This window comes from Dryobates pubescens, chromosome 9 (assembly GCF_014839835.1).
Source record: "Dryobates pubescens isolate bDryPub1 chromosome 9, bDryPub1.pri, whole genome shotgun sequence".
Taxonomy (NCBI): domain Eukaryota; kingdom Metazoa; phylum Chordata; class Aves; order Piciformes; family Picidae; genus Dryobates; species Dryobates pubescens.
The window spans coordinates 36,911,856-36,983,944 of record NC_071620.1 but is presented as its reverse complement, the minus strand read 5'-3'; the positions used below and the strand labels follow the sequence as shown (position 1 = coordinate 36,983,944).

The window sequence follows — 72,089 nt, the reverse complement described above, 5'->3', positions numbered from 1 at the left end:
GAGTTCCATTCTCCTCCAGTATCAGGGTGTTTTTAACTGCACTAGTTTGAGTTCATGTTGTGTTTAGAAATACACTAGGATCTTTCACTTATTAGAAATGCAATAGCTGTTAAATTGTATTAGTTATTGACCTTAGCAGCAATAAACTGCAGCAAGAGTAGTCTACAGTAAACACTGCTAAATCATAATCAGCTGGCACAATGCAGGTCTCTCTGACCATTTGCACCATGCTCTGTAAAATGCATTTGATCACAGTATATAAAAATGTGAGAGCACTGTATATGATGTCAAAATGCACTGAGTTTAAAGGCATATCCAACCAATTTATCATTTAACTTACGGCTTCGCAAAAGCTATTAAAAAACACTGTGAGCCTGGAGGCCACACATATGCTACAGCCCTGGAAATGTAAAGAAGTTCATTTGAATCCCTTAATAATGACCTTGACCTATCAAACAAGGTGCACTTATTGTCAACAATTCATCTCACTCTTGACCCATGGCAAAACACCTAACCCTTGAATGCTTGTGGTGGGGGAGGAAAGGCTTGAGGTTTTCTTCTCCTCTTTCCCCTGGTGAAATGGGCCATTTTTTTCTCCCTGTTTAGCAAAATCTGGAACAGAGATCATTAGAATGCTTTTGGCAGCTAATTTGAACATCAGTGACTCAACTTTGAGGAGGAAGCCTTTTTCTGCCCTAAAGAATCTCAGAGAGTTTTCAGACTACAGTAATTGAAAAATCCCTAAACACTCACTCACAGAGGAGATACACATTACTGCAGGAGCAGTCTACAAATTGTAAAGTATTCAATTTACATTCTCAGTACCTCAGGGCAGTTGTGAAGAATTTATATCTTCAGAAACCTTTGAACTAACAAAAGATAACATTTCACAGTAAAGTCTACTCGCATAAAAGTTTTTTAACTCCATTCTTATTCTGAAGGAAGTGTCTTTTGCACTTTTGGAAGCAAGGCTCCACACAGCTATCTGAGATGTTAAAAAGGAGATGGAAATGGAAACAGAGGTGTTAAGAAAATGTAATGGACCTACCGCATCTCATTTAGAGCATGAGTTCATTATTCACCGGTCCACATGTGATGTAGTCTTGCTCCGAACTTGATGTCTTTTTAAATGATACTTCTGTTTGATCAATGTGCAAAGATTCTTGGTTATATTAAGGTCCTTTATGCAAAGGGCTTGCTAATGTGTAGGTAACGGGCAGGGCTTCACCCTGGGTGAGGGCAAGAGGACCTTTTTCATTCTGTGTGTGTGTCAGCTGGGGCAATGGGTAGTGTCACATCTGATGCGGTCAACTGGCTACATTGCCCCTCTGTTTACACTGGATCTTCATCTGCTGGGAAACATTGCATTTTAAAATGTATTTTGATCAGACTCAGACCTGACACTGTGTACAGTCCTCCTCTTTAAGAAGGGAAACATTTATCATTTTATTTAAAGCAGAGTCACTTTGCAGACTAAATCACTTGGATCTCTATCGACAAACCACCCTGTTTAGAGGCTCCTTTGTGAGCCATGCAAAAAGCTGTGTATTTTTTCAGGATCAAAGGACTTCAAGGGTTTCCTTCAATAGTAGGTAACCTTAATGATGTGCCTAAGTCACAGATAAGTCAAAGTTAAGATCCAGCTGGCACTTGACTAGAAGCAGAAGACTGAGACTGTTAAGTCATCAGGGTTCCAGCTCAACGTTTCTGTAAAGAAAGCTGGTTATAGAAACAGGCATCACATTTTCTACCTAGGAAATGATCCTTCTCTTTTCCTGCTCCCTTGCTTGATCAAAGAACACTCAACATAATTACCAACCTAATGATATCCTTTTGCTTTAACTCCTTTTTTTTTTTTTTTTTTTTTTAAATGTCAGTGGAAGAAAGAGGAGGAAGGAATAATAGAAAAGAAAAAGAAATCTGCTTCAAGCCAAGCCTAAATCTGTGATTACCATATTCATGTCCAACACTAAGTGTTGTGTGGAAACATTAATGAAAGTTTTAAAATGCAATCATTGGTTAAAGTTTTTTTTTTTCCCCCACCCTTCTCTACAAAGAAATTGATAAATGTTTCTATTAACTATTAACCCAGGAATCAACAGTCTTATAAAACCGTTTTATTCAGCCCAGAAAATTAGGCAATCCATCATGACTGATTTGCTCACATTTTCCCCTGCAAATAAGTGAGATGAAAACTTTAAAACCAATAAGATAATGCACTTAACAAATTCAGCTGAGAGAGATGGATAAACTAAGATGCCACTGGCATCAGTTAAGGAAAAATCTGTCGTGTTTCCAATTATTTGAGCAGATTTTGTATCCCAATTTGCTGCCAGACTGGCTGCATCCCCCACTCCCCTCTTTCAAACCAAATCATCTGATCTTAAATCAGAACAAGCTCATCATATCACACTATGAAAGGCCAACAGGGGATAAATGACACCAGATGTTATATGAGTTTTCTTTTAGGCTTTCATTTCAGACTTACTGCATTCCCCATGCTGCTTTTTACTTGTCAAAAACTCAAATGTGCTTTGATAGATAACAACCCTATTTTCTTCACTGCCTGAGCTTAGAGAATACCATTAAGTATTGATATTGATGGTGCTTAACTAGGGAATGCGACCTGGGACTGTGGAAAGCAGGATCTTGGGATCCAGAGGTATCTTCCAGTCCCACAGATGCACTTTCTGCTAGTCCCTGGGTTTTTTTGGTTGTTGCTGCTGGGGGTGGCGTTGGGACACACGCTGTGTGATTTTACAGCACAAAATGCGAGCGCACAGACAGACACGGAGAGCAAGGAGGGGCAGGCACGCTCAGAAACATAACTCTTAGGCCCATCTGCTGCTGCTGTCTGAGCTGCTGAGGGAGCCGATGTCATACCGAAAGACTAACAATGAACTTGTGAAGCTGAACTGAGGCTCGCCGGTGCAAAATCCAAAGAACATCATTATAATTTGCTTTGCTTATAGTCTTCTGGAGTCACTGTGTGCCCAGACTGGTAGGGATAGGCTGGAAAATGGCAGAAACAAAGAACAGCATGGACTGCTCTACAGCAGTCAGGGGGAGCCAGGCAAGCAGGGTAAATAACATGCCTGGCATGGTACCCCACCAGCCTATCTCTGGAGGAAGAAGCTGCTCTGTAAGGGAGAAACCTGATGATTTTCTCAAAATGTGGGCAGCTTTCAAAAGCCAGCTTACTCCCCATGTACTAACTCTGTTCCCAGTCTTAAGATGTCTGGCTGGTGCTGCAAAGAATGTGATAGAAAGAAAATGTGAACCATCTTGGTACAGGGCAAAGAAATAAATTGATAAATAGGTTAGTTTTGATCATGAAGAGAAAAGCCACTTCTTTCCAGCATGTCATAAGTTATTGGTTTTAGGAATATTTATAAAACTACATTAGACTTTCATAACTGCCACAAATATTTTCTTAATGAAATACCTAGGTAGTGAATACACTTTAACTCTTAAACCCACAGTGGCTGATGATATCACATCATGCTGGTGTTTCACATCACAGTGATGCAGTTCTTTTCCAGCTCGCAGTGTGTGTGTTTTTATGGAGGCACTACCATGTCCTCAAATACTTTAGTCTACTGCCTGGGAGTAGCTTGCTTGTCTCCTGGGTGGCTGTAAGGAGGCTGTGGTTTAACCTCATTGACTTTTCTTCCAATACAGCCTGCAGATGCAGGGAGGAAGCATACTCACACAGACTCTGACTGCAGCTGCTCGCAAGTGGCTTGCTCCAAGGTGTGCTGAAGTCAAAAGGGTTAGGCCTCAGGAGCAGAGGAGAAGATAAGGGTATGATCAGTGTGAGTGACAGTAGCAGAGGCTCTCCTTTACAGGTCAGAAATGCTCAGTCACAGAATCTGAAGCAGAATTCAGCTCCATTTAAACAACACAATTCTGCTTCCTCAACCCGTTCTGCTGCTGCTTGTGCATTTCTGCCTGCCATCGTGATTCCACTTTCACCAACAGATCACCTTTGCAACTCATGCAAAATAAGCTTGGTGGACAACATGTACCAATAAGCCAGCAGTTGTCAGAACCCATGACTTACAGCATTAAACAGCATCAGTTTCTTTTGGCTGACACACTGCAATATCTATGCAGCATAGCAGCAGTTGATGCTGGGAATGAGCTGGCCTCCTAGCAAACCTTTACAGGAAACCTTCATCAACCCACTTGTGCAATGATGTGATAATGCAGAATCACAGAATCATAGAATTGTTAGGGTGGGAAGGGACCTCAAGGATCATCTAGTTCCAACCCCCCTGCCATGGGCAGGGACACCTCACACTAGAGCAGCTTGCTCAGAGCCACATCCAGCCTGCCCTTCCAGGGATAAGGCTTCTACCACCTCCCTGGGCAACCTGTTCCAGTGTCTCACCACCCTCATGGGGAAGAACTTCTTCCTAACACCCAACCTGAATCTACCCATTTCTATTTTTGTTCCATTCCCCTTAGTCCTGTCATTACCTGACACCCTAAGAAGTCTCTCACCAGCTTTCTTGTAGGTCCCCTTGTGATCGTTTGAGGCTGTGCCTTTAAGACAAAACAGTGCTGGGACACTCTGGCTGAATGTTTTCGGTACTAGAACAAAAACATTCTCATATTCTAAACGAATTTCATTGGTGGATAGACAAAATGCAACTTTAAATTGTAAAGCAGTTGGAATTTCTTTTTCTCAGTTCAGTTTGGTTTGGGAGTTGGGGGAGTTTGGGTTTCAGCCTGTTCTCCCTGCCTGCTTCTCTGCAAACTGCTGGAGTTGGCCTTCAGATAAGCAAACACTAATCCTGTATGGGCTTTTGAAGCTTACTAACAACTCTTTTCCTTAATAACTTGCCTTTCTTTCTCTCTAACTCCTTTTTGGGAAAAAAGGAAGGTAGGGGGGGGAGAGAGGGGGTTACAGGGAGGGGATCCCTCCTCGGGGAGGGATTTTTGTTGTGTTATTTCTCTCTGCTGTATATTTCTGTGTATATATTGTAAATACCTGTATATATTGAGTTATATATAACCTGCTTTCCATATATGCTTGTAAATATATAGCTTTGCTCCTCTGACTGGGTTTAGCTGTGGTTTTCTTCTCTCTCTCTCTGTGGAGGAGAGAGAGTTAGGCCCTCTCTCAACCTACCATACCCCTTAAGATACTGGAAGGTCGCAATTAGAGCCTTCTTTTCTCTAAACTGAGTAGCCTCAACTTTTTCAGTCTATCTTCATAGGAAAGGTGCTCCAGCCCTCTGATCATCCTCTGATCATTCTCAGGACAGATTCCAGCATGTCCAGATCCTTCCTGTAATAGTGGCTCCAGAACTGGATGCAGTACTCCAGGTGGGGTCTCACCAAAGCAGAGTAGAGAATCACCTTCCTCAACCTGCTGGCTGTGCTTCTCTTGTTGCAACCCAGGATTTGATTGGCTTTCTGGCTGCAAGTGCACACTGGTGGCTCATGTTGAACTTCTCATCCACCAGCACCCCAAGTGCTTTTCTTCAGGGCTGCTCTCAAGCCAGTTGCTGCCCAGCCTATATTGGTGCTTGGGATTGCCCCAACCCAGAACACCCGAGGTACACGGAGGGGGGCTGGCAGCTGGTGCATTTATATATTTAGGCACATCAGTCTAGAGATCAGTGCCCATGGGCATAAGAGAAAAAGGCTGTTACTCTTTAGTTGTCCAGCATCACCAGGAAGGGTCATCAGTACAGTTCCCATGGCCCTCTGGTAGCCAAGCTAAATGTGGTTCCAAATGGGTCATAGTAGGAGAAAGACATCAGGAATGCCCCTTCTTCTCCCCCTCCATGTCAGAAGAGAACCCAATGGGCTTGGAAATGTGTGGTCCTGCATACAGGCACTCATCATTTCCAGACAATTTGAGCTGGTACTCTTGGCACCTTTGGAGGTCCTTCCCACAAGGGTTCTCTCTGTATGTGAATTTCTCTGGTGGCAACTTCTACCCAAGATGAGGACTCAACGTGAAATTGTGAAAACATCAGTGGAAAGTGTTTCTAGGATTTCTGTTGTTGGACAGCCTCCCTAGAAAGACTTCTTGAACCAGGAAAGGAAAATGGCTCCTGTGACTGTGAAATCAAAGCAGTTTGTGCCACAGTAGCAAACGCTGACAACAAACCACTCTTAATCAAACTCCAGGCTGAATATTGCAACCAGAATGTAGGTGTCTAATGCTTTGGCATGACCAATCAATTGAAGAAAATCAACACTCTGCTGACATATAAGTTACCAAACAGCAGCAACATTAATCAAATCAATGACTTCTTTCACCGAATGATCTTCAATGCAGCTAAATCCCACCCATCACTTGCTTAGGCCACCGACACAGTAAAATCACCATGTTCCATTGCTGGCTTGCTTGTGGAAGCAAGCTCCTAATTTAATTATTGTGTACCCTCTGCTCTTATTGCTGAGCTATTTCCTTTTACATTTGCTCTGATCTAAGACACGCCATTTCCTCGACTGAAGATAAAAGAAACAATATTGAAACATCCCCCAGCAGTAACCCTCTTAAAATAAAAGTCTGGGAATTAACAGCAGCCATGTAGATGCCTTTGGAGATCACAGGAGCAACTCTGAATTTTCCAGCACACAACTGTATGAATATTTGCCTGCCCATATCTTTCCAGTTGAGAATGCGGCAGCCAAGTAACGGGATTTGAATGCATATTGGCTTGCTGCCTCTGCTGTTTTGATTTGCAGACTGGCCAAGCAGAACACAATTAGTCGTTATTGACACCTTTACAGGAAGCACTCATAAGGGAAATGAGAAATTGAAAATGTCCTTTAAAAGATGGAAGCAAAATACTGTATCAAAGCTTGCTGGCATGTAAGAGAAGCCCAGAAAAGTGCTCAGTCAGAATATTTGTATTTCTATATCATTTAGGAAAATCCTATTATGGCTTTAGCCACAGAGACATCCCTGGTGTGCAAGATAGAGGCAGTTCATAAAATACATAGCATTTTCAGCTTGAAAATAGGGCAACCTATTGCTTTCTGTAGACGGCTATGTTACACCCCAGTTCCCATCAATAGAACATAATCTCATTGCAGCAGGCAATACTCAATATCAATGAAACACTGGTATTGTAGGTATTTGCAGACTGCCAGTACCTAAAGGACAGAAAGACTTTGTGTTTTTACAAGGGCCAATATCTCTGCAACACATTTATGAAACAAGGCAGCACACCAAGGAGGCAAAGGAGTTATAAGCATGTGTCCGCAGAGCTGTCTGCAGGCGTTTGTTCCCTCTTCCTCCCCTCTCTCTCATCTCTGGCACTTTGTGCCGTCCCCACCTCACACCCACGAAGTTTCACTAGCAATGTTGGTTATGCAATTAGTCCCCTGCCAATTAATGCCAAATTAGATGCCTGCTGTCAGTGTTCCCTAGCCCTGACAGAGTGCATGGTAATAGTCTGTAACCAGGATAATGCTCTAAGGAGTCTGCATTGTTCTCTGGAAAGGGGGGAAAAAACAAAAAGGAGGAAAAGAAAGAAAAAGAGAAAGACAAAGTATGTTGTACATTCACTTCTGCCATCAGCAACCAGTGCAAAAATAAGTTTTTTTTTGTGCAGTTATCCCAATGATTAAAATATAATAGGCTAATGAGATTACAAAGCTGATTGTGAACAAGACCAATTGTGTTAATTGGAGACTCCTGAATGGCAATTTGAGCTGCTGCCGCTGCTGAGTTTTGAAATATAATCAGTTTTACTAATTTTATCTGATTTCTTAATGAAGCTTGCCTTGAGCAATTGTTCTATGTGTTCTTTAGCAAACAGCGTGTGTCATAACTGCTGACATTAATCTTGATTACTTTAGTTAAAATAAATAGTTATACTTGGGCGGCTCTCAGAAAATACATTCGAGCAAATGTAATGTTAGGAGGAGATGAGGGTTTTACTTCTTACATTTGTTGCTCTTTTTTTCTAGATTGTATTTACCAAGTCCCAACTGTGAAACCTGTTTCTTGTGTGACCTGATCCTCTTTCGGACTCCCCTGTCGTTTGCCCACCCTTCAGAAGACGTTTTTGACTTCCACGGAAAGAGGGGTAAAGGCAGTTATCTTTATTACAGAAAAATCTTTATTAGAAAGGTAAAAAGATTAAAAAATCCACAAAAAAAAAAATCTATCTTAAAAAAAAAACAAACAACCCAAAAAACCCAACCAACCAAACCAACCCCAACCGCACTACAAAGAGCTTTTTCATGCATGAATCTCAAAGTTGGCACACGCATTCTCGCCACCTCATGCTCCAGCTGCCAGCGCTAACACTCTAGCCTTATAGAAATACTCTCTCTCATATAGCTTATTTATTTTTATGGAGGATTAATATACTTAGGATGGCTCTTTGGAGCTTTTACAGTGCATTTGATGGGATGCCGTACCATATTGCTGCTTACGAAGGGACAAATAAACATTAACAAATATAAACAGTAGAAAGGAGGAAATGGGAATATAAGTGCAGCCTGAATTAATGGTAAACATAGCTAGAGATTGTTCGTATTTCAGAACTCATATTATGGTCTTGCCATTACGGGGATAATCCTTTCATAATTAAGATAATGGCTAACTAGTCTGATAGGTATTATACATCTTTTTGAGCCAGTATGCTTATATGACAACATAATTTGCATGTACTTATTACTGGACTATAAAATCTGTGGATTTTCCTATGTAGTTGCATTGATTAGGGACTTGGATGATAAATAGAAACCAATTTGGGAAGATGATATAGGATATATTAAACATTTATTTCACCCTGTGTAGCCAGCACTGGTTAGGCACATTAAAAGCATTTAGTCTGGACTGGATCTATGTCCAATTAGGAACTAAATATGTGTAATAAACAGTCAGGTTTTTAATCCATATGCATGTAGCAGTTTCTTTAGTCATTGGGTTTTAGAAAGAATTACGAAGTTTTTTTCTCTAAGACAAGCTGCTTTGGAACAGGGGAGAATCGGGGAGGCATCATAACCAGCAAGAGTGACTTTATGTGGCACTGCCAAAGACTGCACCAAGTACCAGACAGCAGCATTTTTTACTCACAGATATAATGGGTGAAAGCCTGGATTTCCTACTCAAAACTCTTCTCCCTTGGTGCTTAATCGTACTACTGCTTGATACACTGCAGTTAGACAAGATGTCAGCTTTTTATGGGTAACTCTGACTTCTAGGGGGGAGCTGACATCTGATGTATGCAGTTTTCACTCTGTGTCCCTAAAGCATTGCCTTTTATTTGAAACAATCTCTTGTCCTGCTTAAAAATCAAGCTAGACTTTTCGAGGAGAGGGGAAAAAAAACACCAAACCACCAAAAACACAACTGCAAACCAACCTACCAAAAAAGAGCAACTCAAAAAAAACCAACCCCAAACCCAAAGAAAGTATATTCACAACAACCTTTCCTTGAAAAAATTCATGACCATAATTCAGACATTCACCTGGAAGGGGAGTGTCCCCATCAGCCTGGGTCCCTAAAACACCAAACCACCCCTTGCCGGAGATGTTTAAAATCTCCACTGAGTAGGCTCATGGTTTCTTTAGAAGGCCTACTTCACTCAACAAGTTAACCATCCCAGTGAAATTCAGTTTGTGTATTCTCACTTCTGCTTAATAAATATGAAAATTTATACTTAATGAGAACCTACTTTTACCCCTCTCTGCCTTCCTTAATGAGAGCTAATTGACTAGAACAATCTTCATTTTGGCAGGACACATCACGAGGGCTTGTCTATACTTAGAAATGTACTGAGATAACTAATCTAAAGTGGTTGAGAAATATCCCTACAGCTTTCTGCCCAAATAGCTGTTCCAGAGCAATTATTTCAAAAGAGCTATTTTTGTAAATTTTCAAGTGTATACAAGTCTCAAATCTAATATCTGGCTGGCATTACACACCCTACTGGTTTTTATGGATCAACCTATTTGGTCTGGGAAGTCACACTGTAGTAGCAAAAAGAATATAGCAACATTGGCTCTCATTTGCCTTTATGCTAATGCAAAAAACCCCAACACATTAGTGCCACTGATAATTTGACTACAGATGAACTGGATAGCAAATCCATAGTACCAGCTGTAGATTCCTAGCACCAAATACTTCTTAAGGTACCATACAGGCTACTTGGCAATAATTTTTCCCCCTTTTCACTTCCCATTAGGGCTGAATAATTTATTTCTCGAGTGCTTTCATTGCGATTTGCAGACAGCCAGGCTGCTGCTGTAACTTCCAAAGGTACATTAGTGTATGATGAGGCCTACTTTAGGTCCTTGCTGTGCTTGGTGCAAGAATGGGTACCAAGCTTCAAAACCCACACATCTGTCTTCGAGGTCTGGCAGTGCACCAAAACAGCAGCCTCTGCTTAAACAGCCTGGATCCAGCAGACAGATTGATCCTTTCTTGTTATGTGTGAGAACCATTTCCCTCAGCATGACCACTGCTGTAATCTTGTATTTAAAACATAGACAGAATGACAGATTTTTACAGTATAATCTGGCAGGCACAGCAGCCTTTTAGAAGAATGAATTGTTAACCTAGAAGCTGTGTTTAAGCAAAAAGGACAGACAATGAGAAAGAGGGAGAAAGGGAGAGGGAGAGAGATTGATTTTGTTCATGATTTAACACTAAACTGTGATCCACCTGCCTCAAAAATGCATTGCTGGAGCAGAAATAAACCTCACTACAAGCAGGGCAGGGAAAAGCGGCAAAAGAAAAGAGCTTGAGGAGGATGGGGAGAGAGGGGAAGGAAAAAATGAATTTTAACATTTTCTCTCCTGCAGCTTTTTGGAAATGTAAGACAATTTTATGGTAGGAATGTTCTTGTGCTGTGCTGCTGTAAAGAGTTGGAAGAGAAGGAAGGCAATACCTGTCATTAGACCAACTGATGTACATGGGGGACAAATCAGAGAAGAGAAGATATTGGTGTGCTGTTTTTTTCTTGTCTTCAAGACAAAGAGTTAAAAAGAAACTTCCTTTCTATTACAACACAAGGTCGGTTTTGTGTAGAGGATAACTAGATTGCAGCTAACGTTGATGTATTAATCAATTTGCAAAGGAAGAGCTTCTGGGACAGTTTCTCATTTATGCTCCTGTCCCTTTTGTATCAGGCTGGGCAGATTAAATGTAATTTACACCTCTGTTTAAGTTTATTTTACATTGCTATGTTATTAGTGCAAATAAGAATCAGACCCTCTGCTCTTAAACTACTCCCAAAGGTGGCTTAAATGATAAAGACCAAATGTGAAACTGATACTACTCATTCACTATCTCCTCTGTCTTAACAGAACATTTTGCTCAAGCTTGTATGTACATAAATTTGTGTGCAAATGTACTGACATCACAGGTAAAGAAACCTGTGTTAGCATTGCTATAACCATTTATGTTTTCTCATCTTGTGTACACATATAGATTTCCCTCTCTTTGATTACAACAAGAAGGATGTTAGATTGATTTATTATTATCTTCATTTTTTTGCTTGCAGGCTGTGTTTTCATATTTGAGCCCTTGGGAAAACGGCATGCAAAAAAGTAAGCCTTGAAACTTGCTGTTAGTGTTGATATGGTCTTCAGAATATATTTTCTGATGTATGACTTAAATCCCTTGTGTAACTTGAACTTGTGCTGCCCAGTTGTTCACTGCAGGTGGGGTTCCCAAATGTACATGCAAGCCATGTGTCGAGCAGGTTTTCACAGGTATTTGCTGGGAATCATTTTATACACCTGAGTCACCAGAAATGGTTTAACTAGATCAAGGTAGAGCAAGAGTGAACTCATCCAGTTGGGTGGCTGGTGTCTTAATACCACTTGGTGATGTGGTGATAGATCATGTAAATAGAATAAGAATAAGAATAAGAATAAGAATAGAATAGAATAGAATAGAATAGAATAGAATAGAATAGAATAGAATAGGAGTAGAACAGACCATGTTGGAAACCAGGTTGGTTGACATACTCAGCATCTCATTTAGAATAGAATAGAATGGAACAGAGTAGAATAGAATGGAATAGAGTAGAATAGAATTAACCAGGTTGGAAAAGCCCTTTGAGATCATCAAGTCCAACCTATCATCTGACACTATCTAATCAACTAAACCAAGGCACAAAGCACCCCATCCAGTCATCAGAAAGAAATGAGATCTGTCTGCAGGGAGTTCATGTCACCAGAAAAGCTTGGGCATGGCTAAGTACATGTAGATATGTGAAGCTTAAATTGAGGACATCTATAGATGACATCCTGCTGACCTGCCCATGATGGAGGACCATCATCATCTGGGTTTCTCATTTGCTAGAGGGAGTGAGCAATAGCTCTGCCCCTACCCCCCCCGCCCCCAAATTCTTCATTAAAACTAAAGCATTTGTAAACAAGAAGCAAACTCATACCAGATGGGAGCTTACTTTTCACAGTGCAAAGACTAAATTGTTATTTAATCCTTCCAAATTGATTTACTATGTCAGGCATCTCTTATGTTGCTATGGGTAGGAACTAAGGCATTTTGGGGGTTCCCCACCTCATCCCAGAATGCAGTGACACATATCCCAGAGCTTATGACTTGTCTAACACCCAGAAAAGCTGAAGCCACTGATGAGTCAATCATATCCCAGGCATCAGAAGCATTTAACGGAAGATGGGTGCCTTTTCCACCTTCTCCTTCACATCATCTCTACATATGATGTAGAAAAAAAAAAGGTGACAAAATGAGCCCTTCCTTTAATTCTTCACAGACTTTTCGTTATGCTGTCACACCTGCACTTCTGAGATGCTTTGTTAACTTTCTTCTTTTTAGCCTTTAGTTTCTCAAGTGGATCTGCTGCAAACAGGCGGTTCTTATTTTTCCAGGCAATATTTACTTAAATTATGCCACAGAATCCACAATCAGATTTCTCTTTCAGAAGAAAACATTGCCTCAGACTGCACATACATGTGAAGGTACCTTTGCTATATTTAGATGACTTGCATTTTTTTCTGTAGCTAGGACTTACATCTTTCTGTAATTTTTTTTTTTATCCTCCTGTTCATTTTATTAGTGTGTTTTAACATATTTGTCATGCATGGCTGTGGCTTTCTCTGGTAAGCCTTGAGCACACAAGGGAAGCTTTTCATACAACAACTAAAAATTATTGAATTTCACAAAACAAAAGAAAAAAAAAAGGAAACACCCAAAAGCTTAAGGTGGAGTTAGAAGGTAAAATTTGCCAATAAATGCAGTCTAGCACTTAAACAGGCACAGACTTTTAACTATATATATATATATATCCCCGATGAAATCTAGGACAGGGAACTGTATTTAGAACAGGTTTTAAACACTCTTCTGACCAACTGGGGTTGGAACAAGTTTTGTGCTTGATCATAACACGATTAACAACCACAGGGAAGGAAAAAATAAGTAGGCTAAAGAGTTGTCCTGGGTTGCCTGTGGAGTGATTATATCCCTGATGCTGCCTCTCGGTGGGAAAAGCCCCAGTCAAAGCACAATAATACAGCAGAAGCACGGTGTGAAACAGCTCACTGGGCACCCAGAACCTGTGGGACAACCACTTTTGAATGCAAGAGCAACATCAGATCTGTTTTACCTTCCTCTGCGGACAACACCTGAAGTGCTGGAAAATTACCCGAGAGGAGGTTGCAGTGAGATAGGGGTTGGTCTGTTCTTCCAAATAACAAGCAATAGGGCAAGAGGAAGTGGCCACAAGCTGTGCCAGAGAATGTTTAGGCTGGATATTAGGAAAGATTTTTTTCCCTGAAAGGGTTGTCAATTCCTGGAACAGGCTGCCCAGGGACCAGTACAAGTTAGGAGGTGATCTGCTAGAGAGCAGCCCCATGGAGAAGGACCTGGGAGTCCTGGTGAATAACAAGGTATCCATGGGCCAGCAATGTGCCCTGGTGGCCAAGAGGGCCAATGGTATCCTGGTGTGCATTAGGGAGGTTCTCCTCCCCCTCTACTCTGCCCTAGTGAGACCTCCCCTGGAATATGGTGTCTAGTTTTGGGCTCCCCAGTTCAAGAGGGACAAGGATCTACTTAAGAGAGTCTCCAACAGAGGGCTGCAAGGATGATTAAGAGATAGAGCACTGCCTTATGAGGAGAGACTAAGAGACCTGGGGGCTTTTTAGTCCAGAGAAGAGAAGACTGAGAGGGGATTTAACAAATGTTTACAGATATCTGAGGGGTGGGTGTCAAGAGGGAGGGGACAGTATCTGCTCAGTTGCACCCTGTGATAGGACAAGGGGCAATGGATATAAAGTACAACACAGGAGGTTCCACCTCAATGTGAGGAGGAATGTCACTGTGAGGGTCACAGATCATTGGAACAGGTTCCCCAGAGAGGTTGTGGGGTCTCCTTCTCTAGAGACTTTCAAGATCCGTCTGGATGTGTTCCTGTGTGACCTGTACTAGGTTCTATGGTCCTGCTCTTGCAGGGGGGTTGGACTTGATGATCTCTAGAGGTCCCTTCCAACCACTAATATCCTGTGATCCTATGATGTGATGCTGAGGGACATGGTTTAACAGTGCAATTGCTAGTGCTGGGTTAATTGTTGGATTCAGTGATCTCAAAGGTCTTTTCTAACAAAATGATTCTGTTATTCTATCTGTCAAAACCAGCATTATTTTCACATTGTGGAGAACCAGAGTGGTTAACTTAATTCCAAACCCAACTTTTGCCATACCGCTAATACACATACCTGGAAGAAAACCTTTTAGCTCTCAGATTCCAAACCAAACATAATAACTGACATGTTTTCCTGAGAGGGAAGAGTTGAATCCATGTAGTTCCTACATTTCTTTGGCTTTAAAGAAAAATTGCAGTAACAGGCACTAATGCAAATTTTGTTGTCTTTTGCTAAATGTAGTACTTCTCTATTTCCAGACTATAACTTTCAGATCTGTAGATTTCAAGGACCCGTGTTTGTATTAGTGTGCTTTATCTTTTCTCTGTCTTTTTAGCTCTGCAATGCCACTTGGTTTTAAGCAGCGCTAGCTCTAACCTAAGCTCTTAAAAACAAGTCAAAACTCCAATCTTGTGGAAACACTACTAAAGAAATATAAAGAAAAGCCTTATTTTTTTCCTTTTTTTTTAAATTTTTGACTGCAGAAATTTTGGTTTTAGGATTTACAAAGATTCTCTTCCTTGTTTCAAAATACTCAGTTCTTTTCAATGGGTACAGTAACCATCGTTAGAAACAAACTGGAAGACAGAGAAAACCACAGAGCTTTGGTTTGCTTTCAATTGTTATGCTTATAGTAGATATAAAAGATTGATCTCTAGCATTCTGAAGGCCTCAGTGGACATGATGAAGAGAAACAGTTTAACTATGCCATTACACTATTTCTTGTATTTAATATGGTTGGTTTAAACAAAAATATCTATTTAAGTAAATATATTTTTCCCTTCTGCACATCCATCAAGTTTAAAACAGATTTATTTACTCGAGCAGAACTATTCTGTGATTCTATTTGAAAGTGTTTTTCCTGAAGTGTTAAAGATGGTGTGAGTTCTATAGAAGTGGTTTTTAAGCACAAAGGAAAAATAGTATTCATATGATGAAAAAGAGGTACAGCACTCACCATATCTTAACATTATGTAAAAGTATAAAATGAAGAAGTGATTAAACTAAACTGCTGGCTAACTGAATGCACAAATATATAGAGTATCCTTCTAATCAGCAACAAATAAATGAAGTAAGCAGCCTGCTTTGTAGGATGTATTTAGCCGAACATTTTACTGCTTTATCAACTAACTGAAAAAGGGGAAAAAATACAAAAGGGTTCAAACAAAAAAAAAACCACAAGAAAAAGAGCAAATGCAAAGAAGAGTAACAAATAAACCAAGTTATCCTCCTTGATGATTAAAACAACCAATTTAATCCCTTGGGAATCAAATCAGTTGAAAGGTTTGGGTTTGTTTACACTTTTCCCACCTATACACAAGCCCTATGAGGAGAGGCTGAGGGAGCTGGGATTGTTTAGCCTGGAGAAGAGGAGGCTCAGGGGAGACCTTGTTGCTCTCTGCAGCTACCTGAAGGGAGGTTGTAACCAGGAGGGAGTCCACCTCCCAGGCAATCAGCACCAGAACAAGAGGACACAGTCTCAAGCTGCACCAGGGGAAGTTTAGGCTGGAGGTGAGGAGCAAGTTCTTCACAGAGAGAGTTGTTATGCATTGGAATGGGCTGCCCATAGGAATGGGCTGCCCAGGGAGGTAGCGGAGTCACCGTCCCTGGAGATGTTCAAAAAGGGATTGGATGTGGCACTTGAAGCCTTAGTTTAGTAGTCATGAGGTGGAATAGACCTTAAAGACCATCAAGTTCAACTTTTAATTCAGCAGTGCCAAATTCACCACTAAACCATGACCCTCAGCACCACATCTACATGACATTTAAATCCCTCTAGGGATGATGACTCCACCACTTCCCTGGGCAGCCTGGTCCAGGGCTCAGCAACCCTTTAGGGAGAGACATTTTTCCTAATGTCAAAGTTAAACCTCCTCAGGCACAACTTGAGGCTATTTCCTCTTGTCCTATCACTTGCTACTTGGGAGAAGAGACTGACCTCTGCTTTGCTCCATCTACTTTCAAGCAATTGTAGAGAGAGGGAAGCTCTTCCCCAAGTCTCCTTTTCTCCCAGTTCCCTCAGCCACTCCTTAACCCTTCACCAGTGTCTCTACCTTCCTTGGACACACTCCAGCATGTCAATGACCTTGTAGTAAAGGGCCCAAAACGGAACCCATTCCTTTTCACTAGAAACTCTCTGGTTCCAATTTTTAACTCATTGTCTGTCATGCTGGGGTTGAAACCTGAGTGAGCGAAACAGTTCACAGAAGCCCCCAGCCAAGGGGCAAGCTTGAGAACTGGTCACACAATAGAAAAAAATCTGGGTTCATTTCTGGTTAAAATAAGTTACTTTTTGAGAAGTTTGATCTATAAAACTGCAGAGCATGATACAGTGACAATAAATACATAAAAGCTTTCGTATTTATCAACTGCACATATTACAAGATAGAAACAAGCCAGAGTGGTTTTCTAAATTAGAAACAAGATTTTTTTATGAGCAGCTGCTGGTTTAGCTGCAGATGCCCACACAAAACCCACCAGTGAACTGCATTAGTATTCGAGATAGATAAACAAGATCATGTGAAGCACATGGCTCCTTAAATTTACCTTCTCTATATGCCCCAAGATGGACATTAAAAACCAAAGCAAAGCAAGAAGTGACACTTTGTAAAGTCTTGTCCCCAGCTGTTCGATAAAAAGCAAATTCAAGATCCCTTTCTCAGAAATTGCTTGTGAGCTTCCGTTTAGTGTTCTGAAACGGGAACTGTAAGTGGCAAGACACTGCTGCTATTTCTAGCTTAGAAAACAAAAACTTAGGCACTGAAAGTTTACATTGCTTCTTCAGAACTCACAAAAGGTTTGGGAATAGCACTCCTGCTTCTAGCTTCAAAATTTTCCATCCATGTTCCAGAAATGGGAGATTTTGCTGTAATGTCTGAATTGCTTTCCTCAGAGTGGGAGGCAAACCTTCTCCCACCTTATTTTTGTGATGTTGGAGATTTGATCTTTCTTGTGCCTCTCAATAGGGCATTTAAAACCCAAAATGTGCAGAGGAAATGCTCTGCCACGTGGCAAGCACAAAGAGCAACAGTTCTAAGGATTCATGGCAATTTTAAAATCTACCACTGACATATAACCTGGTGTTCTTCTGTTACACTGCCCACTGGAATTTCATTGTTTCCTACAAAACTACAAAGGAATACTTAATATTCCCCTTTTGCTTTAATCCCAGTAATAAGTCATGACTGACATTTGGAGACTTGCAAGGTGAGACACCCCCATGCAGTTTCTTTTTGTTGCTCCTTGAATTAGGTTCAGTGCAAAAAGAAAACATTTTTTTCCCCTGCACCACTCCCCTACATTTTCAAATGAATGTCACCCAAACAGCATCATCATTCAAGCACTACGGTGAAATTCCTCGCATGCCAATAGTGCGGTGCGGGAACCTCTCAAACTGTCCCCCGCAGGTTTGAATTCAACCCCTGAAGGTTCACTTGAGTTTAATTTCACTAATCACACAGGGACAGTTATTTTTTGCTCTTGCTCAGCTTCTCTTTCATATGCGAGCACACACACGCACCACACACACACACACACGCACTGCATCCCTCCTGTTCTGTTGCACTTAAGTCCAGATTAGCTCTGACCATTCCCGCACGCAAGCGAAGAGCAACACAACACCACGGTGCCTTAAGACCATAAGGTGGGTCCTTTGCTCCAAGCCAATTTATTCACATTTGCAATGGGAAGATTGATTTTTAATTATTTGGGGTCTTTTGGGTTGTTTGGGGTTTTTTTTGGTTTGTTTGTTTTTACTTTCTTTCCCCTGAATTTCTGAGTTTATTTAACTGATTTCAGAAACCGCCACAGAGGTTGGGGGTAGAGATCGTCTTCAAGGTTGCTATCATCTGGAATTTTATGTCCTTCATTTTCTTTCGCTCTGTATGCCTGTCACATCAGCTTAACTGTGAGTAGCGTACTAGCCAGTACCTCTGGCATACTGTATATTAATAGAATATTGATATAGCCCAAATACTGTTGTGGGATTCATCATTTGGTAAATCCTCCGCCGTCTGCAGTTTTACAGAGCCGTTTAATTAGCAATTTTACAGCCTCCTATTCTCTCATTAAATTAATTAATAATTAAGTTCAAATATAGGCATCTTTAATGTCATAATTATATTTCAGTTTTATGGTCACCAGAGTTTAGCTCATTAGGCAAGGTAGTCATAAACCATGGCTCTATTTAGGAGCTGAGGCACTGACGCACGGGTTCTCTGCTTTTGCTTAGTGTTTTTATCCTTCTCACTTTTTCCTCTGCCTCCCAACCCCCACCCCCAGCTCCCACCACCACCATCTCACTGCTCTCTGCTAGCATAGGCATTTTTTTTCCTTTCTCATTCATCTGTTAGGTTTTAAAACAGATCCTTCCCACACACTCTCACAGCACCCCCTCCACCTTGTTACTCTTCCTGGAGCAGCTCAGTGGCACTGGCCTGGCCTGGACCTTGCTTCTTTGTGAATTTCAGGGACTGGTAGATGTGGTCCTGAGGAACATGGTTTAGTGCTGACCTGGCAGTGTTGGGTTAGTGGCTGGACTCTATGATCTTAAATGTCTCTTCCAAGTAAAACAATTGTATGATTCTATGAACACCACCTTCAGTGATGGGCACCCAGCAGTGGCCAAATTTTCTGTAGCACCTTCTTGGAGACATTGTACTCCTGGTTTGACTGTGCGATTTACCAAGGCATGGGACTTAGTAATGGCATTTCATACAGTATGATATGTTGTGGGCTGTTTTATATGTAGTGGATTTATTTCAGTCATTATCACTGATTAAACCAGCTTAGCTGAAAAGGCAAAGCAAAACTTGGCTTTGAAATTGTTCTTATTTAATTTTGTTTGTGCTCACATAACCCAGGACAGCACTAATTATCTCTTTAGTGTAGCTCATATTTCTAATGTAATTCATATGTAAATTGTAATTTAATTCATATGGGAATGTTTGTGTTCCTTGCATATTCTCAGTAAAGAGCACAAACAGTGAATTAAAACTGTTTGGAAATGAAAACTTTATGTTGCCTTTTTTTGAACTGTCTTTGATTTGTTTTGGCTTGTTGTTTCTCTAATGAATCACAACTCAATTGGATGGCTGCAGCCAATGTATGCAGTCTTCTTTCTCTGCATTCAGGCAGCTTGCTCACTGGCCTGCTTTTCCTTTTGAATTTGGAAAGCTGGGAGTGGGGCTAAGTTTTCTGTATGCTCCTTACCTTTGGAAAAAATCATTGTATGATGAGTATTATTAATAATGACTAATTATAGAGCATACTTGTATGACTACAGAGCCTATGAGCATGGCATAGCGCTTTTTTTGCCACTGAGAATAGCAAGGCTGTAGGAGTGTTAGTTCTGCTTCAGTGGATCCGATAAGGTTAGGCTGCAGTTTTAAGCCCAATCCAATTTTTTTAATCTAATAGTGTTTACAATTTGGTTGCCTTTTAAAGCTGTAAAACTGCTTCATGAAGTATTACTGTCATCTCTAAAAGCTGCTCCTGCCCACAGGAAAGGGGTCTTTTGACAGAGAAAGTCAAAACTTCTTATTTGTATGATTAAAGAACAGCAAGAGTTGTCCCCAGACTGCTGAATTATCAGGACAGGTGGTTTTCTTGCTGTATGTTGGAATCATGCTGCAGGACACTAACACCTGAACTAAAAGTAACAGCAAAGGCAGCAAGCTGGGTGTCACCAGGAGGGTGAGCTTGAGAGTGCTATCCGCTACTGCAACAGAGAGGATGGATCTAAGGGCCTGAAGGAAAGATGAAGAGTGAAAAGCTCCAATGAAAGAATAATTAATCCTGCAGAGCTCTCAAGTTACTGAATGATGATGTCAGCTCTGGTTTTCTTTGCTGAAACTGCCCTTCACATTTGTCAGGCAAAATCACACTCACAACTTTAGGGAGATAATAAATAATTTCTTATCCTGACAGAAAAGATCTTTACTTGGCTAATGCCAAAAGAAGCCATTGTAAGCACTGAAACCAGGCCCAAAGTCTCTGTTTTGCCACTTTGAACCCTGATCTGACAGTGGCCACAGAACAAGGGGTGATGGTTTTAAAGTAAAAGATAATAGGTGCAGACTAGATGTAAGGAAGAAATGTTTTACAGTGAGAGTGGTGAAACACTGGCACAGGTTGCACAGAGGGGTGGTAGATGCCCCATCCCTGCAAACATTCCAGGTCAGGTGGACAGGGTTCTGAGCAACCTGGTCTAATAGAAGATATCCCTGCTCACAGCAAGGGGGTTGAACTCTATGGCTTTTAAAGGTCCCTTCCAACACAAGCCATTCTATGATTCCGAGTGTGGTGGTCCTCCAGGTTTGGTGCCACCCTGCTGTATGGGCAAGTGCAGGGAACTCCTGACATGACTGTCCTGGAAGCCAATTCCCATGGACAATAGCTGCTCAGGCTGGTATGAGAAGCTCTCTGGAGAAAAGTTCTTAACTCCCTACCATTCTCTGTTTTGTTTCTGAGTACTGATGTAGTCAGAAGAGAGATAGAGCTTTGAGGACTAATATTTGTGTACTAGTTCCTGCTTCTGTGATGCCAGGCTTGAGGACAGGTGGCCCTGCTCCCCAGCAGGAAAGAATACACACACCAAGAAAAGAGAGAGAGGGGTCACAGAAGTAGATCACTGTGCCAGCTTCAAAACATCACTCTGCTGACCTCCCCATGAAGAAAAGTACTATTTTAGAATCATAGAATCATTTTGGTTGAAAGGGACCTTTAAGGTTATCAAGTCCAACTTTTAACTCAACACTGCCAAGTCACCACTAAACTACAGTCCTCAGCACCACATCTACATGTCTTTAAAACCCCTCCAGGGATGAGGACTCCACTACTTTCCTGGGAAGCCTATTCCAGGGCTTGACAGCCCTTTCAGTAAAAATATTTTTCCTAATATTCTATCTAAACCTCCCCTGGCACAACTTGAGGCCATTTCATCTTGTCCTGTTACTTGTTACTTGGGAGAACAGACTGATCCCCAACTCACTACACCCTCCTTTCAGGAGTTTGTAGCAAATGAGAATGTCTTCCGTGAGCTTTCTTTTCTCCAGGCTAAACACTCCCAATTCCCTTAGTCTCACCTCAGAACACTTGTGCTCTAGACCCCTCACCAGCTTTGTTGCCCTTCTTTGGACATCCTCCATCATCTCAATGCTCTTCTTGCAGTGAGCAGTGAACAAGCACACCCATTTTGAAACATCTCTCTGCCAACCTCCCTGTCATGAAAACCACTATTTCAAAGCAATTTTGTCTCCGACAGGCTTTGGGGACCCCATGCAAATAAGCTCAGCTCAGCAACTCTCAGCGTCAGGGAGCTGAACAGAGGGTTGACAATGTGGGCAATAAAGGACTGCATTGGCAGGGATTGGTTGTGGTCACACAACCCCCACCACAGTCAGAGACCCCCAACCCCCCCAAGTGGCCACTGCCACATCTGGGGCACGCGTGTGGAACATGCATGCACACACACTCCCCGTGAACAACACTAGAGCTGTCCAAAACTATTTTCAATAATTGATTTGCTGTTTAATTGAACATCATGACTGACTAACATAGCTCATTACTTTACTCATTAGTTAATTATCGAAGAAAGTAGGACAAGTCAATAAAATGGAAGGCTGTAAATTCCAATACTAATTAGTACCATTTCCTCAGAGACATATTTAAGGGCAGATTGGCTACCCGAATGTCCCTGGACCTTGGAGATGAAGGGAAAGGGTAGACTTACCATAAATCTAGATTACCAGCAAGGCTCATCAGCAGTAAGTAGTGGAGTACACAGGTGCTGAGCGACCGTCAGGCACCCAGTTTGAACTGGAGTACTGGGACGCAAGCAGCACAGAAATGCCTATTTTTAAATGGAAAAATAAAGGCAAAGAAAAAAAAAAAAAGGAGGGGGTGGTATGGGAGGGAGCACTCACACACCAGAGAGGATCCATATTTAAAGTAAATGATACAACTGAACTACTTCTGCAGAGGACATTTGCTTTCCTAAGCTCTCTCTTTCCCAGTCTCTCACATGCAGTACTCTATCCTCTCGGTTGGTTGTTGTGGGGTTTTTTTTGGCAGTCCAAATCCTAGTCAAAACATCAATGCCTCCCTTCTGGACTGGGCAGATTTTTGATGTGTGGGTTCTAACTTATCTCTCTTAGTTTGCATTTAAAAAATAAAGACAAACTCTTCCAGTAACAGAAATGGTATTCTCATGCTGTTGCTATTATTTGTTGCATTATCTTTCATTTAAACTAAGTCTAAAATACCATCAAAGGCAGAATGTAATGGGTCCAGTAGAGCTTTAAGTGAGCCAAAGAGTAGTTGAAAACAAATAAAGGCAGTCTTAAAGAATACTGGGAGAAAAGGAAGAGCAAAGGGAATGTATATGTGTGTACACATGTTTATAGTCATGGTATATATTTTATAAATACATGAGGTTGTATGTACATGAATATATACTTAAATAACAAGTATGCAGACACATCTGTACATCCACATACAAACACACCTACAGAAATATGCCTTTACAGGGCAAATTCATTGAGGTCTGCAGATTAACCCCCCACCCAGGTCTTACTAACTGCCCTTTAAAGATCAGTACAAGAGGACTCCGGCTATGAAAAGGTTCTGTTGATACAAGGGTACACTATTTAACAGTTTGCCTCAATTAATTATGAACAATTTCTCATCATAAAGAGATCAAGACAGACATATTTTCCTAATTCCTTTTATTAGGAGGCACATCTTCTCACTCTTCCTCTCAACAAATATCCCCTCTTGAAAAAAAAAATTAACTTCCAGTGAGCTGAATGAAAAGAGGGATCAAAAGCATTACCTGAGCTCAACTTAAGTGAAGAAATCACCCTAAGAATAGCTCTCAGTCTGAAGCTTTAAATATTTAGCTATTCTAAAAATATATTAATGGATTAGTGTAAAAAAAAAACCCCAAAATTACAAATGTCTATTACTTGACCTACTGTATTTTGTGCCTGCAGTCCTAATTCCTGAGCCACAAGCTATGATTTATTTTCAAGACTTGACAAAGTGTTCTAAAGATTGCATAGATGTTTTGTTGTTTGTGGTGGGTTGGTTTTTTTCCATCAGCAGTTTTGAGAATCTGGCCTCTGGTGCTAACAAAGCAGGAGTGAAATTTAGGGCAGAAAGGAGAAGTTGGTTGCTTTGCTTTCCAGAAATAATGCAGAGGAATCCTCTAATGATTTTGCTAACATCAAAAGAATCCTAATATTTTATTATCCATGGCTGGGAGAGGGTATTTGTTTGGGATGCTCTCACACATAAAATAGCCACCATGTAAAACTGACGTGGGACCGAAGAGGGTGGAAAAGATTTCCCCAGTTAGATGTTCACTCAGCACAGGCTAAGGCACAAGGTACTGTACTGGTGTGAGGCTGAACAGATCCTCTATTGCCCCTGAAAGGGGCAAAAGCATGACACTCACAAGTAGATTGCAAAAGTGATGGAAAGTTTAAATGGAAAAGCAATTAATGTTTTACAGAAACTACAAAGCATATTGGCAAAGAATCCCAAAGCATACAGTATCCCTTACAGCACACCCAAAGGCCTCCAGTACTTCCCTTCTCCCCACCTGAGGGTGTACCCAAACCCACAGGGCTCTTAATTCCCTTCCCCTCCCTCCTCTCCCAACTGCTAACATAGTCTCAGGCTGGCCAGGTCTGAGACTGCTCCCCTCCTCTCCTCCTGGCATTAGGCCTAGCCAGGCCTAAGAGGGCCTTGAGATACTCCCCCACCATTACCCAATAGGGAGCACGTCCCACGGGAGTAAAGAGGGAAGAAAGAGGAAGAGAATGACTGCAGATGGATCTATAGGGCTCAGGATATTATGGGTAAAATAGGCTGTTTCCTGTGTCCATCTCACTGGGTTGAACACTCGGGACACCAGAGGTGTGACTAATGTGGCAGTAGCAGAAGGCACCCAGCCTGAACTGCATACATGAGCACCACATATTGGCGAGCAGTTGGAAGTTATGAATGAGAGCATTCAGAGAAGCAGAAGCTGGTGGTCCCCATCTTGTTTTCAGACAGGGCCAAGCACTTGTGGACACTGAGGTTTATGTAATGCTCACCCTGAATCCCTATATGTGCTTGAACACCTTGTCTAACAGGGTCTAGGGAAGACCTCCCAAATGGAACTGCCAACAAGGGCTCAATGTACATGTTTGGTATGAAAATGGTGAGAAGGCTGGGAAAAGACCCAACCTCAAGCTTTAAAATCATGCTTGACAACCACAAACGTCTCTAAAATGTACACTGAGGTTTGACACACGCACTGCTTACATTTTACACTGCTGTTTGTTGTATGTAATATACACACATAATTTAAGGCATTTCTCATTTGCATTTTTAACTTCTTGTCTGTACTATCAAACACTCCAAAATTGGAGACAGAAGTTGATTACTCAGTGCCATACCGAGAGCACTCTGTGCCAGCCATTGTAAAACACACAGACTGGAAGTGCTCTGGTGAATTTGCAGTGGTCTTCTCCTTGAGAAGGGGCCCCCAGGCCCCTGCAGCCTTTCATCAGCTGGAATGGGAGTGAAGCTGTCAGCTCCTGGTTGTATTCTGTCAGTTTCAGTACCACTTAGAGCATCCCTGACAAACGCACAGCGCACATTTATCAGTCAATCTGTAAGCAAGCTTTTCATTTCGGAAGAAACTTTCTAAGACTTCACTTTCTACAAGGGAAAACTTATAAATTATTAGAGAGAAAAATGAGGACCAACATGCAGCTTTTTTTGTTTTTTTAGCAAGATGATAGATTGGCTCAGTCCAAGGTGGTTGCTCTGAGCAACCTGATCTAGCTGAAGATGACCTCGCTCACTGCAGCAGGGTTGGACTGGACGGCCTTTCAAGGTCTCTTCCAACTTACACCATTCTATGAAATCCTAGGCAGTGCAAGCCACACTTCTCCTGTGTCACACAAACTGTGCTACCCCTATGATAGAACTGCAGCAGCCTGCTGTTATTAGTGTTGTTGTCATATACATTATCCATACTGAAATATTTGTTCAGCTCAGGTGTCTTCATAAGTTGCCCATTAAGAATTCAAATAGCAAAGATCTTTTCTAGCCGCAAAACCCTCCCTAAATACCTTTCCCCCACTCACCTACCTCTAGTGTTGCTTCAACAACATCCAGGTGTAAGCAAGACTGCCTGGCCTGAATGACTCCAAAGCTGCTTGTGTGTTCTTAAAATAATAAATGCATTTCAAAATGATGCAACTTGCCACCCACACCCAAGAATTCTTTCTTACACGTAAATTAATTGGGTCCTTTTTCCTTCCCAGTGCATGGTGATTTTTTCTTCTTTTTTTGCTTTTTTTTTTATGGGCAGTTTATGGGCTAAGCCTATTATCTGATAATTAAAGGTCCTTTGTCCTCCCTTTGGGAGTTTAAAAATTCTAACATTATTTCTTCACAGAACTCACTCCTACCACAGCCCTGCTGTAAACGCAGCTGAGTCTTACCTAACGGTTACAAAAATAAAGCCGTGGCATGTCTGAGCAGACTGGATGGGTACAAGGGAAGGGAGGGACAGATGCAGCTTCTTCACAAGTCAAAGCAGTCTGTAACATTTCATTTCCCCACAGTCCTCAGGGTAATGTCATTGCAAGAGGGAAATCTTTGTAACATTACAACACTGAGCTCCAATAACCACACTCATCCCTGGGGACTCTGCAGCTTGCTGTCCCACAACACAGAAAATTCCCTGAATAGGCTCCTTCTCTAACCCCATTAAAAACACAGTTTTCCCAAGGAGAGAACAGAAACTTCCTTGAGGTCACTTGAAAAGTTATAGTCCTCAGAAGACAGTGTTTGGAGGCCTTTTATGCCATTACTCTGAAATGGAACTGAAAACACGCCTGGTCTCCTAAACATAGCAGATGAAGATTATGGCAACCTCATCCAAACAGAAATTAGGGAACTAATTTTAAATTAATTAGAAATTAAATTAAGCATTGGAGTAATTAATATTTATGTGGCACCAATATGTAACTATTTATTACTACTGGTATTACTGTTGTTGGTGTCACTTTTGCTATTATAATTATATTTTATACTACCGTAGCACTCAGAGGCCTCCACCAAGGATGAGACTCCTGCTGCACCAGCCAAACAGAGCAAATCATGGTTCCTTCTCAAAACAATGAAGAAGGAATCACTGTGCTTATAGAAACAGTTCTTGTCCTACAAATATGGGGAGCTGCCTAGTGAAATCAGGAAGACTGTTTAACCACAGAACCATAGAATGGTAGGGATTGGAAGTGCCCTCTAAGGATTATCTAGTCCAGTCCTCCTGCTAAAGTAGGGTCAGTCAGGTTGCCCAGTATCATGTCATTTCCAGAGAAGGAGACTCCACACTCTCTCTGGACAGCCTGTTCCAATGCTCTGTCACCATCACAGAAATTTGTCCTCATGTTTGGATGGAACCTCCTGTTTATGCATGTTGCTGCTGTCACTAGACACTGCTGAAGAGATTCTGGCCCCATTCTCTTAACTCCTGCCCCTGACACCCTTCCTTATTTAAAGGAAATAAGTTCATGTTGCTTTCATTGGAGATAGGTGCCTAATAAGCGTGAAAATCCAGGCTTGGATTAGGCAACTGCTGCTAGTGACAAAGAACATTTAATGGCAGACTCAGCAAATTAAAGCACAAGGCACAATTTTAGAAGCAAACAAACAAACAAACCCACCCAACAAAAACAACAGGGACAAAATTTTGCAGACTTTAATATGGGAACATTGCCAGTCATATTTCAAGAGAGAAAGAGCCACACAAAGCCAGGCCTACCCACCTTGTAGAAGTCCAAGGAATGAGCATTGTGCCAAAATGAGTCAAAGTGAAGCCACACATCTTCACTACACACTAAGAAGAATCATAGAATGGTTTGGGTTCCAAAGGACCTTTAAAAGACATTTAGTCAAACCTCTCTGCAGTGAGCAGGGGCATCTTCAACTGCATAAGGTTGCTCAGAGCCCTGTCCAAGCGGACAGGGATGTTTCCAAAGATGGGGCATCTACCACCTCTCTGGGAAACCTGTGTCTTCCTTATATCTAGTCTGAATATTCTCTCCTTTAGTTTAAAACAATTACCTCTTCTCCTGTTGCAGCAGATCCTAACAAAAAGCAAGAGGCAGATAAATAAGGAGAGAAATAACTATTTGTGCATATGTTTGAAAACCATTCTTTCCTGCAGTTAACATTCATCAAATTCTCACTGCCTCTCCCAGTCAATTCTCTTCCCTCCTTCAATTAACCAATAAGTCAATTTGTTCCTTCCCCATCAGAAAAATCCCCCTCTCAGCAAAAAAAGACATCACTTCACTATCAGATCAATTCACCCTTCCCTTCTCACTGCTCAATCAATAGACTCCTCCTCTGCATCTGCTAAACAACGAACAGGTCAGTGGAAAGGAATCTGCCTAGGAAGCTTCATTCCTTTTATTTGGCATACTACATACATACAGCTGGCTCAATGGGCAGTTCCTGAGCATGGCAAACACTCAAAACAATACTGTAGAGAATTGGATTTTAAGGCAACAGAAAGATCTGAACTGAGCTTTTATTTCCAGTGACATTGCAGCTGTTCAGATAACCAGTGGAATTCTGTGTTAAACCCAAAGTGCATGCAAAATGTCACTATATAAAAAAGCAAACAGACTGCACTGGGTTTAGGCAATATACAGCTTGTATACACCATTTTATTCCACTAAACTAGTTACTGAACATTAACTGAACTATTATTGCTCTTTGTAACTACCTGAAAGGAGACTGCAGAGAGGTGGGGGCTGGTCTCTTCTCCCAAGTTACAAGCCATAGAATAAGCAGAAAAAAATCCCTCAGTTTGCATCAGGGGAGTTTTAGGTATTAGAAAAATGGATATTAGGAAAAATGTCTTCCCCAAAAGGATTATCAAGCCTGGAACAGGCTTCCCATGGCAGTGGTGTAGTCCCTATCCCTGAAAGCGATTCAGCAATTCAAGATGTGGCACTGAGGGACATGGTTTAGTGGTGACCTGGCAGTGCTGGGTTAATGGTTGAACTTGATGATCTTAAAGATCCAACCAAAAAAATTCTGTCATTCTAGTTTGATTTAATTTGATAAAAATAACAAACAATGCCCCTTACCAAAGCTCTAGACATCCTTAGATTGTCACCCAACACCTCATGACTACTAAACCATGGCACCAAGTGCCATGTCCAATCCTCTCTTGAACACCTCCAGGGACGGTGACTTCACCACCTCCATGGGCAATGGCAAACTTCACCACCTCCATTACAATGGCAAACAACTCTCTTTGTGAAGAACTTTCTCCTCACCTTGAGTCTAAACCTCCCCTGGTGCAGCTTGAGACTGTGTCCTCTTGTTCTGGTGCTGATTGCCTGGGAGAAGAGACCAACCCCCACCTGGCTACAACCTCCCTTCAGGTAGTTGTAGAGAGCAATAAGGTCTCCCCTGAGCCTCCTCTTCTCCAGGCTAAACCACCCCAGCTCCCTCAGCCTCTCCTCACAGGGCTTGTGCTCGAGGCCTCTCACCAGCCCCGTTTCCCGGGACTTCTCACTTGACTTCACCAGAAACAATCAATGAAGTTCGGTACAGTCAAGATGACTTTGCAGATCAAAACCATAACAAAATGTAGTATTAGAAAAGCACAAGCTTATCCAAGAGGTTGCAACTTATATACAAAACACAGATACAAACCCAGAGACTCCTTCAGCATGAGCAGTCATGCTGTGTCTAGTTCTATGGTAACTGCATTTCAGTGTGGCAATGTTCAGTACGTTAGGGTGAAGTGAAAAATCTGAGAAGTTTAGAGCATATAAAATAATGCAATTAGCCCAATTGGTTAGGACACTCCTATCAGTACTCACAGCAAATAAAGGTCAAGGAGCTCACCTCCACCAGACACCTCACACAAACTCCATCTGGCGATTAGGAAATAGATTTTGTGAGATTATTCTGGGGGGGATTTCTGCACTGTTAAGAAGTATAAAGGCTTAAAATATGAACTGCCAAAAGCAACAGGTGTTCAGTTAATTTTATTGAGAAGTTCTTTTCACTTTGGATTCAGGTATTTTTCCACTTTGTCTGCTCTCTGTAGCAATGAGACTGGATATGGCCTGCATTTTTACTAATAAATGTTAATCAAACCAAGAGTGAAAGCTGCACCCTTTTCTCTGTGGTCTCCTAAGATCTGTGACTATTTTCATAACTAGAGCAATGTTTCAGTATTTATAATTTTTCCTAAATAAAAATCCATGGACTAGCAGTGAGTTTCCCATTCTCATTCACTAGCCTGTTTCTTAATCTGTTTTGTCATAACTGATAATGTCAACATAGCCATTCAAGTTAGTCTTGGGCAAAAAAAGCTTCAGCTAAATGCCTTATTTAGAAAAGGCTGCAAATTTGGAGCAAGCCAGACTATTCATAAAGTTGTGCTGAATTTTGTTAGTAGGTCATCTGAAAATAAAAAGAAAATCACAAAAGTCAGGCCGCCTCTTTCCCCTCGTTTCAAAACCATGTTGCCAGTTATTGTCTTTTCTGTTCCATGAAGAACCAGGTCTCAGTTTAACCCACTTAAGTACTTTCTGAGTAACTGCAGCACAAGGCACCAAAATCTTCCTAAAAACACCCAGGGAATGGTAGTCTCCTCTGGGAGCTCACTGTTGTGAGTGCCTTGCAGCTTGGGCACATCTCTTGCGTCAAAGAGCTCCCAGCATAAGAGCTCCTCCCTGCAAGGAGGCTGCATCCCAGTTTAGGTACTGATCCCATTGCTGTGGGATATCTCACAATACATGCAATTTAATTCTCTGCAGGGTAAAAGAGCTGGAGGTCAGGGCTGTGCTATACCATGTACAAGCATTAGAACGCTTTTCAACTGAAAAGCTAGAATATGATATAGCTTCTTTGAGACAAATATCTCCACTTTTGAGAAAGTTTAGGTCTGTAAGCACGATATGTCCATATGTATTTTGCATTATACATTTCATACTGTGAACATCTCCACATCCACTGCTGATCACTTCTGATACTGCTTCTTTTTGACACCATCCCACAGAAACTGAGACTTCATCAGAGTGAGCACTGCGGTTCAGTTTAGTGCTGATTTCCTAAGCACAACAAACAGACTTTTAAAGACTAAAAACTCTGGGACAGCTGGCAGCATGATCTCTCCAGCCTGACCTTCCCTAAGACAGATGTGAGTTTAGTTTGGATCACAGCTGACTACAGGCACCTTAAAACTAGCACAGGGAAATAATCTCTCCTTACTCTGCTGAGCTACACTGGTCTGGATAAACAGTTTTCACAGTGTTACTCCATGGCTGTAAAATCTGACTAGTGGGAAGGGAGAAGAGAGCTAATCTTTCTGCAAGATTATGGAGTGGAGGAAGAAGACTGCAGGACACAAACTGTGCTTACTCTTTGTGATCATAGAATCATTTTGATTGGAAGAGGTCATCAAGTCCAACCCAGCACTGCCACATCAGGGCTAAATCATGTCACTCAGCACCTCATCTACACATCTTTTATATCCCTCCAGGGATGAGGACTCCATCACTTCCCTGGATAGCGTGTTCCGGGTGTTGACAACCATTTTGGTGAAGAAATGTTTCCTAATATCCAACTCAAACCTCCACTAGTGCCACTTGAGGATGTTTCCTCCTGTCATATCACTTGCTATCATTATCTAGTGGGTCTCCCTTAGCCTGGGAGGACACAGAGAAAGAAGAGAGGATAGAAGACCGTTTTTTTTGTCCTAGCAGTTTACTTCCACACTGTGTGGTAAGAGGAAACAATACCCACACATCACTTAACCAGAAAGATGTTTTCACGCTGTTGCCCTTGAAATCCTCGTTTTTGTTAACCACAGGGCTTACAGCTTTGCTCCCGTTCCCCTCCACCCCTTCTCTTTCAGTTCTGGGTAGCGGGGAATGGGTCAGGACAACCCACTCCCAGCCCAGGGGCGGAGGGGGTGGCAGAAGGCTGCCCTTATTTACCCTCGCCATTTCCCCATGTAATCTGGGTAATCGTGTGGCTAATCGGCAGGGTGAAGGAGCCCCCCACGCCGCACCTCACAATGCCGACCCATTCACATTTCATACAATGGGGTGTTTAATTCGTCCCATGCCTTGCCAGGACGATTGTGCTCCCTTTGTTCCAACGTTTTAGGCAGGGTCTCCTGCACTACCCTCTCTTTTACACCAGCATATGTCTGAGCTCTCGCTTGCTGCAGCTGGACAAGGGCTGTTGTTTTTGTTTTGCTCTTCAAAGCCAATGAATCGATTATGGGGGTGTGAAATGTGGGTTAAAGCCGTCCCCGCGTGTGTGCATGCATTAGCCATTTGCTACATTACAACTTCGCAGCAAGGTGACCGAGAAGGCAACAGTGTTCGTGCTCTTCCATTTTGAATGGGCAAGCTGTTGAGCACAGAAGGAAATAATAAATAAAAGGCTGACTGCACATATTGTTTCCAAAATGGCTCGCCAGGCTATATCAAAGTGAAATAAAAGCACCTCTACCCCAATGTGCTGCACCCATAAAGAAAGATCAAAACCTGGTCTGCAACAGAAAATTACAGGGCTCCTATGTATGAATATTGTATATTAAATTCGGACCTCATTCCTACTCCTATTCAACTGTACTTGCTGCCTCTCTCACCTTTGGGATGTGTCGAATCACAGAATGGTAGGGGTTGGAATGAATCTCTGGACCCCTGCTAAATTAGGGTGACATAGAGCAGGTTGCTCTAGGTGGGTTTAGAACCTTTCCAGAAGAAAATGACTCCTCAACCCCCTCCGGGCAGCTTGTTCCAGAGCCCTAACACCTTCACGGGAAAGAAATTAATTCAACAGCCTTACAAAAGTGATAGGATCTGATCTCATCTTCTTGCAAACCAAAGGCAAAATGCTTGCAGTAAACACCTGCAGTTCAGGTTGATCTGTGGATCAGAAGTGGTGTGGAGATACTGCCTTCATCTGCTAGACCAGACCATTGGCTCTCTTCCAACCCTGACTGGCAAGGCCAAAAAGCCAATTCTCTCCAAAAACTCTTTTCTATCTTGCACAAAACAGTTCTTGTGTCTCTCTTTCTCTCCCAAGCTGTAAAGAAAGGATGCATCATAACATCTCTCTCAAAATTACTACTAATTTCAATGCTACTCCACAGATGTACTTCTATTAGTATAAAAACCACCAACCCTTATCCTTACGATCTGAAATGGAATGTTCCTTTTTACTTTTAAGAGTAATCCTAAATGCATTACACTGTAATTCAGGTAGCTAAAAAGATTTATTTAATGACAAGCTAGAAAAATATCATTCATTCCTAGTTTAAGTTCATAATACTCCACAGATGTACTACTGGTGCTGAAACAAGTAACTTCTGACTTTTCTCTCAGAAATGCCTCTGGCTCAAATGCAGCATTTGGAAGTTCACACCTGTGCTCTGTAGTAAAACAAATTTTCATTTTACTCTTAAAATTGGTTGGGGAGAAAAAAAAAAAGGAAAAGTTTTTGGGCATCAGCCTTGAGAGCCAATTTTGCAGGAAGCTAAGCTTTCCTTGAAGAGTTAATTAATTAGCACGTGTGCAGTGCTTTACAGTATAAAGCACACAAAATTGTACAACACACTCACGTAGCTATTTCAGAGCTTAACTGTAAAGCTGGAGGTGATGAAATTCAAAATCCTGAGGGGAGCAGAGGGCACAACACTCATCCATTTAAAATTCCATTTTGATGGCCAAAGAAGTTGCATCCACCTTTTTAATGTCAGCATTTTGAAGCCTCTATTTTTTTCTCTGCTTTTCCTTTTCTTTCCTTTCCTTTTTCTTGTATTTTTTCCCTCTTTTCTTTTATTTTTCTTTTTCTTTTCTTTTTTATTTTCTTTTCTCTTTCCTTTTCTTTTCTTTCCTTTTCTTTTCTACTCTCAAAACCATGAATTAACAAAACGAAATAAAGCTTCTCATGACTAATTTTGCAGGGCAATCTCTGGCACTCATATGTGCACCAGGACATTATATAGCCGTACATCTCTCACTGAAGGAAAGCAGAATTTGTTGAAATTGCTATCAGTAGGAATGATACCACTTGGCAATGATCCTAATACAGCTAAATTCATAAATGGTTACCTCCCCCAGCACCCAAACAGCAGGGACGCAGCTACAGCAATATAAATGTGCTAATCCCAGCGCGATGTATTCCCTCACCTCCCTGTATCAAATCATTCTAAAGGGTTTTCAATATACAAGTTAATTAGCTACCATCAAGCAGCAGAGTAACATCTAATGAAGACCGGGGCTTAGAATGCCAGAAGTGGCCTGCTGTACCCTTTCCCCCCACCCCTCTAATATTGGGAGGGTTTTTTTTGTTTGTTTTGAGATGGGTTACCATTCTAGTTCAAATGCAAATTAACAAAGTGTTTAATGAACAGGACTGGTTTGATTATCTGGTAAACACTTTGGATGTTATTAAGCATGCATATTCAATAATACCTACAAGAATACTATTTCTGCACTGGAACCTCAAAATGCTACTGCCATACAGTATCTATCTATAAATATATATAAACACACATATTTGGAATGCTGAATAAGATGACACCTTTTTGTTACTGAACATAGGACATTATATTCTAATGACATACTCAGCATCTCGAATAGAATAGAATAGAATTGGACTGAATTGACTTGACCAGGTTGGAAGAGACCTTTGAGATCATCATGTCCAACCTACCACCCAACACTATCTAATCAACTAAACCATGGCACCAAGCACCCCATCCAGTCTCTTCCTAAACACCTCCAGTGATGGTGACTCCACCACCTCCATGGGCAGCCCATTCCAATGGACAGTCACTCTTTCTATGGAGAACTTCTTCCTAACATCCAGCCTAAACCTCCCCATGTGCAGCTTGAGACTGTGTCCTCTTGTTCTGGTGTGGGTTGCCTGGGAGAAGAGACCAACCCCCGCCTGGCTACAGCCTCCCTTCAGGTAGTTGAAGAGAGCAATAAGGTCTGCCCTGAGCCTCTTCTCCAGGCTAAGCAACCCCAGCTCCTTCAGTCTCTCCTCACAGGGCTCGTGCTCCAAACCCCTCAAGAGCAGAATCAGTGCATGTGAAAGCAATTACAATCATTCCATGCAACAATTTTTATATATATATATATAAATCTATTTAATATTAATTGCACAAAGTTCCCATGATGTGAGCAATCAATGCCTGCAAAATACAACTTTCAGGGAGAAGGTTAAAAAAAACCCAAACAACAAAATAGCATAGGAGAGTGAACTTAATTACCTGAGATACATCTGCTACTTTTAGGAAACACACTTTCCACAGTTGCATCTTCCATATTTAACTAAGCAGTTAAAAGCCCTAATTAATTAAATTAAGGTCCTGATCCTGACGGGATGTGGAAGTCAATGAGACTTTCCCCATGTGAACCTCATTGCTGGAGTGGGACCAAACACTCCCTCTTCCTGTCTATCAAGTATGAAGCTCATCTTGTAATTCCACCACTTCATTAGCACCTTTCCAGCACATTATCTTTGACCTAATCCTCCTGTCACTTTAGGGATGCAGGGTCATTAGAGTACTTGAAGGGTCGATGTTGTTGTTGTGGAGGTGTGAATTGATCACTAAGATGACAACTGGTGACAAGTGTACTTTATTAGGCTGCTACTCTGCCTCTTAATTGCTACTGATTAGCCTGTCTGTTAGAAAATTTGGACTCCTTCTGCTCTTGCCAAAGATTATGCTGCTTTCTAAGAGGACCATCAAACATCTTCCCCCCCTGCAATGAGATCATTTAGCATAGTATGTTTACCCCCCTCAAATGGAATTATTTATATGAGTAAAATCAACAGGATAGTGCCCTTTAATGTCCCCATTACATCTTGTTTAGGTTTTCCCTGCTAGGAGAATTTCTCTGTTAAAGAATCAGATGTGCCTGATTGTTTCTTTTCCTTTCCAAAAACATGAATAGGATTTTTATTTTTCCCCCCCTCAAAACTCCCATGGTTGTATGTAACATTTGAATTGATTTCTCAGAAGATGTGCTGCCTCTCCAAATATCACATTACATTTACACTATACATTAAGACAAACCACCACCACCAAAATATTAAACTGGTGCATCTTGCCAGAGTTCACAGGCTTCAAGTCATAATTGTTGTTGACCACAAGACTGGAACATTGAATCACACAGGGCACATCTGCCAGCAGTGAAGAAGCAGAATCAGGATTTAATTTTACAGAACTCCCTTCTTAAAGAAGGAGCTAAAAATGAGAAGGAAGAAAAGCATAATGAAAAAAAACTTTTCAAACTAGATGACTAGGATAGCTGTCTACATAATGATTTTAAATTTTGAAAGGGAGAGCTTTAAATTAAATATAGGGAAGAAAGTTTTTACACTGAGGCTGGTGATACCCTGGCCCAGAGGTTGTCCAGACGTGTGATAGAAGCTTCATCCCCGGAAACACTAAAGGTCAGGTTGGACAGCGCTCTGAGAAACCTCATCTAGTTGAAGATGTGCCTGCTTGTCTAGATTACCTCTCCAGTGATCTATTTTACATTAGAAAACATGGACTCTTCAGAAAGCTACTATGCACCCAAACACCTCCTATCAACAGCCCTAGTATATCACAGAATCATAGAATGGTTTGGTTTGCAAAGGATCTTTAAAGGTCATCTAGTCTAACCCCCTGGCAGTGAGCAGAGACATCTTCAACTAGATCAGGTTGCTCAGAGCCCCATCCAACCTGACCTAGAATATTTGCTGTTTATAGGGCTTCTACCAGCTCTCTGAGCAACCTGCATCAGTGTTTCATCACCCTTGGTATGAAAAAATTATTCTATCAAGTCTAAATCTTCCCTCTTTTAGTTTGAAACCATCACCCCTTGTCCTGTCTCAACAAGCCCTGCAAAAAAGACTGTCCCTGTATTTCTTATGAGCCACTCTAAACTGCTGAAAGGACACAAGAAGGTCTCCCTGGAGCCTTGCCCAGGCTGAACAACCCCAACTCTCTCAGCCTGTCCACATAGGAAAAGCAAGCCTAAGGAAGCCACAGCACGTGATCTCAAAGAGCATAAGGTTGTCTTTTCTCAGAGAAATACACTGATGTTATGCTTTGGTGTTAGCAGGATTTCCAGTTCAAGAGATAGCTGTTTAAGATAGGCAATCTCATGAAGTCCTGGTCAGATTGATAGCTTAGCTCAGAACTCTGGCATTTGGATTAAAGCAGTATAGAAATGAATCTTATATTTGACATTTAAAACACTTTCAGTGGGAACCTTTCCCACTGCCTGTAGTTTCTTAAATCAAAACAGAAAGAACTGCCATGGCAGAACAGTGTGAGAAATTATTCTCCAACTGCTTCTCTGTTTTCCCACGTTATGACTGAAGACAACAGTCCCTGAATCATTTTACATCCTGGCATTATGTGCAACAACACTGGGCATAATAAACAGACAATGCAACAGAAAGAAAATTTGAAAATTCATTTCTCCTTTCTTTTGGACAACATCTAGGAATATAAATGTGGTCTGTGGCAGCTCCAGCTGAAGGAAAAAGCAGGGCTGCTTTTGATGGGTTACCATGACTAAAAACTTTGGATTTACATGGTCTGACTCCCATTTTCTGTGTGACTTTGACAAAGTCACTTCTTGTAACGTTTCTAGAAATGGATGCTGTTCCCTCAGGCTTTCATTCTACTTCTCCTCTCCAGAGTATCTAGCTGTTTTGCATGTACTACCAATAGGAAAATTAAATGTCTCAGGGGACTTCATGGAATCTCTGGATCTTGATCCTTTCAGGGCTTCAGAGCTGTTGGCTGTAACATATATATGACATGATTTCTTGGATCGTTCCAGAACTCCCCCCACAAAACTTTAGGGTTTGCAGAAAGCCTTTAAGGACTGCTAGAGTTTTGCAAGCCCAGTTTGAGACAGCTAAGTCATCCAGATCATATCAGTGGGAGATGCAGTACTTGTGAAATATCAGGTATTTTTTTTTCAAATCAATTTCTACCCCTGCACATGAAATGAAGTGTTAACACAAAACTGAGAAGCTGGTGTGTTGTCTCTCCCTTTCTTCTCAGCTCTCAAATCAAGGGTGTCTCTATTCTGAAATGGTTGAGGCACCAGTGGTAAGGAAATGACCACTGAATTTGAAGATCTTTGGACTTTGAGGAAGTGATCTGATTTAAACATATGCTTTATATATACAAGTGCTTTGGACCTTTGCTAGCGACCTGCAATGAGTTATAAGAAACATCCTCTCAAAATCAAACATTCAGGTTAAACTGGTAATTACAATCTCACTCTGCTGCAGTGTTACATGTACTTTAGGACAGAATCAGTCCAGCTAAGAAGGACAACTTCAGACTATCCAAACAGACCAAAGCTCTGCTAATCTGTTAATTAGTTGTTATTTAGATACATCATCTACTTTCTCTTTGTCATCACTAACCTCTCTCCTGCTTGAGTTCAACCCTAGGTGGGCTATCAACCTTCATAGGCATCAGAAATCACATTCTGGTGAATATTCAGGCAAGTCTGGCAGCATCTAAGAAGCCAAAGTGCTCAAACAGGACTCGGAAAAGCATCAGATGCCCTGTTGGTATTCATCCCACCAGCCTTAGATATTCTCTACTTTTTATGTCAAGACAATTTCAGTGATGCCACCTTATGGTTCTCATTAAATATTTCCCTGTGCGTGCTCTACATTTTACTGCACCCACAGTAAATGTCATTTCTCATTGCCATGAACTTTCATTTCCACTTTCCTCCTTTCACTTGTGTACATGAGAAGCTTTCACTGGTTAACACTTCTTCTTTCCTTCCTTTTTAAAGAGTGTTTAAGCAAGTCATCACCCAAATGCTGTACTATACCAAGGGGAAAATATCCCTTGCTTTACATGCCTGTCCATAAGAAATCATAGATTTCTTAAAGTATTGGACATAAGATTTGCTCTTAACAATTGAAAATGGAAAGAAATTTCTCATGAACCTCTTCTTTAGTTCCTTTGCACAGTTCTAACTGCTGGCAGCAGGACAGCAAACAACAGCGTCTGCTGCTTTTCTCAGCAGCACCTACACAGGGACTATAACCAGAAAAGACAGGAAAGTTCATCCCTTTGTTCCAGTACCAAAATCAAAATGGAATGGAGTGGAAGTCCTATGTGCAGGTAACCATAATATTGAATACCTGAAATAATGACAAGTAACTGTGTCAGTTGCTGTGCTTGCACTAACTGCACTAGCAAAACTTAGTATTAACCAATACCAAGCGTCCAGGTTAGCTAATACCATCACAGCCAAAAAAAGGTAATAAAATCAGGTGAGCAAAACATGATGCAGGTATGAAATGCACAATAGTAAGGTAAACTATTCAGGAATGAAAGAAAAGGCAACACCTGGAACACAACAGAAACCTACAAGCCCAAGATCTGATTTGGATCAGATAAATTAGCTGTGGCATTCTCTTCAGATTCCCTCCAAACACACTGAAAGATATCATTGTCTACTAAAAATAAAAAGAAAGCTATTGAGGCCAAGTCTCTTAACTGCCACTTGCTAATGTTCTGAAAACAAAGAACCTGCAGTATACTAACTGTTGGAGCTGAACGGGAACTCAAACTTTCTAACACCTCAGCGAACACTTGAAAGAGAGCATTAGCCTAATATCTGTAAATCAGGGCACTTCAAATTAACCCCATGGTCATTAAAAACCTTGCTGATTTTATGTTTTGGTTATCATTCTGATAGGAGTCTGTGAACAAAAGTGCTTAACGATTCCAGTCAAATAGGATAAGGGCATTAATTCCTGTTTGAATGCAGGAGCAACATAAATCATCTGCTCCAAGCTAACAATTTAAAGAGCGCACAGCGCATTACGTTAAATAAAGTATTAGCATTGAGTTAAGAACACCTATTAAGGGACTTTGAGAGTTCTGGCTCACATTACCTTACACTGGTTTTGAAATAACCTTATTCTAACTTTTTAATCCCATAATTATTCCACAACAGTACTGTCAGAAAACTCCACTGCTTCTAACAATTTATAGCTGCAAAACATTTTGTGAACCACTTCAGTTAAGTTCTTGTACTTAATCATATTATCAGCCTGGCCCACCGTAGAGTCATAGAACATTTTGGCTTGGGAGGGACCCTTAAAACTGTGCTTCATAACCTAAATCTGTGGTTTTTGAAAGAAGCTGCTGAAATGCTGAAGAAAAATAAATAAATTAAGGTGTGCAGGCATGTTTTTTGCAAATATATGCACACACATAAATATATCATACATACTTGTGATCAGCCTTCACTCATTTAGCAGAATGCTTTCTCAACAATAACTTTCAAAATATATAGGTCAACTTTTCTTCCACATCTCAGTTTTGTGGGTTTTTTGTTTGTTTGTTTGTTTTAGATCATAGAATCATAGAATTGTTAGGATTGGAAGGGACCTCAAGGATCATCTAGTTCCAACCCCCATGCCATGGGTAGAGATGCCTCACACTAGATCAGGTTGCTCAGAGCCACATCCAGCCTGGCCTTAAAAACCTTCAGGGATGAGGCTTCTACCACCTCCCTGGGCAACCTGTTCCAGTATCTCACCACCCTCATGCTGAAGAGCTGCTTCATAACATCCAATCTGAATCTACCCATTTCTATATTTGTTCTGTTGCCCCTAGCCCTATCATTGCCTGACATCCTAAAAAGTCCCTCCCCAGCTTTCTTGTAGGCTCCCATAAGATACTGGAAAGCCACAATAAGGTCTCCTTGGAGCCTTTTCTTGATCTATTCCCAGTTTCAGTGGATGTTCCAGATCCACCATTCTGCAGATACTCACATTGGAAATTGCCACAAAAATAATGATGTGGAATATAACCAGAGTAATTTAAAGTGAAAAATAAAAAAGATCCCAAATATCATAGAACCATTTTGGTTGGAAAAGACCTTTAAAATCATGGAGTTCAACCTTCAGTCTAACACCACCATGACCAGTAAACCATGTCCCCAAGTGCCATGTCTACAAGCTTGTTTAACACCTTCAGGAATGGTGATTCCACCACCTCTATGGGAAGCTTGTTCCAGTGCTTGGCCATTCCTTCAGTAAAAAGTTTTTTTCCTAATATCCAGCCTACATTTTCCCTGATTATCCTGGTCTGTTCCATTTCTACTACCCCCTCCTTGGCCAGATTTTCCCTCTGACATAACTCATACAGCTTTAAGCTCATTAAGAATCAAGCACCCAACTCCATTGGTTTTAAGTACATTTGTCACAGAAATTGATTGAGTCACTTAGCTGAATAAATAGATATAGCATATCTTTAGGTGCCATAAAAGTGACATGACTGCAGGTAAATCATATGAATAATTGCAACCAGGAGTCAGGTTTTCCAATCACTCCCTCTACATACCCTGAATTGCAGGGCCTTCTGGTCACTAATTTACCAGTTTCTGTATTTAAGAGGAATTTAAGAATGGATTTGCAGCGATGGCCAAGCTGCAAGGTACCAGGGAACAAACAGGGAAAACACTTTAACACGACACTTTTAAGAATCCCTGATCTTTTTCTTGTCTTTATCTTTTTCACTTCTCACAAAAAAAAAATTACTGCGAGCATCACGTCAAGAAAATGAATGTTTATGTCTGAAGCAGAGATGGATTCATTCATGAAATTAAAATAATTCTTTTTGTGGAGCAAATAAGCCTCACTTCAGGCAGAAGTGAAAACAGCTTATAAAAAAATCTCTTCCCAATCAGAGAAAATAAGCAAACGGCACGATTTAGACAATCACTCTGATTCTATGAGCTACTTAAACCACAAAAGAACACTGCAAGCAGAGAATTGGTGGGAAAACCAAATAGGAACACAGCTTAAATGACTCATTACTGATTTTTTTTTTTTTCTTCTCTTGGCATTTTTGACAAAAATTCTCATTTAAAAAAAAAAAGCAACAAACAACCCAATACTGTTGAAACAATTCATTGGTAATTTCAAATAAAAAACTAAAACAGGGATGAAAAATGAAAGAGCAAACACAAAGTAAATTTCCCTCCCTCCCCCCCCATTTTAGCACAAACAGCTCAGTCAGCTTTTGGGCTGGGATGGTTCTGCAAACCTCTGAATATACCTTTAAATACATATAAAGCAGGTATTTGGCTAGACTTTTTTCAACACCCAACCTTCCAGCCAGATATGCCTTCCACAGAAATGTTTAAACATCTGAAAAGTAACAAAAATTTACACTGAAAAAGGCTAAGTATCACTGCTCATGAATTTACCAGTTTCTGTCTCTTGCATCTTTCAAATACTTAATTTTAGACATTGGATTTCCAATCTTTACATTTTCTTCCATAGAATAGAATAGAACAGAACAGAATGGAATTAACCAGGTTGGAAAAGACCTTTGAGATCATCAAGTTCAATCTATCATCCAACACCATCTAATCAACTAAACCATGGCACTAAGCACCCCATCCAGTCTCTTCCTGAACACCTCCAGGGATGGTGACTCCACCACCTCCCTGAGCAGCCCATTCCAATGGCCAATCTCTTTTTCTGTGAAGAATATCTTCCTAACATCCAGCCTAAACCTCCCCTGGTGCAGTTTGGGACTGTGTCCTTTTGTTCTGGTGCTGGTCGCCTGGGAGAAAAGAACAGCCTCCACCTGGCTACAACCTCCCTTCAGGTAGTTGTAGACAGCAATAAGGTCTGCCCACACTTACATATGTGTGTATCTCACTCACTGCCATTTTGTATATAAAACTGGACCAAAAAAAACCCCTGTAACAAACTCCACCAGATAAGAAAACTTTGTGTGACAGTTTTGGCTAACATTTTTACTCAGCCCTTTTAAGTTATTTTATTTCTAATTAACACAATTATTTCCCACTATGCTATAATTATTTTTGACTGTTTTGTAACAGCTTCAGTGAGATCTATATTCTACAACAAGCCACAACTGTATTGCCAGTTAACCCATCACTGCCAGGCCACCACTAAGCCATGTCCTTCACTAACAGATCTACCTTGAGGGGGTCCAGAGGAGGGTCACAAAAATGATTAGGGGGTCAGAGCACCTCTGCTATGAGGACAGGCTGAGGGAGCTGGGGTTGTTCAGCCTGGTGAAGAGAAGGAGACCTAAGAGCAGCCTTCCAGTACCTGAAGGGGGCTTACATGAAGAATGGAGAGGAGCTGTTTACAAAGGCTTGTGGGGACAGGACAAGGAGCAATGGCTTCAAACTACAGAAGAGAAGATTTAGATAGGATGTTGGGATCAGATTCTTTACTATGAGGGTGGCAGAACACTGAAACAGGTTGCCCATGAAGTTTGCTGTGGCACCATGCCTGGAGATATTTAAAGTGAGTCTCAACAGGGCTCTGGGAAGCCTGATCTAGTTGAGGATGCCCCTGCTGAGTGCAGAAGGAGGTTGGACGAGATGACCTTTGTAGGTCCCTTCCAACCCAGACCATTCTATGATTCTACATATCTTTTAGATTCCTCCATCTGTGGTGACTCCACCACTTCCCCATTACACCTTCCCCATGTCAGCTGAAAATCACTATTGTAAAATAGAACTGAACATCTACCTTGAATATCCAAGGGAGAGAACCTGCATACTTATATTTCAGAACTGAGTTTGGATAAGAAATCCAGAAACTCCACTACTGCTGTTTTTCAGTCCCTCTGAATGGAATCTTCCTCTAGATGTGCTGACAGTCCCAGGGGTGAGAAAACCCATTTAGAGATGCCAGGGGGAGAAAAAGACAAAAACCCCACTCTTTTGGAGTGGTTTGATCATTATTACTGGGCTGTAAACTAGCATTACAGATTCAGAATGCTTTCAAACACCCAGTTTACATAAACATGCAAAATCTGGAGGGATACATGAGATTGTCAGCCTGGTAAAATGGTGATGATTCACTTGCTGTGTTACTAGCTTGAGCATTCATCTCAAACCCTGAGCTTCTGAAAGAAATCACAGTGAATTGTCAACAGCAACAGAGAAGAGATAACGAGATGTTTTCCAGCCACAGCAGAAGCCTAGTTCAGATGGATACACCCTGAAATTTGGACCACAGTTCAGATCTGTTCCTATTTTTCTGCATGAAACACATGAAGAATTCAGATTCCTGTTCTTATTTGCCAAAGCAAAGATGGTATTAGGTAAAATACAAACAACTTAAAATAAACATCATTGAATTTTGGACTAAACTGGGAAAAAACTTGCAAACCCCAAAAGCTTAGCAATAAAGCCTCTCATTGCAGTTACTTGGGCAGGATAGTATCATTCATGCTTATTATACTAAGCACAAAGGCTATAGTGCCACTCAGGTTTCTAGAATTTATTCCTTATACCTACCTGTTTTCTTAGTTTTCATATAGAATAAAATAGAACAGAATAGACCAGACCAGGTTGGAAGAGACCTTTGAGGTCATCAAGTCCAACCTATCACCCAGCACTATCTAATCAACTAAACCATGGCAGCGAGCACCCCATCCAGTCTCTTCCTAAACATGTCACACCCTTGGAGACAGGGACCTTCTTTTCTTACACACAGCCTTTCATTCCTAGTGCTCAGATGGATGCTATGTGTTAATTCTAGAGATGAAAACACTCATATTCAATAGAACCATAGGGACTAAAATGGTGATGGGTCCCTCAGCTTCTTCCAGTTTAGTTTTCTGTTGAGTAGCAACAAAGCACTGACAGAATTGAGTGCAACGTAGACATAACAACGCTTCAACAGTCTTAGTTTAGAGCAAGACAGATTTCTTTTGCCCTTTCTGGAAAGGTAAAAGAGCAAACAGCTCTCACAATGGACTGGATAGAGCTGGAGAATTTAAATGGAAACGCTATCCACAACGCCATACAACAGCACAAAGCATATAAAAATACACAAAAATCCAGTCTGGGTTTAACGCAGAACCCCATTAAGCCAAAGCTTCAAACAAACCTCCCTCTAAAACCAGGCCAACTAATCCAAGCCATCATGCCCCCTGCCCTACAAAGCCTCTTTAGCCTCCATACCACACCACTGTGAGGCAGCATAAAATCCAGCTTGGCAGCTCCAGACCCCAATTAGGCTGCTCCAGACCTAATTGGCAGCATTACCAAGGCTGACACCAGGCCTTCCATGCAAGAGTGTCCTCCTGGGAGGAGAGAGGGAGGGGAAAAAGGAAAAAAACCTAAATCTGCAGCTAGTTTTATAGGGCTGCAGTACTTATGGGAATGAAATATATGTCCTGGCCCACCTCCTAGACACTCTTTAGCCGCTGGAGGTCTTCAACTTTGTGGTTCTTAAAGGCACCTAGCTACACATCACACTACAGCATCACACTAAAGCCTCACACTACAGTCCCTTTTGTTTTATGGGACTGAGTATATAGTTAAAAATAAAAATAATAGAAGGGGAGGGGGAAAGAAGGTAACAGACAATCTTTTTCCAAACCTTTGAAGTTCTGCCCATCCTTCTGTGTCAAATAAAGTCATGCAGTAGGCTCCATTTGGATCAGATGCTAAAACAAAAAGAGGAGGAGCTAGGGCCCCTCTAAGAGTGCGTTCATTTGAAAAGGTATTTATTCAGTACATGAAATCAGTTTTCCACTGGGGATGGTTTTGTTCTCGGCACTCCTCTCCCTGAACCGATTTGGAATCAGTGCCTGATCTTGTGCCTCTCTTGCAGCTCGCCTTCAGAGTCTTCTCCTTAAGGAAATTATGCATGGAAATTCCTTTTTACGAGCTTTTACTGAAACCACAAGTCTGTATCTGAAATATATACTACTGCAAAATTTTGCCCAAAGCTTTGTCTTGGCTATATAAAGAAATTATAGGTGTGGACCAATTTTTGAATTAGCATGAAAACTGCTTTTATGTGCATATGAGAAAGGCCTTTGAAACATCTTGCCAAGGGCTTTTTTGTCTTCTGGTTCTTATAAGAAAACATGGTTGCCCAAAAGAAAAAACCTGATCGTGGTTCCACCTTAATCAGATTCACAATCGTGTCCTAATGCAATTTGTCCTAATCCATTTCTAAGGAAGACAACCATTTATGATTTGGAAAGACATGTGGGAATAAATGTGGCTATATGGAAATCCCCTGAGTCCTTTATGTACTATATTTTACCAGTTCATAAAAAACCCTAATTACATTTTAGGGAAAAAGGCATTATAGATGCAATGTATATTCTAATACAAACCCCCTCTACCCTGGGTGTCCTACAATCAAACTGTGCTCAGTTTGCAACATCACAGTGCATTTTGTATCTCCATGGCTGGTTTTAGAATAATGATGCTGTGCTGAACACATTTTAATACTAATCACACATTTCAGCACACTGCTGAAAAATGCTGCTCTGCTTGTTTCATTTGGTAGAAGAATGACTTCTGCTTAGTATGGCAGCAAATTGCCCTTGCCATAAACCAGATAATTACTTGGTGCCCATGGAATAAATTTATTAATACTTGTACAAATATCTGTATATTCACCCATACACAAACCCCTGTGTAGTTATTCTATCACAATGACATCCTCCAGAGAAGGAACAGACAGTTCAGTGTATTCAGCAATCTGCTCAGACATATCAACCCCGCCTTGGGCACATCAGGAAGCAAAGGGTGGGATGGAAAAGGGTACAAGAAAAGGCTTAAGAAAAGGCTTATCTTTATACATATGAGTTGTCCCTTTGGAATTGTGTGAATAAAGTTAATCATAAGTGTTTTGAGCACTGGGGTCCTAAAATAATACAGCAGAGTTCCAAATGTAAAACCATCAAGGTTTATTTTCACTGAAATTCTTTCATGTGCTATTTCCCTCCATACACACACAGATTAAAATATCATAAATGTTATTGTTAGGAAAAATTATGCTATAAACATTACTGACTATAATGAATGGCACAAAACTGAGGTAGGTTAGCAGTGTAAACAATCAGAGTCTTTCTGTTTACCCATTTGTAATAATTAGGAGATCACTTAACTCATGAAATCATAATTATCAAACATTTCATCATTTGTTTTGTACTTGAAAAGATTGGGAGGGAATGTTTTCCTTTTACACGCTCACATCTGGGGGTGATCATTTGTTCTTGAGCTGGTGAAAGCAGAGGTCCTAATTCAAAGCTTAGCATCTGCCCTTTTATCAGATGGTGAATTTAGAATCATAGAATCAGTCAGGGTTGGAAGGGACCACAAGGATGATCTAGTTCCAACCCCCCCTACCATGGGCAGGGACACCTCACACTACATCAGGCTGGCCAGAGCCTCATTCAACCTGGTCTTAAACACCTCCAGGGATGGGGCCTCAAGCACCTCCTTGGACAACCCATTCCAGGGCTTCACCGCTCTCACGGTGAAGAACTTCTTCCTCACGTCCAGCCTGAATCTACCTGCCTCCAGCTTCATTCCATTCCTCCTAGTCCTATCACTTTCATGTACTGGAAAAGTTGCTGCTGCTAAAGAAACAATGGGGTTGCATGCACCCAGTAAAAGAATTTCTGTTTGTTTGTCTGACGAGATATAGAGCACCACTGAAGTTTTGTTTGATACAGGAAAAACCTGTCCCTGCTCCAAGCTGGAGCAAAACCTACAATGGTGAAGGTGCCACTGAAAAAAAATATTCTATTACTTACTGCAAGGACTTGGGGGTGCTGGTGGATGAGAAGCTCAACATGAGCCACCAGTGTGCACTTGCAGCCCAGAAAGCCAATCACATCCTGGGCTGCAGCAAGAGAAGCATAGCCAGCAGGTCGAGGGAGGTGATTCTGCACCTCTGCTCTGCTCTGGTGAGACCCCACCTGGAGTACTGCATCCAGTTCTGGAGCCTCTGTTACAAGAAAGATCTGGATGTGCTGGATCATGTCCAGAGAAGGGTTACATGGATGATCAGAGGACTGGAACACCTTTCCTATGCAGACAGACTGAGAGAGTTGGGGCTGCTCATTCTGGAGAAGAGAAGGCTCTGAGGAGACCTTATTGTGGCCTTCCAATATCTGAAGGGGGCCTACAAGAAAGCTGGGGAGGGAGTTTTTAGGGTGTCTGGTAATGATAAGACTAGGGGCAATGGAGCAAAACTAGAAATGGGGAGATTCAGATTGGATGTTAGGAAGAAGTTCTTCCCCATGAGGGTGGTGAGACACTGGCACAGGTTGCCCAGCAAGGTGGTAGAACTGGTACAGGACTGACCTGTTCTGAGCTGATGGGCTGCCTATCAGCATTCAAAAGGACAAATCAAATTTGGTATGAAATTAATTATGCTTTCTTCTTGAAAGAACAGTTGTCCAAAAAAAAAAAAAAAAGGGGGTGTGGCGGGGGGTGTGTGTGCATTCAGCACTTCTCAGAATTGCTCCTTCTTTCAGCTGGATGCCCCAAAATAAAGACACCTATTTTTTAATCATTTATTATTTTTTGAACTATTTTACAAATTCTTTAATTTCAGCTTTATTAAATCTGAAGGTTGCAGACATAGTTTCTGCAAGCTCAGCATGCTCAGTCTGTAACTTTGAGTACCTTTAACAAGACAAGACTGATTTTTCTATTGGCAAGATTAATTTCTCATTGTTGTTGTTGTATAAGCACAGGCCTGTTTTCCTTTGTAATAAATAAAGCTGAAGTCAACACATGTAACCACCGGTATAATACATACACGTTGTGAAACTTGCCCTGACTCAAATCTGTTTAATGGTTTTCCACTGAAAATTCAACATCTGCCAACACCACACAAATCTTGATAACTGATGTCATCATGAACCCATTAAACCCTGGTTTTTAACATGTTAGGAAAACAAAGGGTTTATGGAAGACTGCTAACAGAGGGCTAAATCCTGGAGCCCTTATTCAACAGTAGGAATTGTTCCTTAAGTAAGGTGTGAGTAAGAACATCTTAAGCCTGGCAGAACGTAAGCAAGCTCTTGTTCCACATTAAATTTAACTAGCCAAGTCATTCATGAAAGTGACACCCTAAGATATGAAACCTGTCACTGCAAATCACCTTTCGTCACCGCTTTGGGAACGCATGTCCTGCCACACCAGCTCCTGGCTTTGATGTGTCACAGCTGCGATACTGCAGGAAGGAAAAGCCATTTCAATAGAGGGGGAGCTCTGGAGGAGTCAGGCAGCTCCCCCTGAGGAGCTGAAACTTCTCAGCAGAAGCCATCCAGAGATACATACTGAATAAAAGGTCCTCAAACTAAAATCTCATAAAATGCCTGCAGGATCCATGTCACTGTAGCTAGGGGAAAAGATGTGTAGTGTTGAAACAGAAAGGAGCATCCAGCCAGATAAGGCAGGAATCCCATATCTCTAACATCCATACACCTGCAAAACTGATAATGCCTATCCAGCAGTTCCTTTCCTGGCTACAGAGGTGGTTAATCAAAGCTACAGCATAAGACCTGTGGGGGAGGAAAAGCCATTTAATTAATGTGCCAGATATCCTCGCCAAAGCTTTTGCCAAGATTAGGTTCAGATTGTAAAGAAATCTCCAAGAGAAGGATAATTCTCAACACCTGCAGGCACTTTTATTAGCTGCTTGCACAGAATAGAAAACCTTATGTTAAAGTATTTGTCTCCGCTCTACCAAACTGACCTCAGATGCTTTTATCTAGCCATAACCATAAGCAGATTTTAAAGCAGACTGCAGAAGAGTTTGCTAATGGGCAAGAGCTCTGTGGCAAATCCACTGGAGTAAAGTAACTTGTGGATGGAAGCAATCACAGAAAGCTGTTCAAAAGGGATGCCGTCAGAATTCACTGTCAAGGGGAGATTCAGGTGTGCAGAGAAGGAATAAAGTGAGAGAAATCACTAGGACCTTCAATACATCCAGGAGAGGCATCCACCTAACACAGTGTTTATGCCAGATCCAGGTCCAGAACCTTGGCTTTGTTAATTTTTGTTTGTTTGTTCTGTTTTGTTTTGTTCTGGTTTTTTTTCCAGGGGCAGTTGATTCTACAACAGTCTGCAGAACAACGTTCAAAAGCTGACTGCAGAGCCACAACGCTTTTAAGGTGACAAAACCTCAGTTAGCGCCTGAGGAGTTCAGAAACAGATTACCATCAGTCTAGGAAATGAGTGTATTTTAGTACTGCCTAATGTAACTCCTCATGAGAAGAAATTAAAGTGAATTTAAGGTTTGTTCCTCAGTACTTTGTTGTGAAATAATTTACTTGCCTCTAAACTGGACAATTACAACTGTCTAGTGGAGACCTGTGGAACTGTGTCTTACTTTTGATCTAAGGAGATACTCTTTCAGCACGCATAACCACAGACCTGAGCAGCCAGGTGCAACTCAATTTCTGCCATCATTTGCAGCAGTGAAACACGAAGTCTCAAATACCTCTGTTTAATCTGATTTATCCATTTAAACAATATTTTTTTTCTGGGATTCAGGAAACTCCTACCATTTCTCCTTTTGTTTTAGCCAGAACAGCAGCAAGAGGGCTCTAATTTCCCTTCTTCTAGTGCTAATGAAACAAACCCAATAGTAGTTATTATCAATATCAATATGTGTGACTCTGGAAAATAGAGTAAAAATATTTAGATTTTTCAGGAATTTCTTCACCAATTACCCTAAGCTTTGCTGGTGGTGTGTTTTTTTTTCTATTTGTATTTTCTTGATCCTATCTCAGCTGCACCAGAATCCTTTGAAATAAAATGTGAATAACAACTCCCAGCTTGATAATTTCAGGCTGGATTCTTCCCTCTGCACTCACGCTATCTAATACCCCATTTTGCAAGAGCCTAGGTCACCTCAATGAGTGATGAAGGTAACAAATAAATGACCAGGAACATCAGAAAAGCTGCAGTGAATCTGAACCTTAACTCAGCTGTCTTTCCTTTTTTTTTTTTTTCCACTAAACATTACAAACACAGTTAATCACCCTAGATATTGATTATCCTTTACATCAGGTAGGATAATTTATGGCACTTCCCACTTATCATGCTGCATAAGAAAAGGAGAGCTCTGATAGAGCCCTGCCTCTTGCAGCATTTACAGAGGAACTGCAGATTCAGAACCTGACATCATAACCCTAAATTTTGGGAGGTGAGACCCTCCCACAGTCTCTGAGAATACTGTAAGCAACCTAAGAGCTCACACACCAAAGCAATTCCTGAGCTAACACATTGGTTCAGAGCTGATGTTGCCTCTTAAATTCCAGAAAGCTGTACATAGTCTTAATTACAATTAATTTCACACTTGCATGCTATAAATCTCTATCATTGGCTTTTGCAAAGCAGATAATGGAACAAGGCAAATAGTTGGACTCAAAGATCTCCAGAGGTCCCTTCCAACCCCTAACATCGTGTGATCCTGTGTCGGGTGTGAATGCAGTGAAACTGGATCCTATCTACCTGAGCTGTCCCTGGTATCCAGCCTCTCTCTGTCTCTTGCCTCCCAGACACCGTTAGGGTCCGTGCCCCAGATGCCACAATCCTGTATTAAGATATTCCTAAAGGTGTTCATGCTTGCCAGGAAGGCAAAAATTGCTCTTAGGGCCTTTACACCACCCTTCCTGGTTTTCTGAATCACAAGAAAAAGAGCAGTCGTGTGCTTTCTGCTTATTGGTTCTCTCCTCACTCCAAATTCAAGGTGATGGCTTATTCCTGTCATTATATTACAACTTCCAACCATTTTCAATCTATCCCTAGGAATTTATCTTGAAAACAGTTGTGAGTATATCTGAAAGGCTGAACTTCACATCTAACATCTCATTTTTTGGCACAATAAAGATCAAAGTGAACTGCAAAGATATCCTTGTTAGGATCGCTGAATCAGGTTTGCCTGGATAAACCCTAACTACTCATCATGCTGGAATAAGAAATGATGCAGCCTCCTGTAAAACATAATCATACTTTTGCGTCCTGTGCAATTTTCTCGGGCCCCAGCCCTACAGAGTACATGTATCTGAGCTTTACACCTGACTCATCCTACCCGCTGACAGAGATGTACTTGTGCATGTCATGTTAAATGTGAAAATAAGTGCCTGCAGGATTGGAAGCAGCACAACAGGCAGTGAAAGGACAGCATAATCTTGATAAACAAAGAGCAGATATGTTTCTCCATGGAAAGAAAACAACAACAACAAAAGTGAGCTTGACAGAATAGCTTCATCAATGCAAATTTGGCAAACAGCACCATGGAGCCTGACTGCAATTTTTCCACTCTAAGCCTGACCTGTAACTCATTAACCTACCACTAAACCAGTATTCACCTCATGTTCAGCTCTTCAAAGCACTCAAAGGAAAAAACAATGGGAATGAATTTTTATTCCACTTCCCTGGAATAAAGGCAAGGCATGATATATTAGTATAATTTCATAAACACTAGAAAAGGACTGTAAAAGAATCTATGAGTGATCTATTGAATGCATTCATACAGCATTTAGAATGGCTTTAGCAATTCCCCCCCCCCAATAACTCTTCTTGGATATATAACTCTTTTCTCACATAAAAATAAACAACTCCACCCACCCTGTAACACCAAACTTCAAAGGTCTGAGACCAATGATAAAACTGCTGCTTCTTTATTTCCCTGGGTACTTGCCACCTGCCCCATGGCTAGTGCTGCACTCCATAACATTTCTGGGTATTTCTGCAAACCCCACAATGCCACCAAATGCCTTTAAATCTTCTCCTAGAAGCTGAGAACATGAATGGCTGTTTAGGAAGTATTAATGGGAAGCACTACACCAAAACGCTTTCTCTTTCAAGGCAATGTGCAGAGTTTAAGACAACCTAAATCTGAGCCCCTGTTTGTTGTGTTTACTTGGGTTTATCAGAGCCTAACTGAAGACTGGTCCATAAATAAAACATCAGGACATTTTATTTTCCTGCTATTATCCTCATTAGGATAAGATTAGATGACACAAAGGTCATAGCACATGAAAAATCGTGACACGTCAGACTCCTTTAATGGGAATAAACCCAATCTTTCCCAACTTCCTTCAGGAAATTCAAATGTGCATCTTACTTGGAAATTTCCAAGCACCTGGATGAAGAACTTCAGCTTCCCCAAACAAGTACAAGCTGTTATTTCCTGAAGAATTTCAGAGTGATTTCCTTCCTTCATTTTCTGTATAAACCTCCTAACTAAGGCACTGCCAGTCTCAGGTGAAGGAGCAGAGGCCCTTTCAATGCTTAAAACAACAGGTTATTTCTGCTTTCTTTGATAAAATGCAGTTTCCCCTATCTTCAGACCCTTTTTTCACTATTTTCTTTTATTTTAAGATTGCTGAATTTCCAGGTTGCCTCTTGACAGTAGCAAAAGTCATAGAATCACGTGGATGGGAAGAGGCCTGAACGATCAAGTCCAGCAGTTAGCCCAGCACTGCCATGCGCCTCAGCACCACAGCTATGTGTCATTTAAATCTCTGCAGGAATGGTGAATTCCCTGCTTCCCTAGGTAGGCTATTCACCCAGTCATCCATGACTTACAAACACACACAGACTAACCAACTCGTTACCCTGCTCTAAATGCTGTCTAGTCAATACATCACCACTATATTCAGAGATTCCTGGCCTGTACTTCAATGTTTTCTGTTTCTATTTCAGACCAGAGAAGACTCTGTCTTAAAACCTGCCTGCTTTCTTACAGCCTTATTAGCTGATGTAAAGAAAGAAGATATGACTTCCCACAGTCCTGGGCAAGTCCTCTGCAAATCATCTTGGAGATCAGAAAAACTGTGGAGCTTTTTGTGAAGAACCTTATTTCTGATTTCTGCACTTCAAGACAGGAGACAAGTGCTGCACAAGCCCAGATGTATATAACTTGCAATTACAAGTGACTGTTTTTCAGAATCAGTGCCTAAAATGCAACCTATTGTGATTTGTACATAGCAGAGGCTGCTCGGCACCATGTCTGCAGTCTGGAGGCAGAGTTCTGTGTGAATGACAACTCTGGATAAACACTAAGAGCAAGCTCTTAATTCTTGCTGGTTTTTCTCTACTGCCAGGTCCAGCTCTATAAAATGTGACCTTCAAATGGACCTAGTTCTATTCTCAGTTATGTGTGCTTCAAAGCACGGTTGGGTGCTATCCATACTGAGATGGACGCTATGCTTTGCTCACTCCTCCTTCCTCTGCACACACATTTATGTCTGAGATGCAGCTCTAAGAAACACCTTTAGAAAACAGTAGTTTGGGAGACTGAACCCTCATTTCCTCCAGTAAAGAGTCACCATACAGAAATAACAAAACGTATGATTTCTTTTTTGTCTCTTCTTAGAAGTGTTGGTTTGCAATGGGTTAAAAATCTGCTGCTAGGCACTGGCCATTTTAAGGTGTATTCTTCTCCCCTGCTGATTTGCCCTCTGACCTTCTGGGGGCCAGGGTGGCTGCAGACTTCATTTTTACTCTATTTCCTGGTCTCTCTCCTGGCTGTGCACTCAATGTTTCCACAGCAGATTAATGACAGCTAATAATATCTGATATATCTGGACATTGCCACATAATGAGTTGCAGTCCCACTGGGTGCCCAAAGTGTCACTACTAACAAATTCACCAGAGCTGCACATAATTAGCATGTAAAGGGAGTGATCATGCAGTAAATCTGGAGGGGAAGATGGATAGCCCATGAGGAAAAAATATAAGGGGAAAAAAAAATACTGTTCTTAACACTCATTGGTAAATGTATGTTTCTTGCCATGAATATTTTCTTGATAACAAACTGTGGACAGGTTACCTTTACAGTAACATTATTCCTTCCACGGCTGATAGGCAGAATTTCATTATGCCACTGCTAATGTTACAATATTTCTGCAAAATGTCACCATATGTAAATTAGAAGAGGGTAAGGTTTCCCTCTTGGTTTTCTTTCAAGGTGCACTGTCCATTTCTGCTACGGCCTAATTCTCCTTCCTCCTGGTTTACAGACACACTAACATTGACCCAACCTTGTGAAATAAAAGTCAGCACTGAATGATCTTGCTTATCCAACAGCTAAATAGGAATGAAGAAACTCAACACATGACAGAGGGAGCAAAGACCCAAGAGAAAGAATTAGATTACTTAATGAAGATTTATCCCAAGAATAACAATTCTTGGCACATCAGAAAATACCCAATAAAGAAAAATGGAATGCATGAACAGCACGAGTTACCTGACCTGATCTGAACCCAGGTCTCTACCTTGTCACCACTTGGTTGCCCATCACATGCTAAGTGCTGCCTGTGGTCTAGCTATGTGCAGGCAAAGAGGCTCTCCCAGGAGAAGGAGGTTGACAAGGAATAGATAAATTGTCCTGATGTGCTCTATTCAGCCTGAAGAGCCCTAAACAGGACAGCTTGGCTCTAGTTTAAGTCATTCATTCCTCCTCATTAGAAACTGTTGCTCACTAAAGATTTCATTTTCAGGCCTTTTGCTTTGACATCTGGGTGGGAACACTTGCATTTGTGACCCCCACCTCCGAGATTTATTTGAGCAACAGGACAAAATGTGGTTAGTACAAAGTGTAAGTTGGTTTGTGGTGTGGATTTTTTCTTTAATTATGATGTTGCTGAACAGAGCGGTGTTTGGCTTTGAAGCCTGCAGCCTTTAAATTTTCTTGTTCATAAAGCACTTCTGTCATTCCAATGGAAAAAAAAAGTTAACAAGAAAGCCTTGCTTCAAAAAACAAACCCAAATCCTAACAAACAAAACAAAGTTCTTTGTGTAGCACATACATAATCCCATGATAGATAACTATTTTATAAAACTAAAATCACAAGGACTCTGATCTCTATAGCTGCCTTCTGTAGACAGAGACCCTGGCTAGGAGAGCCTTGTGATCCTCAGTCTGAGCAAGCACAAGATGACTCAGAATCAAATTTATGCCAGAGGAAGAAATTATACAGAACTCACTACCAGGCCTTATCTGTGATGCTGATGAGAATAGAATAGAATAGAATAGACTAAGTCAGAAGAGACCTTCAAGATCATCACGTTCAACCTATCAACCAATCCAACCCACCTAATCAAATAAACCATGGCACTAAGTGCCCCATCCAGTCTCTTCCGAAACACCTCCAGTGATGGTGACTCCACCACTTCCCCAGGCAGCCCATTCCAATGGGCAATCACTCTCTCTGTATAGAACTTCTTCCTAACATCCAGCCTAAGGCTCCCCTGGTGCAGCTTGAGACTGTGTCCTTTTGTTCTGGTGCTGGTTGCCTGGGAGAAGAGACCAATCTCCCCACTTTTAAGACTGCAAACTGCTAGTCAAAAGTGCAGGGAAGCACCCTGAATATAACCATAGTTGCTTCTGTCCACCATTGCATTCTGCTCCTGCCATTATCTAAGTGCTTGTGGGCCCCTCAGATCAGCTCCATAAGCTCTGAAAAAGTTCTGCATTTGCAACTTCTAGGAAATTTCATGCTTGAAATAGAAGAATCTATTGGAAAATCACAGAATGATGAGGGATCCTCTAATCCAACCCCCATGCTAAAGCAGGGTCACTCAGAGCAAGGTGCCAAGGATCACTTCCCAGGTGGGTTTGAAGGTCTTCTCCAACCTGGTCTGGTCTATTCTATTCTGTTCCTTTCCATTCCATTCTTAGACTGCACAACTGCTCTAGGCAACCTGTTCCAGTTCTCTGTCATCCTCAAAAGCAGTAAGTTGTTTCCTGATGTTCAGATGAACTCTCCTGGGTTCCAGTTTCTGTCTGTTGTCCCTTGTCCTATAACACTAGATGCCACTGAAAGGAGTCTGCACTCATTCTCTTGACCCCTCCCACCCTTCAGCTATTGAGACACATTGATAAGATCCTGTCCTCCCAGTCAGAATCACCTTTTAGAGTCACGTGAATTTTAACTTTTATCCTCTTTTTATAAAGAAAGTTTCCAATGTGTACAGAAGTATAAACCCTGGAGACAAACAAAACCAAACCAAAACCCAAAACATACACCCTCAAATAAAAAAAAAAAAAAAGGAAAAAAATGTTTAAACTCTTCCTAACAAACAATAATTTTCAATTTAGAATCTCTTGTTCTGTCATCTTCTCTCCACAGTCTGTATGGTAAGTCTCTGCACAGCTATTCGTTTCAAGATTCACCTTTCCACACGTAATCCCCTTGTACACAAAAAACCTGAAATAAATAAAGCCCAAACCAACCCAAGAAAGCTTATATTGTTTATCTTGTTTTTAATGAAAGAACAAAGCTCACAGACTACCCAGCTCCCACAGGGGCCTTTTTTAATGCAAACTTAATGATAATTAACTGACAGTGATTGATGGCCAGCACTAAGGTAATAGGAGATACAACTGCACCATTCTGTCCAATTCACTTTGCTATTTTTTTTTAATGAGTCCTTGTTTATTTCTGAATAACATCAAATGAATTATTTATCCTATTTGAATTTTGCTTTTGGAGTTAAGCTGGTACATGTTTGCCCAACTGTTCTGTCCCCTTGCTGACTGGGGTTTCATATCTTCAAATGTCGTTTCATGTCAGCTTTAGGGAAGGCAACTACTTTCACATGAGAAAAAAAATAAACAAAACCACTCTCAGACTTTTCTGCATGAAAATATTTCTACTTCCAACCCTTAACATTCTGTGATTCTGGAAAATGGGCCCCAGATCACTGAGGCTATACACAATTTTAGGACATGTCCACGTGGAATTTTCTTGAAGGAAGCATGAGTCTTTTTTTACCTTCATTTCAACATGTTGTTTGTGGCATTGTAGCCATCTCCAGGGGTACTTTTATATGCACTGTTTTATTACAAAATCACCTTTGCTGAAAAACTCCCAGGGTGTCTCACAGACACTTTTGGTCTTGTTAAATCTCACAGCATCTCATACGCTGTCTAGAAGGACTACATGGAATGATTATATTTTATGCTTTATTCTTCAAATCCACTGTTTTAAATAATTGCTTCCATTATGCCAGTGTGTCAGCCTTAAAAGTTTGTATAAATATCTCAACTGTTTTAAAAGCTTTTTGAAGAGGTCTGTTGCTTTAGCAGGAAGATGATCCAATTTGACATATCTGTGTTCCACAGAAGACCTCATGCTTTGTATTTCTTCATCTGACAGGTGAATACTCTCTAGCATTCTATCACATGTTACATTTAAATGATATTATTTTAACTGCCTTGCTGAAAGACTTCCTTTTATTGATAGAAAGAAAAATAAGCTCTTTTTAGACATGCAGCCTTTCCTTTACAGCTTCATTGCCCTTTCACTATGTTACTACATATAACAAAATGTACACACAATGCATCCCCTGGGAGCTGAAGCTTATCACAGAGCAGTACTTTCAAAGTGAACAGTTTATACCATTTGGCACCTCGAGGACATGTGAGGTGACACCACTGATGTCTCAGGAGAGACATCACTGCTTTCTTACAGGTTTCACTGATGAAGAAATTAGTCAATAATTAGATTTTGTAAATTCTAGCAGCCTTTTTTCCCCTCCTCCCTCTCCATAAGACAGGCTTTTGCCTTCCTTTATGCCCTCTGTGATGAGGGCAAGCATTCTGTACTGAAGGATACTTCGTTGAGTCAGATGTTGGCAAACCCTGAATACTAGGTAAGACTTTCATGGAGGTCTATCAGCAAGTCTCAATCATCTGTACAATTATTGCTTAGGGACAAAGGACACCTCTTTCCACCCTGGGGCTGCCTGCTGTCATTGAAGCATCCTTTTCCAATATAATCAGTGATCATTTGACACGTGGGGGACTTCCAGGATTATGGCAAATAAACCTTCCTCCCAAGGAGAGCGACAGTTAGTGACCATGAACCATGTGTTTTCAAGCAGTAGAAAATATGGGTAATATGTAAACACATCCTACCTTTGACTGCCTCTTTGATATGTTTTTTGAGTAATGCTTTTCCTGAGAATAGGCTAGGAAATGTTGATCTGTACACAAGAATATATGCCTACCTCATATAGACATGACATGGTCCCACTCCTTCACGACTACAAATGGAAAAACAATCACAAGAACCTCAAAACTACTTTCTTTCTGGTTATCTGAAGGCTCTCTCTTACATCAAGAGATTTCCAAGTGACCTGAAATGAAAAAATTCCTTCTCGAGTGCTGTGAGCAAAGCAAAGGCCACAAAGCCCAGAATTCACCACACAAGAGCTGGGAGAGACACATTTACCCCTGCCTGCTGACTGGCACTGGGGATGAAAACTCATCTTCCTCCTGAGTGAAATTGAACCAGATTGCCTCCACAGGAAAGGATCCTAGTCACTGGGCAATCATATATTTCTGTCTCAGTATAAATTCAGAGGACGGGAAATCACTGTTCTTTATTTCTTCTGTAGAAATACCACCATTTATGGAGAGCACATTAGCCACCTAGCTGGAGTCTTGCCTTGCCACTGGACCACCTTCAGCTTTTTTAATAGTATGAGAAGCAACATTAACAAGAGAGGCTAAGGGACTCCCCATCACTTCCCCCACTTTAAAATACTACAACATCTCTGACATTCTCTTGGAAAAGAGGTGACTTAAGTCCAAAACTTATCAGGTAAAAGTAGGAAAGGAACTGAGCCCTTGCAACTCCAAATCCTGTGATGCTATAAAAGTTAAGGGGTCAAGGCAGCTTCATCCCCTGGATTACACAAATTGTCTCAATTTCATCAGAGAAAATGACTCAGGAGCATGTGTTACTCATGAATGTCATACAAATCAGTGCTTTTCAACAGGCTTGCTTCTAATTTTAGGTACAACTATTTATCATATCTGTATCAGTGACATCAGGATCTTGCAGTAATGAAAACTATCATCTGGCATCTGAAACAATCTTAGACATCTTTGTAACAAGCAGGATCCACATGTCATATCCAGGACTTACTAAGATAATGATACTGTCATATTCTATGGTGCTTGCTGTATACAACATCATTTAAGATGTAGTGGCACATCACAAAAATAATCCTTAATTTGATGCTGGTGACCCACTGTAAAACAAAGTAACATCTAGACTAGTCTCCCAGGCCCCCTGTGCTAAGCTATTGCTTGCTCTCAGCAAAGTACAGGTACAGATTTGTGAGATTCTTCTGCTGAAGGAACCACTTTTGTGTTTTGACACTTCTACTGCTTCTAGTGGAGTCAGCTCCCAAAGTGCTTCTTAGCTGCAGATTGAATTTACAAAGGACTTGAATCAAAGTGGCCTTTGGTCACTTTTGAGACAGATTCTGATTTACCTATACAAATAGTCAGAGAGATGATCCTCTACACCATGATCATGGTTGCTTTCTTTACTGTCTAAATCAAGGTTTTATTTTTCTATTCAGCTCTTGGGTCACAGGGTGAGGAAAGATGTCTTGTACACTATTAGTTCAGAAGAATACATTTGAAGTAACAGAATCAACATGCTCTGAAGAATGATATGAAAGGACAGCAGCAAATAATATACTCCACGTCTGAAGATTTGGACCAGGACTCTTCTCCCAGGTCCTATGGCATGTGCCTGCTATGCTGGCAGTGGAAATCCAACCTGCCAGCTAGGGATATCCTGAAGGAGACTAAGAACTCTGCTTCTGTTGTGACCCTAGTTTGGTTTGAAGAGATAAGAAATGGAAGAAAAATTCCTTCATCTGTGCTTACTTAAGACAAACCAGAACAACTGACAACACACAAATCCCATGTCATCTTCTCTAGAAAGTTTCTTTTCAAAACAGAACTATTTCCCTAAAACATTTCTTCCTATTTAAATTTTAGACAGACCTCAAAGAGAGCTTTATTTGAAGCAGGATGCTCACAAGGTCCAATAGAACAGAACAGAACAAACCAGGTTGGAAGAGACCTTCAAGATCATCGTGTCCTACCCATCATCCAACACCATCTAATCAACTAAACCATGCCACCAAGCACCCCATCAAGTCTCCTCCTAAACACCCCCAGTGAATATCTGCTCCAGTTAAAGGCAATATAGTTTATTTCTGGGGAAAAGTCTACCTCCCTTTCTACCAGTGAGTTTCTGGTGAGGTTTTCTAATGAAGATATAAAGTTATCAGGTAAACAGTCAGCCTTTTTCCCTCACTGCTAGGCTGGTCTCAGGCTGGCTCCCCACCCCCACTACCTTCTCCTCCTGGCATTAGACATAACCAGGCCTAAGAGTCCGTGAGATACTCCCTCTCAGTTACCCAATAGGGAGCATCTCCCACGGGAGCAGAGAGGGAAGAAAGAGGAAGATGACTGCAGATGGATTTATAGGGTACAGGATATTATGGGTATGAAATAGGTTGTTTCCTGTGTCCACCTCCTGGGTTGGACACTTGGGACACCGGAGGTGTAGCTTGTGGCAGGAACACAAGGCACGCAGACTAAACTGCCACACCAGGCTGGACAAATTAAGTGATTAAACACTGCAGTGAGGTCATGGTCAGTCTGTCTCCCAAGAAACAAGCAAAAGGACAAGAGGAAATAGCATCAGGTTGTAGCAGAGAAGGTTTAGGTTAGACATTAGGAAAAATTTGTTCTCCAAAAGAGCTGTCAGACTCTGAAACAGGCAGCCCAGAGAAGTGGCGGAGTCTCCCTTTCTAGAAGGATTTAAAGGTCTTGCAGAGGTGATGCTGAGGGACAATGTTTAATGGTGAGCTGGCAACGTTGGATTAATGGCTAGGTTTGATGATTTCAAAGGTCTATTCCAAGCAGATCAATTCTATGACTCTATACCAAATCCTATTCTTACTGGGCACCATGCTTGCCAAACTGATCTTTAGTTAGGTTCAGATGCTCAGGCTTGCCTGTGGCTATACCCATTTGTGCAGGGACCCATTAGTTTTGCTTCAATGTTATTTTGCCAACACCTTATGTAGGGGACCTGGAAGAAGAGAAAACAGCCTCTGCTGAATTCAGAGATTTATTTAAACAAGTTTTGTCTCAGCAAATCAAAATTTGTACCAGCCTGCATCCCAATTACCTCAGACAAATCTGCCATGCTTCGTAATTACATTATTATTTGAAATTAATCCACCCATGAATTACAGTTGTCTTTTGCTTATTCACTTGTTTAGATTGGTCTAAAAAAGAAATGAGCAAAGCTTTCAGCCATTTATAATAAAAGCAAAATGACCAAAGAGACCTACCTTTTTTTTTCCCCCCCTCTTTTTTAGTTTGCATTAATGAGTTCATCCCAAAATATATATGCAATAATATAGGAAATTAAGTTATAAATGTAGGGATGTGCTCCGAGTCACCACGGAAATCTGCATGCAAATGCATAATAATCACAAATCTACATTATTACAATATTAAAAAAATACCTACAATTAAATTATCATGTGGAAATAATCATAATGTTATTGGAAACTCAATTATTGTGGCAACCCTTGTTGGGGAATTAGCAGGCTATGGCAAAAGCAAGTCAGACCTGAATTCATCAAATATATATTATCACAATATTACATGTTCACTTCGATTCCATGCAAAGACAAACATCCTCACTCACTAGTATCTGCTCAATGCATTTGTATTATTCATGAACAACTCTGTGATCTATTATACATACAAAACTGATTGTACGCCGCTTGCCGCAGGCTACGACGCAGAGACACAGAATTAATTTTATTATATACACATGCATGATAATTGTGTAGAATTCGGTCAAATATCAAACTCTGCTCCTGTGTGCCATTATTCTACTTTCCAAAAAGAGGTCTAAGGTCAGCAGCAATTTCTCTTTGACGACAGTGAAATTCTTTGTCATTTAGAGGAGAAAGTTCCTGGGTACTAATGAGCCTGGAGCTGTGATGAATGGTCACACATTGCCTTCTCCTTTCCAGCCCCCCAGCCATCAAAGGGGAAATGTAACTTTTATTGAGATTCTCGAGAATTTTTTGCCCCTCGTGCACACAGGAATTACTTTGGGCTGTGGACTTAGAGACTTGATTTGTCAGAGATGAAGGCAACTTTTGTTTAGTTTGGACACTTGGCTAAAATTGTCTAAGATGACGATCAATGCTATTAAGGAAACTTCTTTGCAGTTGTAGCTTTATACTTGTTATTTTCAAGGCATTTAAACAAACCCTCCAGAAGTGTTTTCATAGGGCCATCTTCCCTGCTCCAAGTTTTCATCTAAATCAAACAACCAGCTTCTTTCTTCAATAGCATGTGAGACTGGTAAGATGACCTTCTAGCTCTTCTGAATGTTTTGCCAGAAAGTTAAAGATTAGGACCTTCCAAAACATTTGTGTTTGTTTGAACACCTCAGGAGACAGTAAAACATCAAACCTGAGAAGGGGCTTGAACAGCATGCACCACCTTCAATTCCTGAACTGGGTTCAAATGCCATTGAAAGTGAGAATAAACATTTGACTTCAACATGTTTCAGCTGAGATAAAAGCCAGGTCTATGTTAGTAAGTGGTATGTGCAAATTACAGCAACAATAACTACCACCACTCAGCTTCAAATATGGGTATCAACTCCCCATGCACTGCACTTACACAAATACATCTAATACCTCTAAGCAAATACTTATACAAATACATCTAGTCCAATGACCCAAAGGAGTTGTTTTGGGAATGAGTAAAAGGTCATCTTCAACTGAGCAAAAGAACCAGTTCAGTGCACTATTGTCCATGCTGTGTTAAAAATCAGTCTCTGAAACATACTTCCTTGTAGTCCCATTCACTCTCCATCCACCATCCAGGCTTTTGGCTATCACACACCTCTCAATCTCTGAGCTTTAACACTGAGGAACATCTAATCCTCACCTGGTGCATTTGGAACAGGGTTCTGTCCAAGCATATCCCAAATTTGCTCTTGTGCTGCTTTCAGTCATAAACATGAAGTGTGATCCAATGCCTTTCTACTTTATAAATGTACTGAGTCTGAAATAAACTACAATGAGGACACTAAAGGGTTTCTCTAAGTCTTCTCATGAGTTAGGGGAGACTTAACCTCATCACTAAACCTATCTTTTGTATGCTTATGTAACCTCCAGAGTTCATAGATGTTCATAGCTCTGAGAACAAGGCAGGATTATCCACATTTAGTGGTTCACAAGTTGACCACAATATTTGTTATAAAATTTACTATAAATTGTTGATTTTATCAGTTAAACCCCTTATTTCCCTGTCCTAATTAAGGAATGCAATAGACAAGAAAATCTCAGGAAGGAGAATGTGAACAAATCCCACACATAACGTGACTCCGTCACACGAGGTAAGAGATGAACATTTTAAGCTGAGCTGTTTATCCTGGCTGACTCATAGCCATCAGGATCAGGAACAGAAACAGCAACATCACAGCTCTGGCCAGTCTCCAGGACAACAGTTTAGCTAACTGAACTGCTGGAAGTGCAGAAGAAAAGCCCTTGCATCAAAGAACATCCCAGTAATGCATTTTGTCATTTATTTATAAGTCCATTCTGTTCTCAAATGTTTCTGGTTCTAGACAGGTACAAACTACCTCTTAGTGATAGCAATGACTCCGGAGGAGCTGACACCTTTTAAACATCCATGTCTTCCATCATATACCCATGATTATTTTCTGCCATTTCAGGCTGACTAGCCAGTTATGCGAGGAGCAAGCTTTTAAGGCTCAGGTAGCCTACCCGTTCAGGAGAGACTGGAAAAAATCCAACAGAGGGCTATGAAGATTATCAGGGGACTGGAGCATCTTGTCTGAACGAGGACAGACTGAGAAACCTGGAGAAGACCTGGAGGGGACATTTATCAATATCTAAAGGGCAGGGGTAAAGAGGGTATGGCTACACATTTTAAGTGATGTCCAGCAACAAGACAAGGGGGCAACAAGCACAAACTGGAACACTGGAAGTTTGATATGAACAAGAGAAAAATCCTGTATTTCTATAAGGGTGCTGGAGCACTGGATCAGGCTGCCCAGAGATGTGGAGTCTCCCTCTGCCAAAAAATTCAAAGCCTACCTGTAAAACCTACTGTGGGTGGCCCTGCTTTAGCAAAGATGCTGGATCCCCAGAAGTCTGTTACAGCTGCTACCATTCTGTGATTTAACTTCAACCTGTAGTGTAGAAGTAGTTATGTAAGCTGTCAGGATACAGAGAAGACTTCTCCTGGAGATCATTAGTTTGACAGGTTCTGGTAGGAAGTAAAATAATGGGGAGAAAGACCATACAAAAACTACCTATTTTGTCATTACTACTCAAGACCTCTGAGTTCTTATGTACACATAGGAGATTCTAATAAATCCAGCTTCTACCTCTCACTAGCACTAAACCAATGCTGTCTGACTTGAAATAAAAATACAAATTTTCAGAAGTTTAGTTGAATCTAATCCAAGCTCTCAAACCTCTTAACCACATGAGAAGATTAAACAACACATTTTTGCTAAACCTCAGAGTGCTGCTTTCCCTCATATGCCTGATCACTCCCTACATGGCATTCTGGCACTTTCCCACTGCCCTTTGATAGCTAAAACATACGAAAGCATACAAGACAAAACCCATAGCAGTTAAGCCCCATTTTCTAAGCTTGTAATACAGAGTCATAGAATTGTCAGGGTTGGAAAGGACCTCAAGGGTCATCTAGTTCCAACTCCCCTGCCATAAGCAGGGACCCCTCACACTAGAGCAGCTTGCTCAGAACAGCATCCAGCCTGGCCTTGAAAACTTGCAGGGATGAGGCTTCCACCACCTCCCCGGGCAAGCTGTTCCAGTGTCTCACCACCCTCATGGGGAAGAACTTCTTCCTAACACCCAATCTGAATCTACCCACTTCTACTTTTTACTCCATTCCCCCCAGTCCTATCACTCTCTGACACCCTAAAAAGTCCCTCCCCAGCTGTCTTATAGGCCCCCTTCAGATACTGGAAGGCCACACTAGAGTCTCCTTAGAGCCTTCTCTTCCCCAGACTGAACAGCCCCAACTCTCAGTCTGTTTGCATAGGAAAGGTGCTCCAGCCCTCTGATCATCCTCATGGCCTTTCTTTGGAAACACTCCAGCACATCCAGATCTTTCTTGTAATAGGAGTTCCAGAACTGGATGCAGTTTTCCAGTTGGGATCCCACCAGACTGGGTAGAGGGGGAGAATCACCTCCTTTGACCTGCTGGCTGTGCTTCTCCTGATGCAGCCCAGGATGTGATTGGCTTTCTGGGCTACAAGTCCACACTGGTGGCTCATGTTGAGCTTTTCTTCCACCAGCACCCTCAAATCCTTTTCTTCAGGGCTGCTCTCAAGCCAGCCACTGCCCAGCCTCTATTGATGCCTGGGATTTCAAACAAACAAATATAAATGCTTGCCAAAATTAAGGTATACTTTTGGATGTCTTCCTAATGGGAGGAATTTGATATGTGATTAAAAAAAAGTAATATTTTGGAGATTTGTGTCCTTTCAGCACTGCTTTCCCCAAGAGGGACAACAAAGTAGTAGTATGCTTGAGTTTGGTTTAAGAGAACACTCAACTCTCACTCTTAACCAGTAACAAGGAAGCTTTTCTAGTTTATGAAGTGCCAAAAACTAAGGGGGTGGGGAAATCAAATCTTTGCATAGCCATATTGGCCATGATCAGCCTTCCTCTTTGGAGCCATATTAGGATACAGTAACTTACATTTGAAGTGACATTAGTGTTTAAGGGTTCTTTGGGAAACCTGCATTACTGATAGAAAGTGGCTTTCCCAAGGTTTAGCAGAGAGATGGATGGGCTCAGAGCTCAGGAGCAACATATCCAGTCACACACAATTCCCAGCTCTCTCCTGCATCCCTTGAAAGGATCCTAGCAACCTGAATCCCCAAAATGAGGCAGGAGATGCTTCTTCAAGTGCCTTCTTCACACCAAGGATATTTTTATGGTAATTCTGCATTCAAAGAAATAGCTCATACTGCATCAGAGCTACATCAGGGCCCAAGGTGATGAATGAACCTATCTAAGGCTGCGTGTACCCAGGGGGCTTCCATAATTCTGGGTGTGCAGAAATACAAAGTTGGAATAATGACGATGTTGTCCTGCACTTCAATTGTTGAATTACTCCAATACTTTGCTCACAGATGTGCGTATGTGAATCTAATCAACCAAACTCCTCACAGGCAGCAGACATTATTTGGAGATTTTATTCTTGCTCCTGCTACAGAAAAAGAACCACCAAGATTTCTCTAGCCTCCTGTATGCAAGGATGTGCATATGAATGCATACACAAACACAGAGTCTTTCTGTACACGTTGTCTGTATTTGGAGCCCCTATTACAAGATAAATATGGTCATGCTGGATGTGTCCAGAGAAGAGCCATGAGAATGATCAGGGGGCTGCAGCACCTCTCCTATGGGGAGAGGCTGAGAGAGAGTTAGGGTTGTTTAGTTTGGAGAATAGAAGGCTCTAAGGAGACCTTATTGTGGCCTTCCAGTATCTGAATGGGACTGCAAGAAAGCTGGTGAGGGACTTCCTAGGATGTTGGGTAGTGATAGGACTAAGGGGAACAAAGCAAAACTAGAAATGGGTAGATTCAGATTGGATGTTAGGAAGAAGTTTTTCACCATGAGGGTGGTGAGACACTGGAACAGGTTGCCCAAGGAGGTGGTGAAAGCCCCATCCAAGAAAGTTTTTGAGGCCAAGCTGGATGTGGCTCTGGGCAACATGTTTTGGTGGAAGGTGTCCCTGCCCATGTCAGGGGGGGTAGAACTAGATGATCCTTGAGGTCCCTCCCAACCCTGACAATTCCAAGCCTCTATATTTAGTTCATATCTGGGGTCAGACTATAGTAGTTGCTCTGTCACTTGATGATCCCTCTCCAGCAGAGAAATGAAATTAGGAAAAGGAGAGAAAACTTACATGCTGAAGTAAAAATGGATTTAATGAAACAGCCAAACTAGTACCAATGCCAATATATAGCTGTACTCAGCTCAGTGAATGTACACCTGTCACAGTAGATGGGAAAGCAGTCCTTGGGTAAGGAAGCCTGTCCAGGGATAGAGAGAAGGAGAACAAACAGCAATAGCAGAATCAGGAGTCTATGTCCTCAGCAAATCTTCCCTTCATACTGAGCACTGATGTTTCCCCATCTGGGATACATCTGTAGCCATCTTGGGTCAGCTGCTCTGGCTGACTCCAAACTGTTAATGACCTGCAACCCATAGCTGGCCAACAATTATGTTCCAGTAGAACTAGGACACTCACACAAGTTGAGGATGAAGTTTCCTCTATACAACACATTATTGGAGAAATATGACTTCTAATAGCAGGCATGAGTTTCGATGTGAGAAACACCCACTCCAAACCTGTTGGACGGTTCATATACTTAAACATCAACGACAACACAAACTGATCTGAAGACAATTAGATTTTCCCCATATCACTTTAAACACCAGGAAAAGAAGTTTTTCAGTATCTTATCCTCTTCAGTGTCTTAGTTTTAAAAGCAGGCAGAAATTATGTTTTGCCCCCCACAAAGGAAGTAAAATAAGAGCAGGGAGGTCATTCTGCCCCTGTACACTGCACTGGTTAGGCTGCACCTCGAGTACTGTGTCCAGTTCTAGGCCCCTCAGTTTAGGAAGGATGTTGACTTGCTGGAAGGAGTCCAGAGAAGAGCAACAAAGTTGGTGAGGGATTTGGAACATAAGCCCTACGAGGAGAGGCTGAGGGAGCTGGGGTTGCTTAGCCTGGAGAAGAGAAGACTCAGGGGTGACCTTATTACTCTCTACAACTACCTGAAGGGAGGTTGTAGACAGGCGGATGTTGGTCTCTTCTCCCAGGTGGCCAGTACCAGAACAAGAGGACACAGTCTCAGGCTGTGCCAGGGGAGGTTCAGGCTGGATGTTAGGAAAAAGTTCTATACAGAAAGAGTGATTGCCCATTGGAATGGGCTGCCTGGGGAGGTGGTGGAGTCGCCGTCACTGGAGGTTTTCAGGAGAAGACTTGATGGGGTGCTTGGTGCCATGGGTTAGTTGTTTGGGTGGTGTTGGATTGGTTGATGGGTTGGACGCGATGATCTTGAAGGTCTCTTCCAACCTGGTTTATTCTATGATCTCTCTCCTTTTTTTTATTCTATGGGACTGGGAGGAGCTGGAAGTTTAAATGGAAGTACTATTCACACCTATACACAGAAGTGACGAATTACCCGCATTTATATTCAGCCTCAGCCCAGTCCTTCCACCTGGGTTTACAACAACCTCTAAGCCAGAAAACCTTTTCAAAATCTCCTTCAATTAGGCCCAAACCCCAGGTCTCACTTTCCACAACCCTTCTTTCTCTTAACACTCCCCCCATCCCCCCAGTGCCTCTGGGTCCAAATGTCACAGAAGAAATTAGCTCTTCCCTAGCAAACCAGGCCACTCAAGGCCAAACCCCTCCCCCAAAACACCAAACAAGAGATAAGGTCAGGCCAGGAGAAGAGAGAGAGGAAAAGGGCAGAAAAGAGAATAATATTTGTTTACATAGAGGAGTAGATGCAGGCCTGATGGGATGAAATAACGAATTTTCTGTATTCCCCTGAAACTCCTGGAGATGCTCTCTGTGGTAGGACAGCTAGGCTAGCCCTTCACCCACTACATTAGAATAGACTAGAATTAACCAGGTTGGAAAAGACCTTTGAGATCGAGTCCAACCTATCATCCAACACTATCTAATCAACTAAACCATGGCACCAAGCACCCCATCCAGTCTCAGTGACGGTGACTCCCACCTCCCTGGGCAGCACATTCCAATGATCAATTGCTCTGTGAAGAACTTCTTCCTAACATCCAGCCTAAACCTCCCCTGGTGTAGCTTGAGACTGTGTCCTCTTGTTCTGGTGCTGGTTGCCTGGGACAAGAGACCAACCCCCCACCTGGCTACAACCTCCTTTCAGGTAGTTGTAGGCAACAATAAGCTCTTGCCTGAGCCTTCATTCAGACATTCTTTTGCTTCAGATGCTAAAGCAGCACATTTACCTATTCAATAAGAGCAACTCTCACCGTCTTGTAAATGCATGCCAAAAAAATAAAGCTGCAGGGTTTTGCTCTCATTTTCCCTGTGTTTGTCACACAGGGATATTCCCTGTAGGCAAATTAACCTTGCAGCTGGAGGAGCAGGGCTATAGGGTTTTACATGTCTAATACACCTGGCTGGAAAGTGCTAATTGTCACCAACTTCCATTAAATGACAGCACTAAGGCACAAAAGATACTTGATTTGCAGACACTAGCACCAGTGGGAGTTAGCAACAGATTAATAATTGTGCAGGCCTCCAACATTCCCCTGGCACTGCCAGTCTGAGTTTCCAGTGTCACACCAGATTATGAGGCCTTCTTTTTTAGCTTGCTTTCCTAAGGAAACAGGAGCATTGTTTAATATCTTCATCAATGCCATAGATAGTGGGATTGAGTGCACCCTCAGCACTTCTACAGATGACAGCAAGCAGAGTAGTGTAGACGACACACCTAAGGGACAGGATACCATCCAGAGGCACCTGGACTACCTTGAGAAATGAGGCTCATGTGAACTTCATGGAATTCAACAAGGCCAAGTGCAACGTCCTGCATCTGAGTCCAGGATATCACCAGTACCAATAGAAGCTGAGGGATGATGGGGTTAAGAACAGCCCTGTAGAGGACTTGGGGGTAATGGTGGATGGAAAGCTGGACATGAGCTGGCAATGTGCACTTAGCCTAGAAGCCAACTGTATCTTGGGCTGCATCCAAAACAGTGAGAGCATCAGGTCGACAGAAGGGATTCTATGTACTCTGCTCTTGTGAGACTCCACCTGCAGTGCTGTACCCAGCTCTGGAGTCCTTAGTGCAGGAAAGATACAAACCTGTTAGAGCAGGTTCAGAGGAGGCCACAAAAATGATTTAAGCACTGGAACATCTCTGCTAGAAGGACAGGCTGAGAGAATTGGGGTCTTTCCGCCTAGAGAAGAGAAGGTTCTGGGAAGACCTTATTGTGGCCTATCAATACTTAAAGGAAGGCTATAATAAATGCAGGGACAGTGTTTTTAGCAGGACCTGTTGCAACAGGACAAGAGGTAATGATTTTAACCTAAGAGAGAGAAGATTTAGACTAGATATAAAAAGAAATTTTTAACACAGAGTATTCAAGCACTGGCATAGGTTTCCCAGAGAAGTGACTGATGCCTCATCCCTGAAGATATTCCAGTTCAGGTTGGATGGGGCTTTGAGCAATCTGATCTACCTGAAGCTGTTCCTGCACCTTGCAACAGGGTTGGACTAGATGACCTTTAAAAGTCTCTTGCAAAGCAAACCAGTCTATAACTCTATGAAATAAGGCTCAGGCAGCTGCCCTGTGTCCCTGTGCATGCATTTGACTGTTCTAGCTTCCCATAATAATTTATGGTCAACCTGAATCTATTTTATAGGACAACAGAAGTCACAAATTTATAAAGGCCCTTCCCAGTTTTGTGAAAAACAGGCAGCTATGTAAATAGAATCAAGCCTGAGCTTCAGCTTTTCAAGCACACTGGCTTTTCTAGGTCAGGTGTCAGACGCAGTTCCAAGTTGTAGGCTTCAGCACAAGGTGGCTTCTTGCACAGGTACAATCTTGCTCCAGTTTCCTCCAGATAAATTCAAGAGGCAGCACTTTACCTCTTCCCTTTCCCTCTTGCTCCCCCCTAACTTTGCTGCTGTTTCCTCTCTGCTCTTGGCACACATGGGCATGTAATCTTGGTTCTGAGGACACCACCCCTATGGCATGCAAGCTTAATGACAAGTTTGCTGGCATTACCAAGCTCAGTTCTTCATGCAGCAACAAGATTATGGTGAAGGTGAGGGCGAGGTTGAGCAAATGTGTTTCAACACTTCTTTCTTGGTATTTATTACCATGCCATAGCATTCCTGCAGCCTGGCCTGCTGCTGCTCCAGCTGCTTGTGCAAGCTCCTGATAGAGCGCAAGAGCAGAAGTCGTCGGTACATAACCAGCTGGAGCTGGTACTTCTCCTTTTCCTCCTTTTTCTTATTTTCTAAGGCTTCCATTATTTTTGCCTTCATCAACATAATCTGGCCCAGGTTGCAAGGGGACACATTATCCCCAGCACCACTACCTGCCTCCTGCACGTGGCAAGCCCCAAGGTCTATCCCAGGCAGGGGAATAGCATCTTGTGGAGCATCACCAGGTGCCGCTGGGACCTGCAGCACCTGCAAGCTCCGGTCAACATCATAAGAGAGGCTTGTGGAACATGGGAGGGCAATGTCCAAAGGCTGTAGATTACTGACCGCTGCTAGGTAGGATGAGGCACTTAATGATGTATCTACAGGGGTCTGCTGATATTCAGCCAATCCAGAGGTTATCCTCTGTACCTGGCCACCACTCACCATCTCCAGGCCAGTCAGGATTTTTGCCTGGGCCAAGGCCTTGCTGGAGAGGCTGGACAGTCTTTCTGGCATCGCTGAATTTCCCTTATCTTCATTAAGGATGATTAATGAAGAGCTGTCAGAACCACCAGGGGATGCCATTACGGCATCATGCTTTGAGAATGGGTCTTCATCATCACTGTTGTTTTGGCTCATCTCTTCATCTCTTGGTATCGTATCTACTGTCTCAGCCATTTATTGCATGAGCTACAGAAACTTCTGTGGACAAAGTGGAAGCAAG

The 72,089-nt window shown here is 41.6% G+C and overlaps 1 protein-coding gene and 1 long non-coding RNA gene across 2 annotated transcripts; one reads left to right on the top strand and one right to left on the bottom strand.

Annotated features, from left to right (window-relative positions):
• The first annotated feature begins 18,202 nt into the window (after window positions 1-18,202).
• On the top strand, window positions 18,203-49,763 carry LOC128897444 (uncharacterized). The gene is made up of 3 exons (XR_008462387.1): window positions 18,203-18,253; window positions 18,409-18,517; window positions 49,590-49,763. It is a non-coding gene; the product is annotated as an uncharacterized LOC128897444 (long non-coding RNA).
• Window positions 49,764-71,251: 21,488 nt separating this feature from the next.
• Window positions 71,252-72,043, bottom strand: LOC128897422 (UPF0500 protein C1orf216 homolog). Its single transcript, XM_054164067.1, has one exon. The coding sequence runs from the start codon at window positions 72,041-72,043 to the stop codon at window positions 71,252-71,254; it is 792 nt and encodes a 263-aa protein (XP_054020042.1).
• Between the last annotated feature and the right edge of the window lie 46 nt (window positions 72,044-72,089).

Bases quoted from the DNA above. Each gene is read 5' to 3' on its own strand.
- LOC128897422 (XM_054164067.1), bottom strand. From the start codon at position 72,043: ATGGCTGAGACAGTAGATACGATACCAAGAGATGAAGAGATGAGCCAA.